Source organism: Mustela nigripes, chromosome 1 (genome assembly GCF_022355385.1).
Source record: "Mustela nigripes isolate SB6536 chromosome 1, MUSNIG.SB6536, whole genome shotgun sequence".
Classification (NCBI taxonomy): domain Eukaryota; kingdom Metazoa; phylum Chordata; class Mammalia; order Carnivora; family Mustelidae; genus Mustela; species Mustela nigripes.
The window spans coordinates 223,633,668-223,705,756 of NC_081557.1; the positions used below are offsets into that span (position 1 = coordinate 223,633,668).

At 41.9% G+C, this 72,089-nt stretch overlaps 1 protein-coding gene across 1 annotated transcript; it reads right to left on the minus strand.

The window, feature by feature from the left end:
• Positions 1 to 8,987: 8,987 nt before the first annotated feature.
• Positions 8,988 to 17,160, minus strand: CCKAR (cholecystokinin A receptor). Its single transcript, XM_059395885.1, has 5 exons — positions 17,008 to 17,160; positions 16,002 to 16,253; positions 12,867 to 13,128; positions 10,839 to 10,966; positions 8,988 to 9,520 (listed from the first exon to the last, which is right to left on the minus strand). Exons 1-5 carry the CDS (start codon positions 17,117 to 17,119, stop codon positions 8,988 to 8,990), a joined length of 1,287 nt encoding a protein of 428 aa, XP_059251868.1. The 5' UTR covers positions 17,120 to 17,160.
• Positions 17,161 to 72,089: the final 54,929 nt, after the last annotated feature.

Here is a 72,089-nt window from a genome sequence, read left to right on the forward strand (position 1 = left end):
GGGCGACCCCTCCCCATCTTACAGACTACCTTTTAGAGAGCAAAAGCCTGGCCACACATAGGTGGCCAATGAGATTGTAACACACGGAGAAAGTTGCATAGTCATGTTAGGTCACACGCAGGTGGCCAGTTGAATTACAATTTGCCCTATAGTAGTTGTTTGAACTAGCCTATTACTCTGGTCAAAATTGGCGCTCAAGTTTGGTGCCCTAAAGGCGGGGTTTACATTCTTTGGTGGTTAGAGAGACAATATGTATACTTTTACTGATTGGATGTCTCCACCTAGCCTGACTCGTCCTTGTATTCTGGGCTCTGTTATCAGGAACTGGCCGACCTGGCCTTGTATTCTGGGCTCTGTTATTAGGAACTAGCTGACTATATTTTACTGGTTTCCCAGACTTGCTTCTGAGTAAGTTTCTCTGGGGGGGGGGGGGGGGGGGGGGCAGGGTCAGTTTTAAGTTGTACTGCACAAACGGCAAAACGGCTTTTAACCAAGATGGAGTCACTCAGGCTAAATAGGTCCTTACAGGTAAAGGACATTAAGGAGGGCACATGATGTAATACGCACTGGGTGTAATATAAGACTGATGAACAACAACAACAAAAAGATTTGGATCCGTCGGGAAATAGCTTTATTTTTCTGTCTTCAGTTCCTATCTGTTAGATCACCCATGCCCACACCATGATGACCCCTGACAGCTCCCATAGCTTTCCCATCTCTTCCCCATCCCTTTTCTCCCTTCATTAGAACATCTTAACTTTTAGGTATTGAATATGACACAAATCAAACATTTTTTTTTTAAAGATTTTATTTATTTCTTTGACAGAGAGAGATCACAAGTAGTCGGAGAGGCAGGCAGAGAGAGAGAGAGAGGGAAGCAGGCTCCCTGCTGAGCATAGAGCCCGATGCGGGACTCGATCCCAGGACCCCGAGATCATGACCTGAGCCGAAGGCAGCAGCCTAACCCACTGAGCCACCCAGGCGCCCCCAAATCAAACATTTTATCTCACATCCAGTTTGCAGCTTTTCCCATTTCCTCTAAGTCACACTGGTCCCAGGCAAGAGACAGCAACCAGGGAAGAAGAAGCTGGTGGTCTCTTCTCTCTTCCTTGCTCGGTCTCCTCCTCTTGAAGGTATGGTGGTGTGTGTGTGTGGGGGGGGGTGGTACATGGTAAAACGGCAAAAATGAGGTCATTTGTGATTCTTCCTCAGTGGGCAAATCACCTTTGTCATGCCAGATGTGCAAATGCTAGCTCTTTCCCCTGGGGGGCAGCCCTGTTTTTTCAGAGTCTTCTACACCTTCCTTACCATAGCCCATCCCCAACAGCATAATGTGGGCTCCTCCAATACCGCATGATTTTCTGAGGGAGGTGCTGCATTCTCCAGTCAGCTCCCAAGACTGCTTGCTGTCCCAAGACTGAGTAAACCTGGCAATTCTCTTTGATGTCTGCTGTGTCCATGGAACCAGATCCTCTTTCCTCACTGCTATGGACTGAAATTCCAAGATTCCCATGAAATTCACATGTTGAACCCCAATCTCCAGCACAAGGGTATTAGGAAGAGGGGGGCTTTGGAAGGTAATCGGGGCATGAGGATGGAGCCCTCACCAGTGGCATTAGTGCCCCCATAAGATGAGACCCAAGGGAGTCTCTCCCTCATTTGAAGCAAAGAGGGCATCCTTCTGCAAACCACAAAGAGGGTCTCATGATGAACCAAACCAGCCAGCACCTTGATCTTGGGCTTCCCAGCTTTCAGGACTGTGAGGAATAAATTTATGATGCAGAAGCCCCCCAGTTTAGGGGATTATTGCTAGAGCAGCTCAAACCAGCTGAGACACTCTCCATCTTTGGGAACCCAGTTCCCGCCAGACTCTTCTTGAAGCTTTTACAACATGAGGTCCAAGAAACAAAACCTGAATCTAGGAGATACAAATTCCCTTGGAACTTTTTCCCAAACTGATGTCCCACGAAAAGAAGGATGAGATGTCAGCTTTCCCTGCTGGCACAAATTCTGCCGTCTCCAAATGTTTCTGGAAGTCTCGCTTGCTCGGCTCTATGGTGAGAATTGGCACAGAATTCCCCACGCACTTAACTTAAAACACTCTTCAAAGAAATCTCTCTTTCTTTCTTTTGTGTTCATATAAGCAGGAAAATGGTGAAGAAACACGTATTCTAGAACACGTCTCACTATCTCCTTGCAAATCATGGGACTGCAGCGAGTCGCCCTTTTGGAATGTTGGATGACTTGTCACTTCTGTTTGTAGCCACAATCTGGGTCTAAAAAAGTTTCCTTTAAGATCCTTTAATATTATTTTAAATTTAGTATCACTAATATCCTTCACACCCCTGAACTGAGTACTATGGATAAGGACCGCATGCTTGGCCCTGCGTAATGGCCTGCAACCCCACACCTGCAGAGGGCTGTTGGGTCTGGGTTAGGAATTCAAGATATCCCTGACATCAGAGTCCATATTCTCCACTGCTTTCTGATACCACCTTGTAAAGGATAAATCTGGTTTTGAGCCTGAGGGTCTGAGAGAGTGAGGGTACCGTGAGGAGGCAGAGCGAACTGGGAGAAGCGTTGTGGGTTACGGCAAAGGACTGCATCTCAGATATGACGAATTTGGGGCTGTGGGGGACATCCGGGCAGCCTAGTGATGCCCAGCAGGGAATAATCATTTGCTGATTGGTAAACAAGGACCAGGTGAATGGGCAGAGCGGGGAGTTTTACAATGCAGGTTGCTGCATAAGTTGGCCCCATGTTTGTCTTCTCTCCAATGATTCTGAGAAAATATATGTGCCTTAATAATGTCGATGATCCACGAAGGGGTGAAAGCTTGTTTACTGACATTATCTCTTGGCTTCCCTGTGAGGTGGCAAAGTGTGCTATCTTTCTTCTTAAAATAAACACAGGGTATCCAGGTCACTGTGCGCAAAGTCAGCTTTCAAATCCTCCACTCAGGGAGCTCAGAGAAAGGACCACTGTCCACGGAGGGAGCGAAAGAGGGGGACACAGACAGGACCTCTCTTCCTTGGGGACGTCACAGCACAAGGACTAAGAACTGGAAAGCATCACCAGAAACAGAACTGCCAACTGACTGCTTGAACCACTAGCTGTCACCTCATCTCCACAGCAGCCTGGTGGCATTAGAATCGGCCCCATCCTGTCTGTCATTTATTAGCTGCCTGACCTCGGACACATCACCACCCTCTCAGAGCCACAGTTTCTTCACCAGTGAAATGTGGACCATGATGCCTGCCACACCTTGCTCTGAGAATTAAATGCATAGCAAACATTCGTTCCTCCCTTGTATGAGTGTTTATTGTCACCTGCTGTCACCTGCAGTGACTTGCTGCAGTGCATAGAGCGGGCTGTAATCAGTGTTGGTCCTCTCTTACTTAGGCTAAATTTATCTCAGGAGTGGCTTTTTTTTTTTTTTAAAGATTTTTTGTAATTATTTATTTGACAGAGAAAGAGAGAGATCACAAGTAGGTAGAGAGGCAGGCGGCGGGGTAGGGGGAAGCAGGTGCCCCACTGAGCAGAGAGCCTGATGTGGGGCTCAACCCCAGGACCCTGATATCATGACCCGAGCCAAAGGCAGAGGCTCAACCCACTGAGCCACCCAGATGCCCCAGGAGTGGCTTTTTTTTTTTAATTTTTTTTTCAGTGTTCCAGAATTCATTGTTTATGCACCATACCCAGTGCTCCATGCAATACGTGCCCTCCATAATATCCACCACCAGGCTCACCCAACCTCCCACCACCCTCCCCTCCAAAACCCTCAGTTTGTTTCTCAGAGTCCACAGTCTCTCGTGGTTTGTCTCCCCCTCTGATTTCCTCCAACTCACTTCTCTCCTTCTCCCCATGTCCTCCATGTTATTCCTTATGATCCACAAGTAAATGAAACCATATGATAATTGTCTCTCTCTGCTTGACTTATTTCACTCAGCAAAATCTCTCCCAGTCCTGTCCATGTTGATACAAAAGTTGGGTATTCATCCTTTCTAATGGAGGCATAATACTCCATTGTATATATGGACCCCATATCTTCTTTATCCATTCATCTGTTGAAGGGCACTATTGAGTATTTACCCCAAAGATTCATATGTAGTGAAAAGAAGGGCCATCTGTATCCCAGTGTTCATAGCAGCAATGGCCACAGTTGCCAAACTGTGGAAAGAACCAAGAATCAGGGGTGGTTTTTTATGCCTGTACTTCAATGGCAACGGGGCTGATGTTGCAAAGACTAGCTGCCCACAGCTACATGTGGGAAACTGTGGGCAGCTGTGGCCTAGAAGGGGCTGAGGGTTTGCAGATATCTGCGTGGACCCTGTTCTTTCTTTCTCTGGCAGCCTTCCGTCAGAGGTGTTCCAGAGGTCAAGGCTTCCTCAGAGGTGGTCATGTGCTTGGGTGTCATGGAGCTTCTCTAATTGCAGTCAATGGGAAGTGAATGAAATTAAAGAGGACATAGCAAATTGCGAGCCACCGAGTCACACAGTATCAGACAGGGATCGACAACCTGCCATTTTGCACATGAAGGAACTGATACCCAGAGAGGTGGTATGACTTTTCTGGAGCCACACACAGAGCAAGCAAGATGGCTATAATAGGGACACAGGATTCTGGACTTGTGGTCCAGAGTATATCTTCTTTGCCCACAGAGGAGGCATTTATGGTCAGTGAACCTGAATGCAGGATCAGCTGGATTTCATGCACATCGTGGAGGACTAGAAACACAGTGTGGCTGCCATCAGCATTGTCCCTTGTGAAGACCACCACATACTCGGTGCAAGAAGCTCCCCCTGCCGCCCCGCTCCCAAGTGGCCAGGAGGGAACTAGCCTTGAGGAACAACTCCATTCAAGTATATTTGTTCGTTCACTAATTCATTCATCCCCCAAACCCCGAAGAGCACCTGTATGTGCTATGGGTGCTGGATAATTTGTGCTCATCTGAACTCTCTTCCTGGGCAAGAAAGAGCTAGGATTTCTCCCAGGCTGGGCTTTAAGAGAAGCTGTGTGAGATGCAGCTGGCCCTTTGCTGAGGGAGCTGGTTTAGGAAATTTGGAATCGAGAGTCCATGTGAGGAAGCAGAGGGATGGAGCAGAGATGCTGTCAGAGGGGACATACAGGGGAACAATGGCTAGGAAGGAAAAGCTTAAGGACACCAAGTGGGCTTTAATAATATTTACAGCCCTAAGGAGTCTGCACGGCACTTCAGCATGGATTAGGATTGTTGTGATGTTCTTTGCTGTTCTCCTTAAAGAGAATGAGGGCGGAGAAGAGCAAAATCGGGGGGATATGATAGACCACCCCCTCCCCCACTTTTCTATTTAGCTAAAAAACATATAATGTTACATTTACCATCTTAACCATTTTTAAGTGTACTGTTCAGGACTGTTAAGTATTTTCACATCGTAGTGCAACAGATCTCTAGAACTTTTCATCTTGCAACACAAAAACTCCATACTTACTAAACACGAACTCCCCCTCCTCGCTCGCTCCCCCAGCCCATGGTAACCACCTTTCTACTTTCTGTTTCTATGACTTTTGACCACTTTAGATGTCCTTTGCCCAGCTCCCCTCCTTTTTTTTTTTTTTTTTAAAGATTTTATTTATTTGTTTGACAAAGAGAGATCACAGAGGTAGGCAGAGAGGCAGGCAGAGAGAAAAGGGGAAATAGGCTCCCTGAGCAGGGAGTCTGATGCGGGTCTTGATCCCAGGACCCTGAGTTCATGACCTGAGCTGAAGGCAGAGGCTTAACCCACTGAGCCACCCAGGTGCCCCTGCCCAGCCCTTTTTAAAAAATCTGTGTCTAGCACAGTTCACAGACACAACATCCTCCCATTAATAACATCTCCATTTGCACAAGCATACACCCAGACACACATACACACACATGCACTCGTGCACACACACACACACCCAGGAAGAGAGCACAGGGAAGGGAGAGATGGCAGCAGGTACTCACAAAGCCAGCTCCTGGGTGTTGGGACAAGCCCTCTAGAAGTTCTGGATACTCCCCCAAGAACGTGCCCCCTTGTTGAGAATCACTGCTGTAGATGGAAAGAGTGCCCCCCAAAGCATAAGAAGCAGAGCAGAAACCAGTCACAACGTTTATTGAGCACTCTCAGTATGCAGAGTGCTGGGCAAAACACTGGGAGGAATTACAGTGGAGGCGGGCAGTTCAACAGCTATTGTCACATGCCTCACGATTACATTTTAACTGAATGGAGGAGATACATGTTAAGCATACGCAAACATGTGAGACCAACATATGGATACATGCATTGCTCATTCACCACCACAGTTTATCTTGCGAAATTACCACAGTAACCGGGGCGCCAGAAGCCACGGGGACACGTGGGTAAAGTAAACATCAAGGACACATTTGTGATTGACCGCACTGGTGATGTGTGGAAGCTACCCGAAAACACTAGAAAACACGAGGAACTTGGTGAATCAGTTTTCTTCACTGTAATAGGCCCCTCTAGTTCAAAATCAAATTAGGAATCCGTTGCAGCATGAGATAAAGGCGGTTGAGTCAACAAAGTACTAGAATAGCTTTATATTAATAAAAATGTTTCTTGAGTAAAATCAGTCTGTTGATAGTACCATTCCCAAAGGCCAGACCCAGATTCTGAAAGTTAATAGCATTTTTCGTCTTTCTAAAATGAGCTTCTATTATATGAAAGACCATGCAATGAATTTTAGTGAACGAAGGTATATTATTGTTCTGTATCCAGGAAATCTTATTTCTATTTTTATGTACTTTAAAAATTATTTTAAAGTAGTGTTGCCAGATAAAATACAAGATGTATGTTAGTGCATGGGGCATACTCCTGCTAAAAAAAAATTATTTGTTGTTTATTTGGAATTAGAATTCAACTGGGCAGCCCATATTGTTATTTGCTAAATCTGGCAGTCCTGTGTGAAGGTTAACACAACTTTGGAACTTCCAGAAGCCCGCAGTCATGGGGGGAGGGCCTAATTTATCTTTATGTATAAGTTAACACTGCCAAAGGGGAAGACTTCTGCTTCTGGAAGGAAAATTGTAGATTTTGTAGAATTTACTTAAATAATGGAGACAATTTCATGTCTTATTCCTTTGATCATTTAGCAGTATGTGCTTTAATCAGTTGAATTTTTACCTTGAAGTATTTGAGATGACTGGTTATAAATGCTAACATTACACTGTAGCCTGAGAAATAGAAAAACTAACACCTGGCTTGAAAAGTCCCCTATAATTAATGGTCAGGTCCTCAATTATTTTTCGTCTATTAGCACATGGCCATCCCACCCAAAAAATCAAAGGGTGATGCTGACATCTTATTAAGTTACACAACATCCCTTCCCCTATTCATGATCGCTCTTGCCAAGGTCTTCCCCTTTCTCCTTTCCACACCAGTTTTGTTTTGTTTTGTTTTGTTTTCATGATTGAAATCACCAACCTTTGTGCATCCTGAAGAATATCAGGCCTGGCACAGTGGATAGTCATAGTTGCATGAAAGCCAGGAAAAGAAAAGCTCACTTGTCAGTTGCTTGGAGGTATGGACACTATGAATTTCCTCCCTTCTTCCCTGTCTTCCTTCCTTCCTTCTCTCCTTCTTTCCTTTTTTATTCCTACACTAACACGCGCACTTGTTTGTGTCAAAAATGCCTGTTAAAGTATTTAAGTGGTCAAGACAATGTTGTCCTGAAAAAAAGAAAGAAAAAGACAGAAGTGCTGGCAGAGCACATTGATAAATCCTATTCTAGAAATGCACTTCCTACTATCTAAATTTATAGCTCCTGTCTTATTTTAATTGAAATTTCTAAATTGGAGAAGAGATATTTCAACCTTAATTTTGTAAGGAAAATTTCACATGGAAATCTAGCTGTTGTGAAGGAATGTAAAATAACAATTACCGAATTCCAACGCCCATTCACTGTTTTTCCTTTTTTAAACACACGGAAGAATATATTTATATGTAAAGAACATACTTACAAATTAATACAATTACTGACAAATACATAGATTGAATTTAACGGGACAGAAAACTTTGACCTTCAAAGCTATTTGCGAATGGAATCCAAGTATGTCAGTTTTTCTTCTGGGACTGGCCACACATGTTTCTGTTTCCACCCTTGGACAGGTACACAGAGGTTACAACTTTCCTTTGTACCTGGAGTCTTTCTGGGAAAGAGGCAGTGCCAGATGAGTATGAGAAATTGAGGCAAAGAGGCCACGGCGTCCCATATTGCCATATAAAGGTGGAGTTAAGCGATATAGGTCATTAAAGTAGAAAAAAAATTCTGTATGCCTACTGGCTCTTAATGTTCACTATGGGAAGACAACATTCCACTCAGCTATTTGCCACACATCTGTTTTCTTTTTAGAAACATAAATTCCCAATTCATCAAAACAACATTCCTTATGCTGTTTTGATGACACCATAATGGCCTTCACCAACCTCAAAAGAAAAAGTCAGACTGTTGTCTTGCTTCAGAAAAATGGCCAGAAGAGGATTTGGTTCATGTTGCCTTTTTGTGGTCATGATGAGAGGGGTAGTTACAGTATATACATGATAGACTCACTCCAGGGGCAAAGCAAGGCTCCACACTTCTTCATCCGCAGATGAAGTAGAGCATAAAGCGGTGTCACTAGGGGGAGTGTGAGCCCACCTTGGGTGTTCTAGAAACTTCTAAAGCTTAAGTAGGGTCCACATCTCCATCTGGACCATGTGTTTGGCATTGCCTTTTGTAGTGTGGGCCCTGTTGGACTCCTGTGACTGGCCTGTTGAGGTGTTTCTGATGGTGGGTGTTACTAAGCATTCCCTGCCTTGAACTGCCCAGAAACGAAGTCACAGCCCTACTCTGCCTGCGTCCCCCTGGAACCAGGATGAAGGATGAAAAGCAGACCATGAACAGTTCCCACTGGTAATGGAATCTTCCTCCTTGTCTCCCCACCGCTGCCCACTCCTTCCTGTGGCGCGGGAGGCGGGTCCGGCTCAGGGGGGCGGCGCCGAGGCGCTCCTGTGGCTGTAGGAATACCGGGACAGAGAGGCCCCCACGGTCCTGCCTTCCTCCTCCTCTCCCACCTCTCCCCTCGTTCCTGGGGGACCGGGGTTGGGGCAGCAGGGGAAGGTGGCCATGAAGCCGAGGCGGAACCGTTTGTTCATGAAGCAGTAGATGATGGGGTTGACGCAGGAGGAGGTGTAGGACAGCAGGAGGATGAAAGAAATGGGGGTCCCCGAGAGGCGGCGCTCCGCCGAAGCCGTGTCATAGGCCCGCCAGGCGTTGGCGCTGAAGATGGGCATCCAGCACAGGAAGAAGAGGACCACGATGACCATGAGCATGCGGATCACCCGCTTCTTGGCCATCAGGTTGGCCGTGGAGCTGCTGCTCCTGATGCGGCTGACCCTGCCGCTGCTGGGTGTGGACAGCTGCTGGAGCTCCAGCTTCCTGCGGGGCTTGGCCTTCTGCAGGTAACACCCATCGCTGTCCTCATACCTGCCGCTGCTGCCGGTGCTCGGCTTCCTGTCTAGAGCGGCAAGTGACATCGCTTATTGTCGGGACGGCTCACAAGGGACAGACCCCCCTCTATCAAGGGGATCAAACCAAACTGGAACTGAAGCAGGGAGAAGGCTTCCTTGGGCCTGTTCTGCTATCGTTAGGTACTGATCTACAGTACTCCTCTCCTTCAAAGGGAAAGTTGCTTAAAACTAGTAAAGTAATGTGAGGCGCCTGGGTGGCTCAGCCGCTTGAGCCTCCAACTCTTGGTTTCTGCTCAGATCTTTTTTTTTTTTTTTAATTTTATTTATTTATTTATTTGATAGAGATCACAAGTAGGCAGAGAGGCAGGCAGAGAGAGAGCAGAGGAAGCAGGCTCTGAGAGAGAGCAGAGGAAGCAGAGAGCCTGATGCAGGGCTCTATCCCAGGACCCTGAGATCATGACCTGAGCCGAAGGCAGAGGCTTTAACCCACTGAGCCACCCAGGTGCCCTCTGCTCAGGTCTTGATCTCTGGGTCTTTGGCCCTGCACTGAGACCAGAGTCTGCTTGAGATTCTCTCCCTCTCCCCCTACCCCTCCCCTTGCTTTCTCTTTCCCAAATAAATAAGTAAAATCTTAAAAAAAAAAACCCCAATAATATATAATCTATCATATACATAGTATATAGTAAAAACGTATTTTATGCACATCAATTATAAGGATTAAAATGACTAAAGAATGAATATTCACACTCTTTCTTTCCCCACATTCTCAGGGGAAAGGTTCCTGCTTGATTGGTAAGCTTCGAGAATGCTTTTACTGGGAAACCTGGATAATGATCAAAAATCAACCAAAACCAAAGAAGCTCTCAAGACACGTAAATTCTGGTAGAAGAGCTGAGTGAAAGCGTGGAGTGAGAAAGGCAAAAAGTTATATCAACAAAGGGCTAAATTTCAGTGGTTTGTGGGTTATAATGAGTGGAAAGAAGCTGGGCTTTGTAACTGCACGGTGACAAAGAAAGGGAGGAGAGAGTTACAATGGGGGATTAGAGTTACAATTCCCTTCGGTTGTGGAAACAGGAGTCCATTAGAATGCAACAGAGCAGACGGCAAGGGACACAAGGGTCCTCAGCTAATAATTGGGTATATGTCGGTTATGTCATTTTGTCCCATTCAGTACTGTTTTGAGAGGAACAATTTCTCCATTGTACAGATGAAGGAATAGGAAGACTATGTCTGGCGACTGTGCCTTATGACACAGAGTCTCCTTAAAATATCCTCAACATACACTCTGAGCGTTTATCTATTTAAGTTATAGGAAACAAGCTTTTGTGGTATTTTGGCGTAAACATACAGCAAAGAGATAGTTACCCCTAGTAGACTTCTTCTGGATAGCATCAAATTTTATTCCTTGGTAAAGTTCCAAAGAGATCAATCCGTACGCCACCATCATCACAATTCCAGGAATAAGAAAGAGGATGAGTAACAGGAACGTGTGCCTAATAAAATGAAAAGAAATTCAATAACCATCATCTCTAGTATTTCAAACTCGGATGGGGTGGAATAAATAGGGTTCATCTTCATTTTAACTGGTCTGAGCAAACACATTAATTACTAATATTTCATAACCTTGGAAATTCTATGTCTGGAGGTTCAGTCTTTTGAAGTTGTTTACTTCTCTCTCTCTCTTTCTCTCTCTTCAGATAAAGTCTCTTAGGAAGAACTAGTTAAGTTGGAAAAGGCTGGTGTGATTCTGTGCTTGAAACAAAGCTTCATGTAAAACCAATAAGAAATTAACAACAAAATGTATGTGAATAATCTCAGTAAGGCTTACCAAAAACATAAATAAATACTTATAAGAGCTTGTATTCATCGAGGACTTGCTGTGCTACCCACTAGGCTAAGCATTATATATATAATAATAACTCATATATATGTATGTAACATTAGATTCAACTCCCATAGGGACCCTTGAGATAGGTACTGTTATCATAATACCTATTTTATATGTGAGGAAACTAAGATTTACAGAGATTAAATCATTCACCCAGAGACACACCTAGTGGCAAAGATGGGATTTGAACCCAGGGAATACAATTCTAGAACCTGTGCTCTTAAGCATGACAATATACTATTTGTTGACTTTACAACGACAGAACCATCCAAAGCAGAGGGAGGAATGATGGATGACCTCTGAGGTTTTGTACAATAGGGTTTTCTGGCTATTTCTCCCCCATGGGCACAGTGGAGGGCTCCTTCTAGGGCGTGGTGGGGCAGAGCTGTGCTTTCTCTAAACACGTTTGATTCCTGAAGCCCCACAGACTCCTTTATGAGTCTGGCCCCTAAATCATTTTTGCAGTCTGGCATGTGTAAGGTTACAGGATCAGGCCATAAAATAGTTAGAGGCTCACAGTGGCTGGGCCATTTCTCATTTCAATTGGACATGTTTTGATAAGATTCCTTTTCAAGTCTTGGAAATGTTTCTCTCATTTACAACATAACTTTGTGTGTGTGTTACTTGGTTGAAATGAAAAAAAAAAAAAAGGAAGGCAAAGAAAGAAGAGATTATCTCTATTTTGAGCCATTTTTGAATGTCGAGTTCCCTGATTCTAAAATATGCTTGGAATTAGTAAACATAATACCCTGCATTTGTATTTTTTAAAGATATTTAATGACATTTTCATACACATGCTCTCCTTTGAATCTTACAGCCACCCAATGAGGTAGATTAAAAAAAAACACTATATTATTAAATCCTTGCATAGATAAAGAACCTGAACCTCAGTAATGTCTCTTGAACTTGTCTATCGTCAGTCGGCTAGTAAGCAAAGAAAGTCTTAGAATCTCGCCTGTTTATTTCTAGTGAAGTGTTCTATGCCAGCACCGTAGCTGTAGTCTAAAAACACACACACACACACACCACACACACATGCACAGGACTTGGGACTCATTCTCTGCTTTATCTTCAGTTCTTAGAAAAATCATAGCTCTTCAGATCCTAGCCCTTCAGTCCCTCCTCCCCACTAGACCATCCAGAGGGATTCTGCATAGACTCTGTATCTTCTAGTTTTGTGACTTGGAGCGACTCATCTTACCTCTCCATGTCTCTGTGTTTCATCTCCATGTTTCATCATCTGCAAAATGGGGAAAATAACAGTACCTACCCTGCCTGGTTTTGAGGGAATTAATTGGATTCATATGTACATGACCTTTGAAACAGAGCACTTTAGTGTTTGCTATCACTGTTATCCTAAAAAGAAGTTAGCATAATCCTTCTCATAACCTGTGTCTCCTGGGCACAGACCTCCTCCAGTCACTCTGGACAATATATTCCCATTTTTACAAACACTGCAAACGATAGCAAGTTGCATTACACAAATAAACATCACACCGCCTTACCAGGACTGCTGCATGACGTCATTTGGCAGTAGGAAGCGGCACATATTTGCTGTCTGGTTGTTATTTTTGGTAAAAGGCACCAGGTTGCTATAAATTGGGTACGGAGTCATAATGGTAAAGGAGAGGCACCAGGTCATGGCGATCACCTTCAAAGCATGGGATTTGGTCTGCCAGACCCGGGACTGTAAGGGTTTGCAAATCGCACCGTATCTTTCCAGAGATATGGCAACCAGATTAAAGGTGGATACGCTCACAGAGGTGCCTGGGAAAGGAACAGAGAAATCGGTTATGATGGCTCTGAAATCCCAAGTTTATTTGAATGTTAGCTTAAGCATATCTGCTCGGCACAGGTTCGCTATCAAGGGACAACACTCAGAGGGTAAAGAAATATCATGTACCTGTATTTTTTTTTTTTTAAGTGATTTTTTCCCAGCTTCATTTCAAAAAGGATTTAAGGCAACTGAGGAAATGTACTTACGAATACATCTGATTGCCAGTTTTTAGATAAGTTTATTGAACTTTGATTACAACCAAACTCCTTCCCAGGTTGAAGTTGCTCATTAATTAATAACCAACGGGAGGAGATACGTTCCTCTCCTACACAAGAGGTTTCTGAGTCGCCTGGAGAGAAGCTCTCATTTTGAGCATAACCTGGAGTTAAATTGACCTAATAGCCCAGATTCTTAAGGACTGTGACCCTGAAAGGTCACAGGGGTCTGAGCTGGGGGCATTAAAACTCAGAGTTTCTAGTACAGACAGTTTTAAGAATGAACCATTATAAATTTGAAAAAGCAGTCTACTAAAAAAACACACAGTAAAGGAAGGATAAAGGGAGAGGGCTCCACGCCGTAACTAAAGGCTGCTCTCGGTGGGGGGACTAGAACTTCTTATTCTGTTTGGTTTTCTGTAGTTCTATAAGGAGCATGCATCATCAGTGAGAAAGACATCACAACAGCTCATTTATAGTGATGTGCTTAGGCATAGTCAAAAAGCTTAATTTTCTTTCATTTGTGTATTTGTTTGTGTATATTTATTATCATGTCTTACCGCCTTAGAATTCCCTCTAACTATTCATCCATGGATTCTGTCAGTTAATCTGATTATCTTTAGCATGATTTCTTAGACCTTAGGATTAATCTAAGTTGGGGAGAAGAAGCTCTTAGTCTGGGGCCTTTAATGGATATAAATAAATTCTCTGAAACTGTGCATAAAAATGTTCTTCTAGGAGGGGAGACACCTACAGTATCCCTTAGAGACTTGAAGGCATCTACAAGCCAAAAAACATTAAATGAAAACTCATGTTCTGAGACAGGATGGCTGTGTTTTCCTGGACTCTACCCCAAGGAACTGATCACACTGAGATTACAGAGTGTACCCCCAGCATCTCCGGAGTCAAATCTGTATAATGGGCTCACTGTTATTATAAACCGCCATGAGGCAAGCACTCTTTCATTCGTTCCTCTTTGCCTTCTTCCCTTCTAGCCTTCTCCCTCTCTCTTTTCTCTTTCTTTTTTTGCCTGCTATAAGGAGTTTAATGAGTCTTAACTGTTAGCAATAGTATTGAAAAGAACCCAACATCAAGGGAAGAATAAAAATCCCTGGATTTAGAAATCCAACAAAACCATTACGGCATTGGACACAGCTTCAGAATTTTCTTGCTTTTACTATTCTTTTTCTTGAGGTGAAATATCACCAAACATTAACCATTTTCAAGCAGGCAATACTGTGGCCTTTGGCACACTTAGAGTGTTGTGCAATCACACCAGCCCTCATTTTAAGATTCCTTTCACAGACCCTAGTTAAGATTCTTAAATAATATTATCATACTATGGGTGGGCAATGAAAGCCAAAAGCGCAAGGAGAGGCTGGTAACTGTTACCGCTTCACTGTTTAAGCATGATCCCTTTCATTCGTCGACGAGGACGGACATTCTCTTGGTTGTTTGTCTGTGGCACAGGGATCAGTAATCCATCATTGTTGTCAGAGCTGGATCCCGCTGCCTCGATGGGGAGAAATCAAGGCTTTGAAAGCTTTCCAGTCATGGAGGATGGCCCCAGCCCAACTCAGCTCTGACCATGTTGTAAGGCCGGGGTCAGAACAAAAAACAACCCTCCTCCTTGAGGCTCGCACTCAGAAGGGAGAAAGCACAGGGCAATCTGGCAGCCAAAGAGGGCAGAGAGACGTCTTTGCTTGGCTTCAGGAAAGCACCAGCTGCTGGCAAACTGGGGCAGCATCTGTCCTCATCCGCCACTGTGGTGGCTCCTGATCTAGGTTCAAATCTCAGCTCTGTGGCTTAGCACCTGTGTGTCCCAGCGCACCTGGTTAACCTCTCTGTGCCTCTCTTTGCTCCTTGTTGAGTTTTTTTTTTTTGGGGGGGGGGGCGGGGGGGGTGGGGGGATGGGATGGTGAGAGTAAAAGCACTTCGTACAACATCTGCTGCATCACAAATATCAGCTCTTGTGATTTTTATTTATCATCATCCTCATTTTGATTGGCAGAAGCAGAGAGCTGCGTGTCTTAGCCAGCCAGGGTGAGCTTAATGACTCACAGGCTCTGGGAGCAAAATCAGCTCCTTATTTAGTGCCAGAGGGCATGTTCTCTCTCTCTGTCTCTCTCTCTCTGCCCAAGAGGGTCCCAGCCCCTGGGGATCAGGCTGGGAAGTGAATTGTCCTCTAGGACAAAGCTGGTTTTCACATAGCCCCTGAGCCCTAGGAGAGCAAGAACAACAACAGAAAACCTTCCTCCACCACCCCCATCACCCCCAAAAGCCATGACTTGGCTTGGGCAGAACTCAAACTATGACCAATGGCTTCCAGGAAAGGACAGGGTCGCTTGAATCCTTCTTGCTTTCTAGCAGAATCCAGCAAAACCAACCTCTCCTATGGCTGATTAATAACTTATTCCACTCTGAGAAACTGACCTCTGAAATGGACGACTGGGGACTGACTTCTGGGGACGCATGAGGACCGACCCACCTTAAAGCCAGCACCTGCATCCTTGCACACAGTCCCACACAGCCAGATGTTTGTTTTGTTTTGTTTTGCTTTGCATTCAGCAGGACACCTCTGCTGAGGCTGTCAGAGGGTTGGGAAGGTCTGGGGCGAGCTCCAGAAACAGCCCCCAGGAGCAACTCACCCATGAAGTAGGTGGTGGTCTTGCAGACGGCATTCCCAAAGATGAAATCCTTGAGCAGGTTGGGGATGAGGTTGAACGGCATGCAGAAGAGGCAGAGCATGAGGTCGCTGACCGCCAGTGAGAGCAGAAAGATGTTGGTGACCGTTCTCATCCTCTTGTTCCGAATCAGCACCGTAATGACCAGCGTATTCCCCAGGACACTGAGCAGGAATATCAAGGAGTACAGAAGTATCTGCACGGCTGGCTGCCACTCTGCAAAGAGTAACGGGAACGAGAAAGAGGGATGGAGGTTATGGGAGCAGAATGTGAAAACCTCAGCGCACAAAATGAATGGTGATTTCCTGCAGGTTATTTTTGTTGGTGGTGGTTTTTTGTTTTTTGTTTTTTGTTTTTTGTTTTTTGTTTTTGTTTTTGTTTTTGCAAGGGTCTACATCACTGAACCCGACTATTCCTCTGTCACCAATATTTTGCAGAAACAAACCGAGGAGCGTACGGAGTGATCCCGTTGCTTCAGAGAGGTTGATTTGTTAAAGAATCGCACAGGGAAGCACTTTTTCTTAAGAACAAAGCTTCTCCAGTGACTACTGGTTGCTTTCTTTTCCCAGCTGCTAAGCTTGATTTCACTTTAATCACTTTTTCATGCTGGATATCCCCCAAGAAAAGGTGACAGCTAGATTGTGACAGCACCTTTTCTGTGACGCTGGTAAGTTCCAGCTTTGACACTTGTACCCCCTTCTTATGACACTTCAGCTCCTCCTCCCTTGGCTTTTGCCCCCCCCCCCTCCCCATGCCCTCTACCTCCATCTCAACTCTCCTGCGGGGAACAATTAGGATATTTGACTCAGTTCTGCTTTTTGATCTGTTATCCAAACTTGTGAACGTATGACTTTATCCAGCCTGGTCTCAAGAGGACTTTGTTATAATTTTCTCTATCAGCCCCATCTTTGTTGATTTCTCCCGCACCTTAATCATTTCCTGAATTAAAATAACAGTGTCTGGCACCTACCTTTAGAAGGATGGGGCTGATCCAAGCAGAAAAGTGTCTCATTTTCGATTCCCAGCTCACAGGGAGGAGTGATGTTGCTTCCATTCACAAGAAGGCTGTCGACCACATCCATCCTTGCCTGCTGTTCTCGAAGTGCTGGCGAGCTGGTGAATTGCTCACCCTCGGCTCATTCCTCTAATGACTGGAGAGCCTCCCGAATGCAACCTGCCGTGGGGGGGCAGGAAGGGAGGGAGTTCCAGGTGTGGGCTTTTGCAGCCATTCCTAAAGGCGACGCGAGTTCACCACGCTCAGTCCAGCCAGGCAAGCGCTTGCTCTCCTGTCTTGGAAAAGGCAGCTCAGGCAAGCCAGCCTGCTCCACCTTCCGAGCCCACCCCTCCCATTCCTGGGCCAGTCTAAGGGCCCTGAGCACAGAGAGCTTGACTGCGAGTTAACCCTTCCCAGAGTGTCACTGCTCTTATACACACTTGAGCACACACGGATACATATGCACAGACACAAACACACACGCTTCCCCGGTACCTCTCTCCTCTGTATAGGAACCTGTCACCAACCCAGACATGTGCAGAATAAAGCCCAAACTGGCTGTGTGACACAGGAACAATCAACACGGTAACAGATACGATAATGCACACCATCAGGACTGAAGGGCATGGAGGGACTGCGTTTCTACCTCCTTATATAAAAGCAATTAGTGCCTTTTTAGCTTTGGAACCGTGCCCAGCAATGTGTGTAGATATAACTGCCTGCTGGTTGTTAAGTTGTTACCAACCACAGTGTTATTTCTCGTGGTCTCTGCCCTTGTTAACTGAAAGGAGAAGGGGTGCATTCGGATATAGGGTTCCAGATGCTTATTATAAGAAAAGTTGTTCAGATCTTCCATTCATTCATTTATTCATTTGTCCATTCATTCAGCACATATTCATTGAGAGCCAACCATTTGTCAGGCGTTCTCTAAACACAGAAGCGAATAATAAGCAAGATCCTTTCAGATAGTGTTAAGCACCATGAAGAAAAGCAAGCCAGATGATGCAATGGAGAGGAATGGATTGGGGTCACTAATTTAGGTGAGGTGGTCAAGAAAGGCCTTCTGAGGGAGAGGACCATGATCTGAGACTTGGAAGACAAGGAGGAGGAAACCTAGGGAAGATCTTGGGGAAGCTTCTTTCAGGCAGGAAGAATGGTGTTTTTGGCAGCAGACATAGCAAGTGCAAAGGCCCTGAGGTGAGAATGAGCTTGACCCCTTTGGGGAACAGGTAACAGTAGGAGTGAGTGAGTGAGGGGCAAACAGTGAGAGGTGAGATGAGAGAAGAAGACTGGCCTGGGGGTCTGGGTTTTCTGTGTAGCTCTGTTGCCCTCCAAAGTCCCTCAGTGTCACCACATGATAGAGCTAATATTGCTAGATATCTCTGGGAACCCTGTGTACTGACAGCTCTCTCAGTTGACAGAGCTACACATTGCATCTTTGCTGAATGCAGATGAACTAACTGGCATTTTTGCTGTGGAGGCTGAGGATGTGGGCTGGGAAGATAGAGTAGCACCTAGAGTGACAAATAAATCTCCCTCTCCCTCTGCCTGCCTGTCTGCTCTCTCTCTCTGATGAATTTTTTACTTATTTACTTATTTATCTGTCAGAGAGAGAGAGAGAGAGAGAGTGCATCCGTAAGCAGGGGGAGCTGTGGGCAGAGGAAGAAGTAGGCTTCTCACTGGCAAGACGCCCAAGGCAGGACTTGATCCCAGGACCCTGGGATCATGACCAGAGCTGAAGGCAGATACCCAACTGATTGAGCCACCCAGGAGTCCTAATAAATAAAATCTCAAAATCTTAAAAAACAACAACAACAAATTATACTTATTAATTTCCTCCTATGCAGGAGGAAACTGAGACTCAGAGTGGCTTGGTGATTTGCTGGTGAGAACCAGTGCTGGATACCCCCTAGGGGACCTGGCATACCCATCCTTCCTTTACTTCCTGCAGCTTGGAACCTTCCTTGTTATCTTAGGAGCATGTAGCCCATTTGTTGCCAGGACCCTCCCCTCTGCTCCTCCTTCCTGCCACGTGTCCTGTCAGCTGAATCTTTCCAACGTGCAGACCGATGTGGACCCTGCCCACTAGGAGGGGACCCAGTGCTGCCCAGTCCTGGTCCTGGAAGGCATGAAGGTTCAGGTTTTGAGCCCTGGGAACAGCTAAATGTCACCCTCCTGTTCTTCCCAGCTGCTCAGCGGCTCTAACTGGGCAGACATCCCTAGTGGTAGAGGGAGCCTCCTGTTGAGTCACGTCACCCCCAGAGCTGCTCTGAGGTTCCCTCCCTCCGTCCCTCCTTTTCTCTCTATTCCATTTCTGTCCCAGGGTTGGCAGGAAGCGACAGGGAGGGGCGGGGAGGGTATATGAGGGTGGGTGCTGGCGATACTCTGAACTCCCCAGGAGTGAGTGTGGCATATTTGGGTGCTGTGCTTTACGAACTTCAGTGCACATCTGAAACACCTGGTTTGTACTTAAAAAAAAAAAAATCTGAGTTTTCCAGGCTCTTCTCCCAGGGATTCTGACCCTTCAGCCCCAGACCTGGGAATCTGCTATTTTTATCCTGCATCCCTGGTGATTCCAAGGCCAGTGATCTCAGGGTCACCTCTTTTGGGAAGCTCCCTGGACCCCATTAAGAGCATGAACACAAGCATCAAGCTGTAGGAACCCAAGCCTGGCCCTCCAGCTGTGGAACACAGACTACTTACCCTTTCTAAGCCTCAGCTCACTCAGCTCTAAAATGGGGATAACACAGTGCTACCCATAAACAAAGCAGTACATGGAAAGCACTCAGAACAATGCCTGGAACATAGTGCCGGACGCTTATTATTAGTGGATAAGTAAATGCTAAGGGATACTCTATTTATTCCTGTTATCACGGCCAGGCGAAAAGGTCTGTGTCTCTAGTACTTGGGCACAGTGACGGACGTAAAGGACGTGTTCGGGAAATGTGAATGAATCCAGAGTGGAAAATTGACAGAACCAATCTTTCATTGCTTATTCTACCTTTTTCTAACCCTATTATATAGGTTCTTTTCCTGGCCAGCTCTGGATTTTTCACTCATGAGTTTCTGAGCCCATGTTACATAAGAATTAACCCGGAAAAGGGAATTCCCACGAGAGCTGTTAGAGTTTTCGAGGGAGGAAAGGATGCATTTTTCAGGGTATTAGTCCTTATTGCTTTCCTCAGCACACATTTATCATGAGTTTCTAGGTGCCTGGCAGTGTGCTAGGTCCGGGGGGAGATAAGCTATGAGCAAAGCTGGTGGAAATCCTGCCCTCCTGAAATCCTTAGTCTGCCATGGGCGACAGGTGATTATTAATAAACTGGGCAAAATGGAAGTGCCCCTCTCCCCTCGGAGCCTATCCTGGGATCAAGGAGAGTTCCAGGCAAATTGATAATTTACTAAATTGAGCTGAAATGGTTTAAGTGCCCCCCTCTTCAAGGCACGCAATCCTGAGCAGCATAAGCCCAGTGTCTCCCGCGCTCCCCAAAGATCAGAGTGGCTCGGTGATTTGCTGGTGAGGACCAGTGCTGGGGACTCTCTTCTCCACCAAAAGCTAGAAAGACAGACCATGAGCAACCTCCCCTGGTTCTTAGGAAAGGAAATCGGTAGCTGCTCCCTAAACCGTTCTCCATCTTAAGGAAGAATTGTTCTAAAACACCAAAAAAGATTTCTATGTATATTTTCCTCATCATCACATCACTCACACAATTATGGCAAATTTTGTAAATAAAGAAAAAAAGATACGTGTCATTATAAGAGTCATGAAATTTTGGGTCCTCGCATGATTTATTCTCAATTGTGCCACTTTCAGAGACACAGTCCAGAGCCTGAGGAAATTGTACGTCGTGAGGTACCTGACTCACAGGGCACCTTGACATTTCTAAGAATTCTCTTGCTTCTCCTCTGCAATTTCCCCCCTCACTCTGCTGCTTGGAATGTGGCTTTCTAAATTCCTAATTCCTCACTCTCCTCCTGAGTACAGCCAGACCACTGCCTTGGAGGGCTCTCCTCTTTTCCTTCCTCTGGGCATCCCCAAACTTCTGGAACTGAATGACTGAGCTGGATGGGTCTAGGTGTGGACCCCTGCTCCCTGCAGAGAATGCAGACACCCCCCCCCCCCCCCCCCCCCCGAAGTTCTTCTCCCACTGCCTGGGTTTGGGCAATCTGCTTTGCCTCTCTCAAACGTGATTTCTCACAGTGGTAAACCCCGCCACCCCCCTCCCCAGCAGAGGACGGCTGAGATATCACAGGTCACCCTGTGTGTAAAGCACCCAGGGGAGTGGTTGGCGTGTCACAAAGGTTTGGCAAAGGACAATAGCCTTCATTTACCCTATTTCATGTCGTTAGGAGCATTACAATCATCTTTAATGCTACTGCCTCAAGATAATGCCCGTTCACGGCTAGGTAGATATTCTTCCAGCCTTTCCCTCCTAATACATCTTCTTAAAAGCAAATTTGGAATCATATTCTATGTATGGTTTTCATCCTACTTACTGCTTTTTGAAAATGGAGTTTCAGTGAAAAATTTGAAAACGAGAAATAGAAATTTTGTGAGATTTGGAAGAAATGTGTTTACTTTTTAAAACGTTAGGTAAGAAGAAAGTGGGAAAAAATCGATAACCGTATTACCCAGAGGATTTACAAAGTGTTTTGCACACATACTATTTCGTATGTTCATTTTTTTTAAACTATAGCATTATTTCAGTGTCATGTTTTATTTCTTCTCCATAGCGTTATGTTACACTGATGTCTAGTCTTTCATTAGGAATATGTACTGCAGGGTCGCCTGGGTGGCTCAGTTGGTTAAGTGTCTGCCTTCAGCTCAGGTCGTGATCTAGGGGTCCTCGGATCGAACCCCATGTGGGGCTCCCTGTTCAGAGGGGAGTCTGCTTCTCCCTCCCACTCTGCACCTCACCCAGCACCACTTGTTCTTTCTCTCTCTCTCTCAGATAAATAAAATCTTAAAAAAAAAAAAGAATATGTACTCCAATTTACTGACATATTTCCATATAGTTAGGTATTTTGTTATTTTTCTTAGCCCCCTGTTTCTGTCAGTGACATTGTAGTGAACACATATGCACACATTTGTGTGGCATTTGACACACCTTGGCAAAGTCAGAGTTGCCATTAGCCTACTTTGGGGACAGCATTCATGCTGGATGCACTGGCTAAGCCACGTCTTCACGCTGCCAGTGCAGTGTGCAACCCCTCCTGCACGGGTAGCCCGTGGCCTGGGTGAATTGCTTTCCGAAAGATTGTACTCATTGACAAAGCTGCTATTTATAAGTATTCCTTATACTTTGATCAGCATCTGAGAGTATCAGCACTTGCCTTTTGCTATTTATAATTGAAAAAGGGCACCTCATTGTTTCTATTTGTGTGTCTTTCATGACCAAAGACGCTTCTTGTTTTCCATGAGTTTTGTGACCAGTTGTGTTTCTGTCTTTCTTTCTTTTTTTTTTTTTTTTGCTATTTATATAAACTTAAGATAAACCAGAGCATCCTTTATGAATTGTTTATATACTTTGCCCATTTCTTTATTTGATCAAAAAAATGCTTGTTGAACTACTATGGGGCGGGAAGTGATACAGGTTCTCTTCACAGCACGGAGCTCCCTTCTCTGGGCTCTCAATCGAGTGCAGGACACACAATAAACAAGTAAATAAGCGGAGTCCATAATGTCAGAGAGTGATAAGTGCCATGAAGGAAAACAAAGCCAGAGGAGGGAGTTGAGAGGGATAGGTGATCAGAGGAGGTGACACTGGAGCAGAGATCGGAATGAATTGAGGGAATGAGTCTCACGACTCCCTGGGAGAAGAGCATTCCAGACAGGATATTTATTGTGGTCTTAATGCTTTCCTCATTGCTTGATAGGAACCCTACTTAAACAGATAATGATGTTTAACTTACAAATTGCTGTCATAAACTGCTGAGTGGAATAGAGACTGCTTCCCTTTTTCCCTTTTTATATGGTAATTGGATCCCCAATTTTTAATTGGGTACATGGCTGCTTAGAATTAATGCAGTGTTTTCCATTCTCCTCTTCAGCTAGACATGGCTCCATGACAAGTTCTGTCCAATGGGATGTAGGAAGACACAAATGTGCAGCTCCTGAGACCTATCTTTACAGAGAGCGCGCATACCCTTTTCTTTCTTCTTCATCTTTCCTCTGGCTAGGATGAAGATGTGGTCCCCGGAGCTGGAGCTGCCATCTTGTATTCTGAGGAAGTGGGTGGTTCAGTATAGCAGAACAAGTTATTAAAAGGAAATCTGGATCCTTGATGGTCTTAATATTTATACACCAGTTAGCCCTGGATTACTTACCTTTACACTTCATTTATGTGAGAAAGAAAAATAAATTTACTTTATTAAGCCAGTGTTATTTTGGGTTTTCTGCCTCTTGCAGCTTAATCCTAACTAAAACACTGTGAATTAAAGTCTGTGCATCTTAGTTTCTGAGGTTGTCTCCCACCACCTCACACCTGTATGCAGGATACATCATGGTGGCTTTCACTTCACAAACTTCAGAGCATTCTTGAGGGTCCAACGTTACCCCATCTTCAAGCAGTCTTCTCCAGTTTACAGCCCTCATCACTCTGCCTTTTCCCCTTCACTGCCACAGCCCTCCCCACGGATCCCACTCACTGGGACTTAACCAAATTGTCTTGTTCTCAGGTTGAAGATTAATTTCTGCCCCAGTTTTCCCCTTGTCCTCATCTCTCCATCTCTGCTATACCCTAGTCCATGGGATCCTCATCTCTCACATGGAGAATTGTTGTAGCTCCTATAACTGATCTTCCCACCCTCCCTTTGACTTCTCCGATCCCTCTTCATGCAGTCACTTGAGTGGACAGACCAGGATGTCACTGCCTACCTGAAACTCTCCAACTCAGTAAAGCCCTGAACAAATGGCGCCTGCCTCCCTTCATGGCTTCATCTTACACTTTTCCTCATCCCCTTCCCCAATTTGTGTGGGCCAGACACGCTTTCTCCTCCCTCCCCCCGCGTCCTCGGGGCCCACTCTCTTCCCTGACCCCCAGAGTGGGCGGCACAGGCCCCGCCCACTGAGAAGGAGCAGGCTTCCCGCCAACTCTCTGCTTGGACCCAGACTAGAACAAGAGCCCCTGTTGGATGTTCAGATGTCTTCCAGATCTCTTCTTTCATGTATTCTGCACTTCCACAGCACTTACTCTTGCCCCACTAGCCTGAAGCTTCACGAAGACAAGGACCGTGTCTGACCTGCCCATCGCTTCGGTAATTCTTCAGCATAAGCGCCCAGCGTCATTCCATAAAACCTTATGAAATTATAAGTCTGTGTTATTATTGTTTCCTTTGGAAGATGAGGAAGATACATCTCTGAGAGGCTGTAAAGGCAGCATTAGGACTCAGCCCCAGGGAGGATTGGTGTCAACATCTATACTCATTTCACTTCAGGTCCACAGCATCCATTTCACTCTAAGGACAGCCATGTCTGAGGGACAGAGACCGGCATCTGGCTGACTCCCACTCCGACCTGCCTCTCTGCAGAGTTGCCCAGGGGCTTGGGAGGCTTTAAGACTCAAGGGCATGAATCTCAGAATGGGATTCCTTAGCACTTGGCAGACACTCGGGGAGACACTTGTGGGTGCAGGCTGTGGTAACCTGAGAGTCAGCAGGAAGACAAGAGTCCTCACTCCTCCTCAAGCGCTCTGAGGACCTCTCAGAACCGGACACCGAAAGGCTCCTGCTGTGAGGTGAACACATGAGGATCTTGTGTGTGTCTTTACTGTGCCATCTCCACTGTCTGGCCTCCACCGGGTTCCACCCCGACCTTCATCCCTCAGAATTTCCAATTTCTCATCCATAAAGCACCCATCATAATATGAACCTCACAGAGTCGAGTGGGGACCACACAGGATGAGACATTTGTTTGAAAGCTCTGTAGGAACTCTGGAGACATGTGTGAGTGATAAAAGCACCACCCACTGAGCACGTGCTCCCTTTAGGTACTTTATTCCATCCAAAAGCACACTGTGGCCCTTCATCGCCCTGCTCTCCTGTGGTGCTCCCCCATCCAAGCCTCATTCTCCTTCTTAAGTTAAAAGACAAAAATCCCCCAGGAATATCAGTGGATGTAAAGAGCTAGATGTGCCCCCCTGGGCATGGCGCAGGTCTGCGTCCCAGCTCTGCCAGCCAAACGTCCTATTTACTATCATCATCGTTCAGTGATGTGTTCCAACTGCACCAGGACAAGGTTGCTGCACACTGTCAGGTCACTAAAAACGTGGGGTTCACATGCCTCTGAGGTGTGCGGAGCCAGCAACATTGCTCTTACGGGAACCTTTTAGAGGGTTGTGCCCGGCTGGCAACTGGTCCACCCACGTGTCCACTTGCTATTTTGGGATTGTAACAGCTACCAAATCCATTAGCTGGACTCAAAGTAAAAGCAATTGGAAGCACAAGTACTTGAAATGTTGAAGCACCATAATGCTGATCTGGCCTAATTACTGCGGAAAGTAGGGTCAGAAGAGAACTCTTGAGCTCTGCCCCCTTCATGGCCCAATAAATTAAAGGAGAAATGTCAGATTTAAGGATTAAAAAATACAACGTCTATGTCTATCAATAATAAAAGCTTGAATTTGAAAGTCAGTTGTCTTAGGAAGCTACTAACGTGTCATAGAATAATTACAGCAGCTAAGCTCCCAGTCTCAGAGCTTAGTCTGTGGCGACATCTCCACAGTAGGCTAGGGGCTCCTGGAGGGCAGGGCCCTGTCAGCTGCGTTTGCTGCAGTCCTGTCTCCAGCTGTTCCTACAATGTCTAGCACAATGTAAGCATTCACTAAATGTTTGCTAGGTTAAAAGGTGAAGATATGGGAGGGCTGATATCCTTTAATGTCATTTAATCATTCTTCCAGACGGGAGAAAATTTAGTAGGAGTCTGGAATTGTGGGATTTCAGACCACAAGACTAGAAGTCTCCCTTATTGTACTTGAGATGTCACTGTTTTCAGAACTTAAGTCTCTTGAAGGAAGTGCTCTTTCCAAGCCATAACTAACAGCAGGAACAATGAAAGGAATAATAGTAGCTAATGCTATTGACTTCTGTTTCAAGAGCTTTATACACCCTGGCTCACATAGACCCAATGAGGCAGGAGCTTCTATGGTCCCCATTTCCCAGAGAAGCTGGGTAACTCTGCCGAGGCTACAACAGAACAGAAACATGTTCTGCTGAAGCTGTTTTTGGCCTCCTTTGGGTGTTGAATCACCCTCAGGAACTAGATATTATAAATCTCCACCTAAGGAAAAATGTGCACTCAAGACACGAAGCTGGGCACACAGTTTCAGGAAGTTCACAAACTTGCTGTAATCTAACCATAAACCATAGTTTAAGAACCAAAGTGATCATGCCTATAAAACGCTTGGCACCATGCCTGGCATATAGTAAGTATAGGATATATAGTATATAGTAAGTAAGTATAGTAAGTAAAGGATAATCTTTAGAAAATTTTTTTATTAATGAGCAAAAATAATGCCTACCTTCATCTTTTACCCATTGGTTATCGATCTGTTTTCTATAGGAAAACAGAAATGAAAGTTCGAAAGATCTTTTAGGGTGACTAGTAGAAAAAAACATCACGCCTGATTTTGGTTTACAACTTCTACAATAGGTCTGTTTTATTTTCGTTTCCAGCCAATGTTGTAGAAATCCAATTGTTAGCACAGCAGGGAAAAGCCTGAATAAAAGTAAAATTCAGTTTCCATCGAAAACAATTTAAAGAAAATTTATAAAAACATTTTTCAAAACAGCCTGGGAAGATGCAGAGACTTCCTGTTTTCTCTCCCATCTCCCCAGCCCCCGCGCCCGTAACATTACCTATAAAACCATCATTCTTTAATCTGCCTATTTGTTCTGAGAGTGCAAAGAGCTTCCTCTGAATCTGAAAGATCTTAAGACTCTCATATGACCATCATCTACGGGTCATACACCTTCTTATGAACTTTGTTCCCCAAACAAGCCTCTAGAGCAGAGGAGGCTGGAAGAACTATTTCTTCCAAGCTTCTAAATGAGCAAAGAGAGGCTCTGAGAGCAAAGCCATATTTGCCCTTCCCGGTGTGACTTGGGGTCCCCTTCTGTGTGCCTCCATCCTGCCACTGTATGAGTCTCTATCAAACCGCGTTAAAATCATGCACATAAGCCTTGGTTTCCTCTGCTGGACGAGTTTTCTCTGAGCAGAAACTCAACCTTCTGGGCATCTGTAAGGCTGCCTGACATGAAGGCGGGGCTGGGGGACTGACTCATGGGTGAATGAATGGGTGAATGCTTGTCGGACCTGCGAAGAAGTGGTGCCCAGGTCTTCTTAAGTCGTATCCGGCACTTCTTCTTTAGATGTATTAATGATTTTTTTAAAAAGGTCTTAAATCATCATCTAGTACAACTGACTTTTGGGGGGTGTGTATATAGACTTCTATGAATTTTAGGACATATACATAGAGTCATACATTCACTACATCAATCAAGTGACAGAATTGTTCCAACATCACAGAAACACCTCCCTCGTGTGGCCTTTTTCGGTGCACCCTCCCCTACCCCCACCCAGCAACAATGGGTATGTTCTCCATCACTTTCCTCTTGTCTTCTTGATAATGTTATGTAAATGGAATCATACAGTGTAAACCTTTTGAGACTGGTTTCTGTCACTCAGTATCAGGCATTTGAGGTCCGTTCAAGTGTGTGTATCAGTAGCTGATTTTTGTTTGTTTGTTTGTTTTTAAATCTCTGAGCAGTACTCCTCTATGTGGTTGTATCATAAGGCATTTATCCAGACAATTTAGGTTGTTTCCAGTTTGGGGTGGTTATGAGCAAAGCTGCCATGAACTCTGAGGGACGGGTTTTTGTTGTTGTTTATTTTTTAAGAATTTATTTATCCATTTGAAAGAGTATGAGAGGGTGCCTGGGTGGCTCAGTGGGTTAAGCCGCTGCCTTCGGCTCAGGTCATGATCTCAGGGTCCTGGGATCGAGTCCCGCATCGGGCTCTCTGCTCAGCAGGGAGCCTGCTTCCTCCTCTCTCTCTGCCTGCTTCTCTGCCTACTTGTGATCTCTCTCTGTCAAATAAATGAATAAAATCTTTAAAAAAAAAAAAAAAAAGAAAGAGTATGAGAAAGAGAGGAAGAGAGAGAGCACGAGAGGGGGAAGGGCAGAGGGACAAGCTGACTCCATGTTGAGCGGGGAGCCTGGCAAGGGCAGGATCCCAGGATCCTGAGATCAGAACCTGAGCCAAAGTCAGATGCATAACCGACTGAGCCACCCAGGTGCCCACACAGACAGATTTTTTATATAAACCTAAGTTTTAATTTCTCTAGGGAAAATTCCCAGGAATGGTATTGCAGAGTCTTATGGTAGTAAGCGAGTATTTAACTTTTTAAAAAATTGCCAGACTGTTTTCCAGAGTGGCTATAACAAGCATTCTCACCTTGGTACCATACAGCCTTTTAACGAAACTCTCTCCTTTTATTGGTCTCTTGAGATAGGATCTTTTCTCCAGGCTTCCCTGAGCTCTAGGGCTGAGGAGGCTACCCATCCATCGTGGTGTGTGGTAAGAAAGCCTCTCTGTCTTGGCTTTTGCATGCTCTCCCTTTCCCAGACCAGATTCCATCTTTCATTCTTATTAAAAAACAGATGCTCAGGATTAGGACCACACGAGGCTCTTATCAGTCTCATTCTCCTTGGAACAAACCACATTCGGGGTTTTCCCTGAGGCTTGGTTCTGGAAATGGAACAACAAGGCTTTGGTTGGGCATTTGGAGGGACTGGGGGGAAGGCAGAGGGGGCCTGACAGTGTTTCAATGTCTGGAGCCAGTTTTGCTCACTTACACTCTGACTTTTAGTAAGGGATCAGGGCAACACACACCCCACTCCTTTTTCCTATATGGGTTACTACGATGAACACATTCTTGCTGATTCTTTTCATGCAAACTTTTGTGTTGTTGTGATTAGCACAGAGAACTAATCTTGATGCTTTTTTTTCCTCACTAAACTTTTGTTTTAATGGGGATGCTTTTATTTTATTTTTTTAATTTTAATTTTTTTAAGGATTTTATTTATTTATTTGACAGATTGGGAGAGAGAGCATAAGTTGGCAGAGAGGCAAGCAGAGAGAGGGGAAAGCAGGCTACCTAAGATGTGGAGCTCAATCCCAGGACCCTGAGATCATGACCTAAGCTGAAGGCAGAGGCTTAACCCACTGAGCCACCCAGGCACCCCTCAATGCTTTTAGATTTACATCCTGTATCATGGCTTCTTTCTTAGGGTCTGGTTATGTATCCTTCCTAATTTACCATAGTGGTGGGGGTAGGCTGGGGAGTCTTGATATAACACAGGCTAGGAGATGGAAGATGGTCCTATCCACTAAAACGTTGGAAGAGGCACCACTGCCACTTAAAATAATCTATGTGTAATATTTCAAGCCTCCTGCTCTTTATTTTATCTGTGATTTTAAACACAGCCCTGGCAATGAAGTGTGATTATGCCAGATCTCATGGTCACAAATCGTGATGTTATGCGAATTGCTTCATTCTTGACCAACTTCACAAACACGGGGGATGGAAAGAAGAGGTTCATTTTGTCTTTCTTTCTCTCTTTGTGAAATCTCGATACAACACAGATCCACATTCTTCTAGTAGGACTTGGGCCACCCCCATGTGGCAGTTTTGGTGGCATCTGTCAGTGAGGCCCACCCCTGAGTTCCTCTGTGTGAAGCTGAGAGATCTGCCCTGGAGGTGGTGTTTTAGGGAGGCCTCACTACGGCCCCCTTCAGACCCTCCTCCCCTGCTGGCTACAGTGCTCCTCCCTGACTGGTCTTGCTGGGGTTTCCACATTTCAGGAAGCAGATTGTTCATAGGCTCTCTAGCTCAGACACCACTTCAGGCTGTGGTCCCTCCTCCTCTGACCCCGAGGAACGAGGGTCAGAGGAAGAAGAATGGGAAGTTCTTTGCCCAAGGCCAACCCCAAAGCTTGGCCGCATTACTTTTGCCCTGGGGCTTATAGACTAGGGAGCAGTGAAGAGGAAGGACCAGAGGGTAGGATAGTGAGTGTGATGGAGTCATGACAAAAAAGCCATTATGGGACAGTGACCAGCAAGTGCTGAGCCCTGCTCTAGGGGATGACACATAAGTCAGAGAAAGATTCCCAGTCCCTACCATATCAGCTTTGGGTAAATTATATTTAGTCTGTAGGTGAGAGAGTAATAAATATCTATCTCGTTTGGGCAGCTATGTTGTGGGCTGTTTTTGTTACAGCAGTCCACCCTGTACTTGCTTGGCTCCTGCCCTGAATTTATTTTAAACTTGTACTTGAATGCCACCTCTGAGAGGGCTCTTCCCTGACCACCTCATCTAAAATAGCACCTTCCAGCATCTCGAGCCCCATGACCTACTTGAGACCCTGTTCCTGTTATATAGCACTATAACTACAATTATAGCACTATAACTATAACTATATATAGTTAATATATAGCATTAAGTACTGTATCTATATAAAGATATACAAAATATGTGTCTGTATCTCCCAGTAAGTTCTATGATGACAAGGAAAATTTCCATCTTAATGTTGCATTCCCACAGCTGGGACAGGTGTAGCACATAGTCAGCTGTTAGTGAATATCTGAGGAGTGAAAGATTAAAAAAATGAATAACCTTAAATGATCTGAAAAGCTTGAACTACGAGGGACAAAAATTTTATATCCAAATGTTTCTGATCTATCTTCCATCAGCCAAAAATGTTTCAGCATGAACTCCTCACTCTAGGTTTTTGTTTGTGTGTTTTTTTTTTTTTTAAGAAAGTAACTATGGAGGAATTTTAAAAACATAAGATGAAAAAGAGAAATAGAACCTCCTAGCCATCAACGAATTGCCTCATGTACGTACTTTGGAGTCCACTGAATTAGAGGTAATGATAAGACAAGAAAAGTGAGATCAACATTGACACTGGGAATGGAGGCAAAATATAGCCACCAGCAATGATTTACTGGTTCACTCAAAAGATCTTCAAAGGCATTGTCTGTTCTGACCAACCAGTGTAGAATTGTGAAACAAGAAAAGCATGTGCACAGGTTTTAGAACCAAGAGGAACAGTTTTATAATTCTCTTTAGTGAATGACCTTGAGGATGATGGTGGTCTCTCCTTTAGTTTCCAAGCTGTCTAGAGTGCACATGTGCCACTTTTATTTTAAATAGACTAGCTTTCATTTATTAAACACCTTCACAGGCCAAGCACTGTGCTAAACTGGGGGTTAAATTAAGAAACTGATGGTTGCCAGAGTGGAGGAGGATTGGGATGGGCAAAATGGGTGAAGGGGAGTGGGAGATACAGGCTTCCAGGCATGGAGTGAATACATCATGGGGATAAAAGGCACAGCATAAGGAAGATAGTCAAAGGGACGGCAAGAGTGCTGTATGGTGACAGATGGTCGCTATATTGGTGGTGAGCACAGCCTAGTGCATAAACTTGTCAAATCACTATGTTGTACATCTGGAACTAATGGAACATTGTATGTCAACTATACTCAAATAAATAAAAAACAAAAAAAGACAAAACCAAAACCAAAATCCCAAGTGTCTCAAAATAAGAATCACTCCATATCTGGAGTGATTCTTATTGCCTGATATGGAGTGATTCTTATTGCCTGAAGAGCACAGAAAACATTTTACAGGGCACTGAACATTCTAGAGCCTGACACTGGTGTTATTAGCATCACAGGCATGGTGAGCAGCTGCTCCCTTGAATATTTACCTTGCTATCCCCTTGGCCTCCTCTGGCTCCTGTGTTATTGGCAATTTGCCTCCCTTAAAGGAATTGACTACCCAGACCATCTCAGCCCACTCTTGTTTCTGGCTGCACAGGGGACTTTATTTGTGATGAACATTTTTCACCCTGTGTCTGTGCTCTGGATGTCTTTCCTCTTTGCTTTATTAAAACTGGATACATTGTGGCACCTGGGTGACACAGTTGCTTAAGCATCTGACTTCTTGGTTTTGGCTCAGGCCATGATCTCATGGGTCATGAGACTGAGGCCTATGTCAGGCCGTGCTCAGCACGGAATTTTCTTGAGTCTCTCTCCTTCTCCCTCTGTCTACCCCCCCAAACCATGCTAGTTTGCTCCCCTCCTCTCTCTAAAATAAATAAATAAATCCTTTTTTTTTTTTTTTTTAAGGAAACTTATTTTTTTAAAGGTGGTTATTCTAACTCTGAGTGTTTTTAGTTCTATTCATGTATTGAGAACCAGCTTGTTACTATAATTTCTTCTTCCAGGACCCAGGTGTGAGTCCCCAGTGTCTGGGTCATCAGAAGGCAGACTGTAGAAGTGAGTATGGAATCCCACACTGGGCTCTAGCCCATCCCCCCATGGTAATCCTGCTGAACTTGGACACATCTGCACACTGAATTCTAGCCTGGGATGAGTGTTTTCCTATGAAGATTCTTGTTCCTCAAGAAAAGGGGTCTTGATGTGATTCTTCCCCTACTCTTCCAGATGCATTTGAATCCTAGAGTAAACACCTATGGGAGTCTTCACAAATACATTTGCACACACAGAACATACACTATTTGAAATAATATGGGTTTGCAGTCAGCAAAATCGGGAATTGAAAGTGATTTTATCATATTCTCAGGATGTGAAATTGGTCAAGTTATTCAAACTTTCTAAGCCTTGGATCCCTTATCTTCATGTGACAGGGGAAGAAGGAAGGATATTAGATTATTAATACTAAGACTCTTCTACATGCGCGCGCGCGCACACACACGTATTCCACATTTCATCACACTTGAAATGAGCAAGGATCTTTGCCTGCTTAATCAGAGCTCTGGAAGGTTTCCATCAGGGTGAGAAGTAGAGAGGAAAATTAAAGAAACCAACAAAGGGGGGGGGCAGTTATTTAAGAGAAATGTGAAGGGAGACCGTGGTGATTAGAAAGGAGCAAATGGGAGACTTTTTCATGGGTAACTGTAAGACCAAGGGAATTCTGGAGCTGGGCCTTGGAAGATGTGTTGCTTTGGATCTTCTGTGAAGCAGACACCAAGGTGGAATTAGAAATATTGAGATTTGCTGGGGGTGTTGGTGGATATCTGCAGGATAAAAGGGAGAGGAAGCAGGACAAGCAGGAGGGAAATTTGACATCTGTGAAGAAAGACGGATTGAATAAGAGTTTCAGTTGGCAGTGCAGCTCTGTGGAAGTCTTGGCCAGGCTGCTGAGGAGGAATGGCCAAGCTCTGGGGCGCACACCATGCTTAGTCATCCGCTGGGTGTAGCCCAGGGAGGAGATGTCCTTTCTGTAAACATTGTGATGGGTCCTGTAGGCACAGCCCTTTAAGGCTGTCAGCTGTTACATGTGTCACATATCACAGTAGGTTCAGTCCTGAAGGGAGATCAGAGAGGCATGCCCCCAGGTTTGCCACAGACGAGGATGCAAAGATGGTCTTCCCCATATGCCATCATGGCTGCAGGGCTGGTGGTCACCATTGCTGTACTAGTACTCTGTTGTTGCCATAACAGTTACTGCCAACTTAGTGCCCTAAAACAACACAAATTTATTACCTTACAGTTCTGTAGGTTAGGAGTCAGGCGAGTCTCATTGGACTTAACAGCAACTGTCAGTAGGGCTATGGTTTTTTTTTCTGGAGACTCTAGGGGAGAATATTTGTCTTTCCCAGGCTCTGGAGGCTCATGGCCCCTTTCCTCCATCTTTAAAGCCAGCAAAAGCAGGCACAGTCCTTACAACACATCACGTGGACCTTGCTTCTTTTTTTTTTTTTTTTTAAAGATTTTATTTATTTACTTGACAGAGAGAGATCACAAGTAGGCAGAGAGAGAGAGGAGGAAGCAGGCTCCCTGCCGAGCAGAGAGCCCGATGCGGGACTCGATCGCAGGACCCTGAGATCATGACCTGAGCCGAAGGCAGCGGCTTAACCCACTGAGCCACCCAGGCACCCGGACCTTCCTTCTTTGATCCCATCTCCCTCCTTGTCTTTCCATTTCTGCTTCTCTCCTCCACTTTTAAGGACTTTCTGATTACGTTGGGCCCAACGTAATTATCCTCAAATAATTTAGGATAATCTCGCCATTGCAAGGTCCTTAACTTAATCACCTCTACAAAAGCCTGTTTATTGTGTGAGGTGACATCTTCGCAGGTGCCAGGAATTAGGACATAGGTGTCTTTGGGGAGCCATTATTCTACCTGTCACAGTGGCTGTGAGTTTTCAGTTCTCATCATGTGTCCCATCAGAAACACATTCCACAGAGCCAGCCATCTATAGAGAGGGAAGCGATCTGTATGACAAAGAGGTGAACTCCAATGTTGGGTTTGTATCAAGAATTATGTAGGGATTAGTGACGGAAAATCTTATAAACTATTTCCTAAAGATAGTTTTGCTTAGCCAAAAACTGGGAAGAAGGTGATCAGTTCGAAGGCAGAGGTAACCATAACAGAAGTCCTTCTGTGAAAAGAGCACAAAGATAACAAATTTAGGGAAAGCTTTCACCTGAAGTTAGTTCTTTCTGTCCAACACCTTTCTCCCACAGGGAGAATGCATAACTACCATCCACATGATCACAGTTCCAAAAGAAACACATTTACAATGAAGGTTAACATTACCTATGTAAGAATAATAATCTGGAAATGCAGTGAATTTGAAAAGGATTGAATTATTTTGCTCAAGAGCAGTAATTTCATTCTGTGGGAAATTTCTAGGAGAGTCAGGAAGGGGTGCTGGCCTTCATCAGTGTTCACAGCTTTATCAACATCACAGAATTCATGCTGGAATAAAAAAGTGTGAACATGACATAGGGAGGGAGGTCTTTAGCCCCTGGATGGCACCTTAGTTAGTATCAAAGAATATATATTGGGGGAAAAATGCTCTAGATATGATAAATATGAAAGGTTTTTTAGCCACTGTTCAGTGTTTACTCTCTACTGGGGCACTTATATTGTGATTGATGTCTGTGAATGTAATGGCATAGAAAGGCTTTTACCAAATGCTCACACCTTACTAGGCACCACAGAATTAATAACGAAGATGAAACCAATGAGTAGAATGACTTTGGAAGGCAAGGTCTTCAAACAGGATGCCAGTCGCATAGAGTGAGACAATGCATACTTGAGAAAAGCCTACAAATCTCATGATTGTAAGAATTCCTTCAGGCACTGTGTAAACATCTAACAACACCACAGAATTCACAAAAGGGGGAAAAAGTCCACATAAGTAACGGATGCGGAGAAGCCTGGAATCAACATTGGCAATTCATACACTGAATAAATCCTAATAAATACAAAGAAGGTGAGAATATCTCTAACCAATGTCACTCCTTACTCATAACAGAGAATTCAGGCAGAAGAATGAAAAGTGGAACTCAGCTTAGTTACAAACGTCACTGATTTAACATCAGGAAATTCACAGTGATGGGAAACCTCTGAGTTCAGCACTGTCTGCCGTAGCTCAAAGTAATTTACAAGTAGAGAATTCTTACTGGGGAGATGTCCAAATCATAGAACAAGTGAGTAACTTGAAGACCCAGGCAGCAAAGCATGTGAAATGTGAAGAAATTCCTTTACCTATGGAGAAACATGGTTTCCATTACCCATTTCACAATAAGTGTTGGTAATATTTTGTCTAGGAGTAAATATTAATTGAGACAGTGGGTGAAAGTAAGCCTTGTCCCACTACAGCAAGCAGAGAGGCAATTTCTTTGTTATAAGAAAAGTTTACCACATTTGTCTTTAGAGGCTATGTCTTTTAATAACTTCTATGCTAGGAATCATTGATTAGTTCAGTTTTTAATAGATAAAGTTATGAACCTATTCTACATGGTTCTGAAGAGATATTGAAGAATGAATCACGCTAGAGTAAAAAGTTTCCAGATGAGCGTAGCAGGGGAGGGAAGCACCATTTTCTGATGATCTCTCCCTTTTAGGAAGATGTGGGATGAACCTTCAAGAATCTGGTGACTTTAGGGCAGATGATAGAGTCACGATGGTGATGAGAATTGACTCAGGGGAGAAAAAAATAAGGTCAAGTGTCAAGAAGAAGGTCTGTGGAACCTAAGGGAAATGTTTCCTTTAGTGTCAGAACCCATGTAGAAGAATCAAGTAAGACCAAGGCAAATAGGAATGAAGGGTCAATGTCTTTGGGGAAGACCACAGCAGAACTTGTATGCAAAGCAAAGTGAACACAAAAATTTGAGGTTTTGTGATTGCTTCCCTTGACCACTAATTTAGCATACTGTATAAGGAAAAATAAGGCTTTTTTTTTGAAAAATTTGAAAATTTTCTACCACAGGGAGAAAAGACTTGAAAGTGGAGAGGAGAGTGGACCAGGGAATGTCAGGTGGCTGAGAAGGAGGTAGAGAGGGAAAAGAAGAGAGTGGTTGTGGACCCCTCTTTGATGAGTGAGATTTTGAGTTTTGGAAAGAGGGTCTACAGCTGTGCAATGATGTTCCTCCCTCACCATCATGAACTTCCACATCTTGCTCCCACCCCACTCCAGCTTTTCTGAGGGTTCATGTTACCTTCATGCCATCAGGTGGGATTTGTGCTTCTTTTAAGGTGGCCTTGTTTTATTTGGGCTATGCATAAAAATGGAGATAACATCTACCTTAAAGTATGATAAGGACTAATTCAAACAAAACATGTGGGACTGCATGACATATGACATGTGGAGCACTTTAATATGTTCCCGTCACTGTTCAATGTGGTAGGAACACTGATAAAACAGATAAAATCCTGGCCCTTGTGGATCTTAACAAGTTCTCATTTTTCTCGTCTTCCTTTTGTTAATCTTGGGGGGCATTTCATGCAACCAAAAGGAAATGTTTGCTCTCCTTGTGATCCTGGTTTCACATCTGCTTTGATGAGCAATCTCCTTGATTGATATAATGTTGTTGATTAGTTATGATAATAATAATCTTGGCCAATATTTGTTGCATGCACTTTGGTCTCCATGTGTTAATGCACTAAATCCTCACAGCATACCTATAAAGCAAGTATTTGTGTTACCCCCATTCTGGAGGTAAGATAATGGGGCACAGAGGTCTTGTTTTGGCAGAGGTGACATTTAAACCAGATGTTGGCCTTCAAAGCTGCTATTCTACCGAGACGTCTCTCTATCACGGGAGTGAAAAGTCCTATTCCCTCCAGAGAAATAAGCATTATCTAATGACCCTGCGCAGGTAGCCCTTAACAAGTTAAATGTTGGACAAATGTTTGCTTTTCATAAAGCAAACCTTAATGCCTTTATCTTTCCAAATGTGTGTAGTGCCGACTCAAGGCCATTCAGGGAGCCAGGGAACAGAGGCAGGCCGAGTAAGCCTTTATTTACATTTTGAGAAGAGTTCAGCATTTTTCTTGTCTACAAAAGAATGTTAACATCTGTCTTTGGCGCTCATTTTGGGTTCTCACTGCTGTTTGCGACTGCCGTCCCCAGTCCCTGGCTGCCAAGCATGAACGCTCCCCTTCATCTCAGAATGCTGAGCCTTTCCTGGCTCCCAGCTCCAGACAGATATTTCTTCTCTCCTGTGCAAACGTCAGGAGTAATTCTTCAACAAACTGTCATGTTACTCCTTCATTTTTTCCACTGCCATATTAATTTCCCCTCTATATGACATTTCCTCTTTCTTTCTTTCTTTTTCTTTTCTTTCTTTTTCTTTCTTTCTCTCTCTCTCTTTCTTTCCTTTTTACCTTGCTCATTTAGTTTTTTCTTCCTATTATTAAAGGTCAACAGTTATATTAATATCTCATATTTGAATAGTGCTTTCTGAATTACAAGCATTTTCATTTATGTAACTTGAATCTTCTCGATAGCTTCATGAGACGGGGTTTCACATGGATTATACAAACGAGAAAACGAAGATTCAGGTGTTTTTGGTGATTTTTGCTATGCGACTGTTACAGTAGACATCTAATTTTCCTCTGACATCTCCCCCTTTTCCTAACACTATCCTGATTTTTACGGGAGCCAACTTTCCCAGTCTCAGGGTGTGAGGCCCTTGTGAAGCTGAGTCAGCCAATGGCTGTACAAGTGGACATTAGACTAACCACCCAAGCATCACTGAAAATTGGTCAGTGACTCCCTCAGATCCAACCTATCTCGTCCTGGGAGTACCTGCAGAAGGGCCCCTTTTTCACTAGATATTAAGTTTTAGGTGGGGCCCCAGGAGAAAAGAGGAGATGGAAAATATAGTTGATACATGACTGGGGACTATCAGCTTCTGTATAATCTGGATCTAGCTGGAAGATACAGTTTAGAGGGCCAATACTCCTGGATTACACCAGAGCTGGGTTTCTCTGGCTGAATTCTGGTCATAATCCTGGAGCTTAAAAGTGGCACAGCTGATGTAACTCAGCTCACCTGATTGTGTGACTGGTGTGTTTGCCCTGCACATAGCTATCTTCAAAGGGCCAGTGGTTCCGCCCATGGGAGTGTGACCGGAAAGTCTAAGGGGCCACTTCATGCTGACGTCCCTCCCTCTGCTCCCCTCAGAACTTCCTGTTTATCCCAGCAGTTGTATTTCTACTTGCTTAAGGTTCTTCTCTACTATCTTTGCAGTGATATAAGCAGAGTTTGAAATGTCCAGCCTGTAAACCCAAGGTCATCATTTAAAAAAAAAATTTTTTTTGAGAAGAATGATTTGTTCTCATTTTCCAAGAGCTTCTTTTATTCTTCTTAAGAACTAAAAAATAATCGTTTATGGCTTTGTGGCCTCATCTTCCCGTTCCTTGAATACCTTAGAATCAATGTCATCCAGCTTGGTCTGTTGGAGCTCGTTCTCTTCTAAATACTCTCTGCCATTCTTTCTATTTGTAGATCCAGACATTAAAGAGAAAACCGTAAAACCTACTGACCTTAGGATGATATTTTGTGTGTATTTCTTTTCCATTTTGTTTTTTCTCTGACTTTTACTGTGAAATTCACATATACTTCCTGCACTGATTTCAAATACAGAACATAAAATTAAAAGCATACTCTCAAGCTCCATTATCCCTTCTTACTTAGTCCATCTCTCCAGAAATAACCACTGCTCAAAAATCATATTTGAATCTTTCCTGTTAATATTTTTATATTTTCCAAACACATTCTCTAAAAAAAAAAGATACATATCTATATAAAATTATTCCTTTTTCTCATTCTCAATTTTTACTCCCTTAGTGTAGCCATTGGGACTCTTTCAAGTTGTTCTGCAATAGTTTGGGTTTTTACTTAAGAATATGTGGTGGTGGGACGCCTGGGTGGCTCAGTTGGTTAAGCGGCTGCCTTCGGCTCAGGTCATGATCCCAGCGTCCTGGGATCAAGTCCCACATCGGGCTCCTTGCTCAGCAGGGAGCCTGCTTCTCCCTCTGCCTCTAGCCTGCCACTCTGTCTGCCTGTGCTTGCGCTCTGTATCTCTCTCTCTCTCTAACAAATAAATAAAAAATCTTAAAAAAAAAAAAAAAAAAAGAATATGTGGTGGACACTTTCCAGACCAGCACGTAAAATTTTACCTCATTCTTCCCAAGGCTGAGTAATAGTGATAGTCTATTTATGCCCTCATTTATTTAACCATTCTCCAATGGGTAAGCACTTACATTTCATCTATTTTTTAAAAATTTATAGACAATAAAGCAACAAATATCCTTCTATACATATCTTTACACACTGGCACAACTATTTCTAAAGTGGAAATTTTATCCCTCTAAAAGTAGAATTTTGGGGGCCACAGAGTAAACACACATATATTTCTGAAAAATACTGAAATTGTGCTCCAAAAAGTCTTTATCAGTTGACACTGCCATCAAGCTTACAAAAGTGCCTATTAATATTTTTGTTAGGCAACAGGTGGCAAATGGAGTCTTGTTGCTACTTTAAGTACTCTTCTTTTACTATTAGTAGGAATTTGCTCTTTTTAAATGGTTACTAACCATTAGTATTTCTTCAGTGAATTTCCTGAATATATCATTTGACCATATTTTTATTGGGTTGTTTGACTTTTTCTTATTGGTTTCATAGGGAATCTTAATATCTATCTATCTATGTTTATCTCACATCTGAAAGATTTCAGATTATTGGATTATTTATATCATGACCTATAAGAATTCATTGTACTCTAATTTACCAAAGAGATTTTTCTTCCATTTTCATGCAGATTTGTCAGTTTTTCCTGATACAGTGATATTCTTGGTTTCATTTCATCATAAGGAAAACTAATCTCAATCAATAACTGATTTTTCTCCAATATATTTGTAGCACTTTTTAGTTTATTTTTAATTTAATAAATTGGTAGCCAATTATTCCAACATACTCTATGAAATACCAGTTTATCTTTTTTCTTTGATTTGAAATGCTGTCTTTATCATAGCTCCTAAATCTGCCTTTATTTCATTCCTGGATTCCCTGTTGTGTTCTAACAATAATGTATTTGTGTATTCTGAACCAGCATTACAGCCTACCTATGCTCTAAGTTATCCTTTATATGTATTATGAAGTCAAAAGCATAGGCTCTGGAATCAGACTGCCTGGGTTCAAATCCTGACTATACCACTTGTTAGTTCTATGACTTCAGGCAAGTTACTAAATCTTTCCTGAATACACTTTCCTCATCTGGACAACAGTGAGTAATAATAGTCTTAGTTTCATACTGTTGTTGTGATGGTTAAATGAGGTAAGATAAGATAGATGATAAGATGATAAGATAAGATAAGATGAGATAAGATGAGATGGGATCTGTTTGCCTGGCTCATTAAAAGTCATGCTTTTCCAGGGATTGTGGGAAGTTCAGGCAGTCAAGTGTCTGTCTTCCACTCAGGTCATGGTCCCAGGGTCTTGGAATGAGCCCCTCATCAGGCTCCTTGCTCAGCAGAGAGACTGCTTCTCCCTCTGCCTGCTCCTCCCCGCTTGCACTCTCTCTCTCTCTCATTTTCCAAGAGAAAATTTTATATTTTATATTTTAAATTTTAAATTTTATAATTTATATTTTATAAATAAATAAATAAAAGATTTTTTTTAAATGTCATGCATTTCCAGGGACCTACCATGTGTGATGTGTTCCTTTGGTGGGTATGTATTTTTAAATCTCTACTTATAAAACATTATAAATAAAATTCAGAAATATTAAGGTACTTACCTGATGCGTGGTGTGGTGGAACCATGGTTCTGAACTGTGTCTCATTATATTATTATTATTATTATTCTGAACACATGTCTCATTATAAAACATGTGCTCTTTCCATTATATTTTCCTTCTTTTAAATGAGCACTAGGCAATAGTGGTCATTTATGACCCATCTTACATTTTCTGACCACAATATTTTCTTTTTTAAGTAGACTTCACACCTAGTGTGGAGTCCAATGTGGAGCTCAAGCCTACAACATTGAGATTAAGACCTGAGCTGAGATCAAGAGTCAGATGCTTAACAGACTGAGTCACGCAGGTGCCATTGACCATGATATTCTTTCTTTGAGTCCCCAGGGTGAGAAATCAGTTTTTTCCCAAACCATTGCTTTTTACTCTTTCTTGATCATGCTGGCTTCCATACTGAGGAAAGATGCCTATATCAAAGTTTGTTCTCCTGAAGGACTTCTCATATACTAAGATTTGGGGGGGGAAATGTAGCTCTAAAACATAGTAATGCATTTTTTTACTCTGGTGATTCTCATAATTATATTACCAAAAAGAATATTCAGTATAGGTTGTTGGCCAAGGCTTAAAATTATTTTAATTCCACTAAGTTTTTAAAATAATATTCCAGGCAATAGACTTGGTCAGTGTGACCTTGGTTTGCCCTCTGCTTTGAATTGCCAGGACATCCTATACCTTGCCACCTTCTGTGTTTTGGCAATTTCTTGGACATCCTTCTCACTTGGTTCCACACCTTGGGGATTATTTCTCCCCAGATCAAGGATTCTATATGTTAAAAACACTGTAGCAGAGAGTGGCTAGATGTTCACCAATCCTGTTTCCTCTTTCTAGACACCTGGGAAAATTATATTCCCTGACTTCCCTTGTGGGTGGATTGGAGGCTGATGATGAATTATGACCAGTGGAATGTGCTCAAAGGTGATATATCCTACTTCTATGTCTAACAATAAAGTATACTGTACCTGATGGTTAATTTTGTATGTCAGCCTGATTGGGCCATAGTGTCCAGATATATGGTCAAACATTATTGTGGATGTTTCTGTGAGGGTATTTCTGGGTGACATTAATATTTAAATGGGTAGACTCTGAGTAAAATAGATTACATTCCATAATGTGGGTGGGCCTCATCCAATAAGTTGAAGAACTAAACAAAAGACTGACCTTCTCCAAACAAGAGGGAATTCTGCTAGTAGTTGGCCTCCAGACTTAAACTGCAGCTTTGGCTCTTCATTGGCCTCCAGCCTGGCTACCTAGCTTCCAAAGTTTGGAATTGCCAGCCTCCCTAATTGGATGAGCCAATTCCTTAAAATAAAAATTTTTCCTATATACACATATCCTATTGGCTCTGTTATTTCTGGCGAACCCCGATTAATACACTGTACCATTCTCTATGCTATTCGGTTCCCTAGAAATAATTGTTCCTCTGTGAAGTCATGGAGATGTGCTATAGAACCTAGAGTTACTTGTCCTAATACAAACACTTGTATCATTGTTGTCTAGAAAAACCAATGGAAATGCCTGACTTTTCTGATGCCCTTCCTTGAAACTAGAAATTTTGCTTGGAAGATTTCCTGACCCTGAGATCTATCACACTTGAATAATCCCGGGGCTAAACTAGATGGGCCTAGGAATCTTGTCATAGTAATTGTTGTTTTCTATGGTGGCCTAATTAAGGGATGTACAAATATTTTTTAAAGAAGATTTTACTTATTTAAGAGAGAGAGTGCTTGCAGAAACAGGTGGAAGGGGCAGAGGGAGAAGGAAAGGCAGACTCCCTACTGAGCAGGGAGTTTAGGGAGGGACTCAATCCCAGGACCCTGGAATCATGACCTGAGTTGAAGGCAGATGCTTAACCAACAGAGTCATTCAGGCACCCTAAAAATGTTATTTTATTAATTTATTCAAGAAATATCTACAGAGTACCCACCAGGTTCTAGGCACTGTTGGACCTAGTGATCTTGTTCAACAGTGAACAAGATATACATGGTAACTACTCCATACAATATACCAAATAATGGGGGATTTAGGTCTCATAAAATCTCACTGGTTCACAGTATTATAGTTACAAATGAGCAAAATGAAGTTAATGTTATGTTCTTTCTTGTTAAGGAGTTCTTTCTCTTTGACTCACTGAGCCATCCTAGATGTGGGCCTCCAGTGAGAAGTATGTATTCCTGGGTTCAACTCCAAATAACATTTGATTCAGGAGGAGACCACTGTTCACCACTGCTCATGCTTGTCTCTTCTTGAGCCCCTCCAATTTCCGTGCAAAATTTAATGCCCAGCAGGCCATGGAAACTAAGTTGGACTCCATGTGCACTGACGTGCATATCAAATGTATCATCAGGGCTTTTGTTTGTAAACAACAGAAACTCAGTTTGGTTAACTGGGCAGAAAAGGGAGTCATTAGAAAGATATTATATTTCTAATAGAAATGACAGAAGATTTAGAAAGCCAGTTGGAAAAAGTGGCAAGAACCTAGGTTAGTAGAAACACATCCATAACCACAGCTCAGAAACTTTCTGGATAGGCTACCACTGGAATTATAGCCACTGGTTTCAAAACTGCCATTTCTGCTATGAATACTGTCCCTACATCTTTGATTCACCTTCTGGATGGGCCAGGTGTCCATGGGCCAGCCGTCCATGCTATAGCAGCCAGGAATAAGGGAGAGGAATCCTTTTGAATAGAAAATGTGAAGTGTGCAGATTCTGGGTAGCCAAGAGTAATGAGTGCCCACTCCATCGAGACAGCCCAACATGAGAGTGAGGTGCAAAGGAAAGGCACAATTGCAGGAGACTCTGGGCATTGGCAACCCCAGAAGCCAGATACTGGCAAGGTAGAGCGAATCCATCAAGTTTTCAGGAGTAATCAGGAGTCTGCATTTCAAGAATTTAAAACAAAATCCAATTACTTTAAGCAAAAAAAAAAAAAAAAAAAAAAAATTACTTGCCTAATGAAATCGAAATGTTCAAAAGCATTTGTCTTGATCCAGAAATTGAATTGATGTTGCTAAATCTGATCTTTCCATCTCTGAGCAATACCTTCCTGTATATTTGCTCTATTCTCAGGCTCTTCTTGGCAGCAAGATAGCTACAAGCAGCTCCAGGCCCATTTTTCCTGGGTTCATAATCAGCAGAGAAGAGTGTCTGCTCCTCTCCAGAAAGTCCCAGCAGTAGCCTAATTATGTCTCATTTGCTTGTACTGGGTGACATGCCTTAACTCATCACTATGTCAGGAAAATATCTGGCCAACCCCAAGGGATATGCCCACCCTAGAGCTAGAGTAGAAGGTAAGTCTATCTATGGCCCAAGGACAGAAAGGGAGGGAGGAATTGGTCCTTCAGAGAAAATCCAGAAAAGGGCAAAGGTATGTTAGCAGCAAAAGCTAGTCTGGAATGAACCCTGGGCAGTGGTGGAACATGTTGGCTAGAGTATCTAACCTCACAGATAAGTAGGGGTTTAGGCCAAGTGAGAAGCTCTACTGAAAATCAAGGAGATGTGGAAGGGACCTGGGATTAGAGCAAGCACAGAGGAGGTTTACGGACCAGAAGCTGGTGGTAGAGCAGAACTTTTCTAGACAAGACACATATTTGTCCTGAGAAATAAATTTAGACTCCAGCTGCAGATGGGTATCAGCTGACCGTCTTGTAAGCTATCAGCTCAGGGGCTGCATAGGAATGAGCAACTTGGCCCCTGTGGACTTGGAGAGGCTGGGATCCAATCCAGTTCACTTGGAATTAATCCTCACAGAAATGGGAGGTCAGTGTAGGTAGCTATATCAGCAGCGGTGGCAAACTGTCTCTTCAGCCTAACTTCCCTTGGTCCTTTGGTTATGTTCATACTTCTCCAAGTATCCCTGACCTTCTCGTTAATCCTTCTAGTAATATCCTCATTTCTCTGTCTTGTTTTATTTCTCTGTGGTGAGCTGGGTTTCTTATTCCCCTCATTTATCCCTCTGGCTCTGACCCATCACTTGTGTTGGCTCCCAGGCAACCAGATCAGAATGCAGGAATTAGGCAGGAGCTTGCCTTTGATCTTTACTTACTACTTGCACTGGACTGAATAGTGTGTCCCCCTTGACCAACCATGTCCAACCAGAACTTCAGAATACGGCCTTAATTGAAAACAGGGTCTTGGCAGATTCAATTATATTAAAGATCTCAAAATGAGGTCATCTCAGATTTAGGGTAGGTCCTACATCTAAGGACAGATGTCCTTATAAGATCTGGAGAGGACAGAGATACACAGCAAAGAAGAGGATGTGGAAATCGAGGCAGAGATTGGAGGGGTGTGTCTGTCAGCCAAGGAATGCCAAGGATGGTAGCCCACCACTGGAGGCTAGGAGAAACATGGAATAGATGCTCCCTTAGAACCACTAGAAAGAACCAACACTGCTGACACCTTTATTTCAGATTTCTGACCTCCAGAACTGTGAGAAAATAAATTTTGGTTGTTTCAAGACACGCAGATTGTGGTGATTTGTTACGGCGGCCCTAGAAAACTAACATACCCATTCAGACCCTGCTGTGAGTGTTGTCCTATTTATAGAATATGCTGCTAACACCCCATAGCCAGTTAGTGGTAGAATGAGATTTGAACCTGGTCTTTAGGAAACCCAAATTAAGACTCTTTCCTCTACATCTCTAGCATGAGGCTGTGGGAGGGGAGTATGTGAGAACACCTGATCGAAGTAGAAAATGAGGCAGCAAGGAGCAAAGAGTCCCTCATACCAACCACATTGCCCGTAGACTTGTGGTTCAGTATACTTTTTGCTTCATTTTTACCCTTCCTACGAGGAAAAAAAGAGTGCTGTCTACACAAGCTGTATGAAAAGGAAAATTTCTGTGCATCATTTGAATTTTTATTTGCTAGTACCAAACAGCTAAGTAGCAGAATTCTCTGACTGACATCAGGATGTTTGCTTGACACAGGTATGGAGAGGGTTAGGCATCTCCACAGTTGGTTTTGTTAAAGAAAAAAATTTCAGAGTGGCGTCCCAGAATGTAAAAATCACATTACTTTAAATGATATGAATAGCAGTCAAGGCCAGAACACAATTATCTGTAGGTAGAACCAGAAAGAAGAGCTATGCTGTCATAGTCTATATCAAGGTTTGTGGTCGTCTGCTTTCCTTCCTTTTCCAGACAATTTAACTGACTGCTGACCAGTCAAACACAATCGAGAGCACAGATACTGACCCCAACATATTTAAGGAAGTAAAATGGTGTCTTAGTCTGTTTGGACTGGGCTGCTGCAACAGGATATCATTGACTAAGCAGCTCATAAACAACCAACATTTATTTCTCACTGTTCTGGAGGCTGGGGAGTCTAAAATCAATATGCCAGCAGATTTGGTATCTGGTGAAAGCATACTGTGTGATTCACAGAGAGTTGTTTTCTCCCTGTATCTTCACATGATGGAATGGGGGAGGGTACTTTGAGGGGTATATTTTATAAGGGCACAAATCCTATTCATGAGAGTTTTACTACTTCTGACTTAAGCACTTCGTGAAGAGCCAATCTCCAGATAGCATCTCCCAGGGGATTTGGATTTCAATACATGAATTTTAGGGGATCACAAACATTTAATCTATAGCAGATGGCATTTCAAATTAGTTAGGAGAAAACAGACTATGATTATCATTATTTAACAATTCATATAGGGGAAATTGTTTAAGTATCTGAAGAAAATGAAGTTCTATTCCTCCTTACAGCATACTTGAATCAGTCAGTGTTCTTGGTTGCAGACAGCAAAACCATTTTTAGCTAGCTTAAGTAGAAAAGGAAATTATTAATAGATACTAAACAGCCCCAAGACTCTCTAAGAAGGTAAGAATCAGTTCTGGGGACTATGCACCCAAGAACAGCCCAAATGTCAACACAGGTCAGCTATAATGAAGATCCCCCTACCCTTCACCTTGGAGTACTGACCTCCAGATCTCACCACCATAGCCAGGTACCACCAGAACCTCTGCCGTCACTGCCTCTGAGGTCTGGAGCTCTGTGCCACCACCCTCCCCAGAATGGATTTTTGGAGATCCCTACTCTGCTCATCACTGTTTTTTAAATTGACATTCCACATGGATGGGTAGAGTCTTGGTCACACGCCTGTGCCTTATTTGTGAAGGCAGCTGAATATCAAGTTTCTGGCTTCTACCACGGGGCAAGAGGGAAAGAGCAGACAGATAAGGTGGGGACACAGCCCACCCTCAACACACATGAAGGATGCGTCCAAGGGGCTGGTTAGCCGAACAAGTAAAAAACAGTCAGTATAATGCTTTAGAATAAATTTTAGAATAAATTCTAGCAATTGAAGGATTGATGTAAAAAAGGGAGCTCTAAAAGGACTGGCGGAAGATATAGGCAAATAGTGAACCGATCTTGGAATAAGGACGGACTTTCTGAGCATAAAGGCAACAGAAGAAATCACAAAGGAACAGATCAATAGATTCAACTACCTGAAAATCCAATGCTTACATCAAGCAAACCATGAACAATTTGACTGCTTACCCCATGTTGGGTGCCTCCTTTAAAATGTGTACATGTATAATGCCCAAGTTAACTGAATAAAATATATTTGGAAGGTCATCAGAAATCACATAATTTGAGTCCAAATGAAATTATTTCAGTCCTCTCAGGATTGCCTAAAAACCGGCTCTGTTCTACTTCAGAAAATTATTTCTATTTCTAAAAAATAAGCTTTTGTTTTTCCCAGTCTCTTAAGAATTGCTCTTACATATTTGGAAAGTTTAATTATTTTTATTGTCCAAATTACTTTCTGTCTTTTAGAGGAATTTAAGTTAATACATGTCTAGACTTATGAGATTCTTTTAATTAGCAAGAGGAATGACTTGAGTCACAATGTAGACTTTTCTTCCAGTTCCCTCAGCTCTGTTTACAAGGTTATTGCAGAATGTATTATTGCTTAAGTGAAGGCTGACGCGGGGCCATTAAAAAGAATCCTCTTTATTTTTTTTCATTACATCTACTGGAGAATGTCTGGACTCAGCTCTTGTGGCTAGCTAGGATCTGACAATTGCTTTTTACTGGCTACATAAAATAAATTGCTTTTTGATTTCCTGTCAGATTTCAAACGTGCCACTCAGATGATAATAAACTTAATCTGCAAAAAAAAAAAAAAAATGAAGAAAAGAAGAGTAACACGTCAGGGTCTTGACACAGAAATGTGCTAATGGGTGTAATGCTGGTAATCTGAGCCCAAGAACAGTGCAGACATGGGGGGGCATATCTCCCACTGTCATATCCCATCTCCTCTAGGGAGGTGAAGGGATGAACAATACCCCACAGCTGGGGAGGAGATAAGGAAGAACTATCTGATCAATATGATCTTAATGGTTTTGGAGTTTGTAATCTAAGATTAAGCAAAAGAGGGTTCTTGTAAGCAGATATAAAAATTAGCATCTCTTCCTAGCCAGTATCTTCCATTCTTTGTATTCCCACTCCTGTAAATCCACTGATATGCTCATTTCTTTGAAAGGGTTGGACAAAGTCAGGAAACTTCATTCTGGCATTTATATGTCAAACACTTTGAATAGGTAACAGAAAAATCATTATGCTGTTGCCAACCCTTTTTCAAAATGGTGGACATGGTGGGTAAAAGATAGCACAAATTCTTTGCCCCTCATCCCCTTAATGTGGTTGGCTCTAGCTTTGACCAGTAGAAAGTAGTAGAGATTTTTACTGTAGAACTTTCAAGCCTGTTCCTAAAGAGAGCTGCAGCTTCTGCTTCCAAGTGCTGGGAATGCTCCCCGCTGGAACCCAGTTGCTGCACAGTGAGAAGCCCAAGCAAGTGGAGAGGCCACATGGAAGAGAATTGAGTTGCCCCAATTTGGCTTCCAGCAGAGGGCCAACACCAATTGCCAGCCATATGAGTACACCATCTTGAACATATCAGCCTCCTAATGACTATCTGGTCAGCTAACACCATACAGAGCTGAGACACCACCAGGTTGAGCCTAATCAACCCAAAGCACTGTGAGAGATAAATGCTTGTTGTTATATTATGCCTGTAAGACTAGGGGTAGGGTTTCAATGCAATAATCTAAAACCAAATAATGGGTTCTGATAAAATAAGGGGAGGACCTTTATTTGCTGAGCAGTGCCTCAAGTTTGCATGTGTTAGTATAGAATTCAGAGCTGACTTAGAGCCAAAATAATATGGTAATAAAAGTTTGATGAAATGTTGCAGCAGAAAGATCTTGGAGGGAAAAAGAGTCTACATGTTGAGAGTATGGAGTTGGGGCAATAAATGGTAGTGAAAAGGAGAAAGAAAAGGGGAAACAGAGACTACAGGGGTGGGGGAGCTTAACCATCACCCCACATGACCTCGTCTCCTCTTGAGGCAGGTTAGCAGAGAAGGGAGTTTGGGGAAAAACATGAACTCATGTGCTATGGTGAGTGATACGTAAAGCTCTTCTTTGTTGCCACTACACAATCTTCAGTAAAGTCCACATTACTTACAAATGCTTCTGTGCAAGTGCAGTCTTTGGGGAAAACTAAAAAGTCATTTGAGTTGTGCACACAAGTGAGTAGGGGGCAACCAGACAGCGGCTGCCCACAGTTACTCAGGAGTCAGAGAACAAGAAGGCAGAGTGCAGGACACAGGCATTATTCAATACCTCATTTTCTCAGGTATCATTCAATTCATTGGCAGAGGAGCCAATCAAGGTTTCAGGATGGAAAGTAATGTTTCCAAAATAGTGCAGTCTAGATAGAAATGGCCAGATGGGATTCACACCCAGTTCCATCCTAACACTGTTGCTTGAATTCTTTCCACCCTACCTTGTTTTTTGTGCTTCTGTTCACCTTTTACTATTCAGATAAGCTATCCTCAGACTTGAACAGGGTTTCATATGACTTTTATACCTTGGTTTCTCAAGGCTTTTGTCCTCTATAAATGCAATGCCCAAGTAGTATTTAAATGCTGTTTGAGAGAATATTAGCCTACTGCTCGTTTGCATAGATTCTGGAGCCAGACTACCTTGGTTCAAAGCTCAGCTCTACCATTTACTGGCTTTGTGTTATTGGGCAAGTTTCCCACCCACCTGTGCCTGTGTTTCTTTATCTATAAAATGGGGATGGTGTTTTCACCTTTTTAATTTGTTCAGAATTTTCAATGAGTTGGGCACCTGGATGGCTCAGTTGGTTAAGCAACTGCCTTCAACTCAGGTCATGATCATGGAGTTCTGGGATCGAGTTCCACATCACTCTCCCTGCTCAGCAAGGAGTCAGCTTCTCCTGCTGACCTCTCTCCTCTCATGTTCTCTCTCTCTCATTCTCTGTCTCTCAAATAAATAAACAAAATCTTTAAACAAGCAAACAAAAAAGAATTTTCAGTGAGTTCATGCCTAAAGTTCTTAATTGCAGTACCTAGCACATAGTAAATGCTACTCAAATATTTGCTATCGTGGTTATGTTCCCTGCACTCTTTCAGTCCCCTCCTGAGCATGGAAAACCAATTTTTCTTAATGGTCTTGGATCTTGTTACTGGTATCCTCATTTGTACTGAAGGTGAGAGGCTGGATGCCTTCTCCTTGCAGTGAACCTGCACTGTCTGCTCCCTAAAGTGGTCAGGTTATCTCCATCAAGTGAAGAGTATGTCCCAGGGTGGCAACTGTGAACCAACAAAGAAGTCCATTTAAGACTTTCTTTTTCTTTATATTGGATGAAAAGAAATGTTTTTCCAAAACTTAAAGAGACAAATACAATACCATTTACATTAACATCCAAAAAGGAAAAAAAATTTTCAGTGTAGGTGTAGGTCTAACAAAATATCTACAAGACCTATTTGATGAAAACTATAAAGCTCTGAGAAACAAAATCAAAGAAGAGCTAAATAAATGGAGAGATATTCCATGTTAATGGATAGGAAGACAAAACATCCTCAAGATTTTGGTTCTTCTCAACTTGATCTATAGATTCAGTGCAATCCCAATCAAAATCCCAGAAATTTATTTTGTGGAGATGGACAAATGGATTCTAAAGTTTACATGGAGGGGCAAAAGACCCAGAATAGCTAAAACAATACATAAGGAGAACAAAGTTGGAGACTGACATTACCCAACTTTACGACTTACTAAAAAAGCTACAATAATCAAGAGAGTATGGTATTGAAAAAAGAATAAACAAAGAAATCAATGGAAAATTTACCATTTGCAACAATATGAATGAACTAGAGAGTATAATGTTAAACTAAATAAGTAAATAAGCCAGTCAGAGAAAGACAAATACCATATAGTTTCCATTACATACAGAATTTAAGAAACAAAACAAAAGAGCAAAGGCAAAGAGAGAGATAGGGAGAGCAAGAATGAGAGCAAGAGACAGAATAAGAAACAGACTGTTAAGTACAGAGAACAAACTGATGATTATGAGAGGTGAGGTGGCTGGGGGAATGGGTGAAATAGGAGATGGGACTTAAGGAGTGCACTTGTCTCAATGGAGCACTTGGTGATGTATAGAAATGTTGAATCACTATGCTCTTCACCTGAAACTAATATAACACTATATATTAACTATACAAGAATTAAAATTTTAAAAAAGAAGAAAAAGAAATCAATGGAATAACAAAGATTTCAGAAATAGACCCTCAAAAATATACTCAACTGATCTTTGACGAAAGGGGCAAAGGCAATTCAACGGAGCAAAGATAGTCTCTTCCACAAATTGTGCTAGATCAACTAGACATCCACATGCAGAAAAATTAATCTAAACACAGGTCTTATACCCTTCACAAAAATTAGCTCAAAATGGATAACAGACCTAAATTTAAAATAAAAACTATAAAACTCATAAAAGACAACAAAAGAGAAAATCTAAATGACCTTGGGTATTGTGATGCCTTTGTAGATATAACCTCAAACCCATAATCTGTGAAGGAAATAATTAATAAGCTGGATTTTATTCAATTAAAAAAAAAACCTTCTGGTCTGTAAAAAAGTGTCACAAGAATTAGAAGACAAGACACAGACTGGGAGAAAATATTGCAAAAGACACATCTGATAAAGGATTGTTATCTACAATATATAAAGAACTCTTAAAACTCAGTAATAAGGAAACACACAACCCAATTAAAAAATGGGCCAAACATGATCCCAGGGTCCTGGGATTGAGTCCCGCATCAGGCTCTCTGCTCAGCAGGGAGCCTGCTTCCTCCTCTCTCTCTCTCTCTCTGCCTGCCTCTCTGCCTACTTATGATCTCTGTCTGTCAAATAAATAAATAAAAAATTTTTTAAAATGGGCCAAAGACTGTAACAGATACATTACCAGAGAAGTTATAGAGATGGCAAATAAACATATGAAAAGATGCTCTACATCATGTGTCATCAGGAAAATGAAAATTAAAACAACAGTGAGATACCACTACACACCTATTAGAATAGGCAAAACCTGAAACACTGATAACAAATTCTGGTGAGGATGTGGAACAATAGAAACTCTCATTTGTTGTTGGTAGAGGTGCAAAATGGTACAACCACTTTGGAAGACAGTTTGGTGGTTTCTTACAAAACTAAACATGCTCTTACTGTACTATCCAACAATTGTGCCCTTTCGTATTACCAAAGAAGTTGAGAATTTATGTCCATACAAAAACCTATGCATGGATGTTTATTCATAATTGCCAAATTGTTTTTTCAGAATTACCAAAAGTTGGAGGCAACCAAGATGTCCTTCAGCAGGTGAATGCATGAAGAAACTGGTAATTCAAACAATGGAATACTATTCAGCGCTAAAAAGGCTAAAAAGGCACAGACTATCAAGTCATGAAATGGTAGGGTAGAAACTCAAAAGCATATTACTAAGTGAAAGGATCCAATCTGAAAAGATTACATACTGTATGATCTAACTATATGACATCTTGGAAAAGGCAAAAAACTAGGGAGACAGTAAAAAGACTAGTGATTGCCAGGAGTCCGTCTGGGGGAGGGTGGTGATGAATAGGCAGAGCACAGAGGATTTTTAGGGCAGTGATGATGGCTATGTTATTATACATTTTCCCAAACCCACAGAATGTACAATATGGTAAACTAAGGTAAACTATGGACTTTGGGTGATTGTGATCTGTTAATATAGGTTTACCAGTTATAACAAATATACCATACTGACGAGTGTTGTTGGTAATAGGGGATGCTATGCATGTGCGCGGCAGGAGATGAACCAGAAATCTTTACACTTTCCTCTCTATTTATTAAGAACTTAAAACGGCTCTAAAACAAAGAGTCTTTAAAAAAATAAACAGTGGCTTTCTCTTGTTACAAGCATGCTTAACTTTTTCCTTTATCCTTTTCTCTATTTCTCATTTTTTAAAAAGAACATGTGTTGCTTTTATTGTCAATAGAAACGAGAAAGCCATTTCAAAGAAAATAAAATCTCAGAATTCACCATTAACTTGGCATTTACGAACTCATCTGGAAGTTTCAACTTTAGTAACAGTATGTGCAGTATTCCCACCTCGAGCCATCTGTCCTTAGTTGACAGAAAGAATACCCACTCATAACCCTTCATGATAGTCTCTCCACCTGTTGGAAGACTATTATGATGTTTTTGCCTCTTTCCTCGTGGAAAATTATACCAGTTTTGTTAATCTTTTCTCCTGGGGCCAATTTTCCCAAACCTTTCGTCATGTTAACACTTCCCATGAGCAACCCCATCAACTATGAAAAAGATTACATCAAAGCAGTTTGACCACATCCAGCAACAGACAATGTGAAGACTCTGAAATAAAATCTTACCACATCACTTGTGTCGAGGAAGGGTTAATAGGCATAGTGACTAAATAGGGCTCAGGAGGCCTCCAGCAATAATGTTCATATGACTACCACACCTTCAGTTGTTACTGCAAATTCCCCTCCCTGTCTCTTTTCTTCTTGCCTCAGGGAGGGGGGCGGGTTTTATCAGGAGGCCTTGGGACTCGAATGCTCCATCGAGAATTGTTCTGCCTTAGTAATAGTAGTTCTGATTATTGTATATTAATAATGACAAAATGACCATGTTGGTATACTACTGTGACTGCCATGATTCTAGTCGAGTCTCATTATTTCCAGTAGTTATATCCTATAAAGTTGTTGACAGCTTTAAATAAATGGATACTACACCATTATTCTTAGGGGGAAAGAAAAGTTAGGTATGTACAAAATTCCTGTCACATCATTTTCATCGATTGACCAATACATAACCTTATTCATGTGTGTTTCTGTTTAAAGACACCGTATTTGGCATCTATTGTTGATTCGTTGTCTGACACGAGTATTTTTAAAACTTATCTGACATGTATTTTTTCTGCAGGGAACATCAAAGCCTTCTGGCACTTAGGAACATTAGAAAGCCTTTCACCATTATGCACGGGGACTATTTTAAACAGAGATCACTAACAAAAATCGAAAAATGCAAAAAACAGGGCATTAAATAGACTGCAAAAGGACACTTGTTTAAGGCGGGAGAGCTGGAACAAGAAGGGAGAGCATTCATCACCTCATTGGACCTCAGCTGAGAACGTGTGTGTCGGGTTCCTCCCTAATTTAAAGGGACAAATACATAGCAGACTAGCAAAAAAAATGCTTATTAAAAAAAAAAAAAAGAACTCCTTTGTCTAATTTCTCCATTCGTTCAGAATTTACCCCAACACACAGTAAGAACTTGATCAGAGCCCCAAGAATCTGAAACAGTTGAAATTTCCATCTCTGATTTTGGAAATGATCTGAGCTACCCATTTTCCCAGAAAAAGAAGATGCTTTATACAGCAAACTGTGAGACGAACCACCCAGCAGGTTAGAGTAAGCCTCAGGCTTGGCTTGTTATTGGATTTGCCAGAGGTTGGCTTAACACACCAGGACCACCTATTTCACTGTTCCTGTGTATGCCAACTTGACCGGCAGGGCTCCCTGGTTATGTCAGAAGTAAATATTACCTCAACACTGACCAGGAACCCCGCTGCCCCTGGCAACCCTGATGTATTTTCTTTCTTTTGTTTTTAGAGCATGTTATCAGTATCCCCAGGGCACTTTATACTCAGAAAGGATCTTCCCAGGGAACAGTAGGTAGCTTTTACAGTTTGGCAGTGGTTATACAGGGTCTTGGGGGTGGGCAAAATGAAGTAAAATCTAAACCTATTTTTCATGCCAGGCTCTTAGTTTAAATGAGCGGCCCACTGCCCACAAAATGAGAGCACCCAACCGAGAGGAACATGGAAGCCTACGTCCATCTTAGATGTCTAGCAAATTCATTCTCGTCAGGGCCTCTATTCTAAAGCCATTTCTTAATCATAAACTCGAGTCTAAAACTACTACTTATTCTTTGATTTATAGTTTAGAAACAGCTTGGACATCTTTCTTCTAGAACAGAGTGAAGATCTTTCTGGTTGAACATTTGGTTTGTCTGCGCACAGTGCTAGTGTGTTTTCACAGTGTTCAGTTTAACCTCCACAATAATTCCGAGAAGTTTTAACTTCATGCTTTGCTGGTCAAGGAACAAAGATTTAAGCCCGTAGTGTAATTTGCCCACCGCAGTTCAGTTAGTAATGGGAGATCTGGAAGGAGAATCAAAGTTTTTAAGACCAGGAGTAGGATAAGAACCTTTTTTTTTTGAGCCAGGGTCAAAAGAATAACAAATTAAATTACATTAAACAAACAAACAACAACAAAAATCTTTTACATGGCAGAAACACCACAAGCGACACACTATGTCAAGAACCTCTACATTCCAAAGCGAGATATGAGGCCATCTATGCAGGACCTGTGAACAAAATTTTTGGAAAACCTGGTTCGTGACCCCAGATGAATGATCTGGAGAGTCAACATTGAGGGAAGTTACAGGTGCTGTGTATTCAATCTTTCTTCAATAAGGGTTAAGAAGAGAACCTTGCCTACCTACGTTCCTTATACTGAATCTGGCAGGTTACAAGAGATCTTAGCACATATCCCTGGAGGTGAAGGGACTCCCTGATTTGTACTTGACCCATTTCTGAAAAATTCTACAGGCAGGTGGCTGAGTGATGATGGCTTAGGTGGCTGAGTAGAAAGACCTACATTGGGAACAAATTGCATTTCACTGCTGAGAAGCACAGATGTTTCTGAGGGGACCAACTGGAGGACAAATTGAAGGGATTCAGTCTGAAGTCATCTTGGACTCCACCCAAAAGCACTTTATGGAGGGGAAATGTGACCCCAGCAGAGGAGTTGATACATGCCCATTTGTGGGGGTGGGATGGAGTAGTGGTGATGAAGGATGCTGCAATCACATGGGACATCTCTGGGGGACCCATGAAACCATCACTGCTGAGAAAGAATCAGTTTGAGAATCCCCATCCAGTGGAGACAAGGCTACGCATTTTAATGTCCCAGGCACACAGTTAGATGGTATTTATTTCCCCGCTGCCCTTGTAGTTCGGTGGGATCATAGGACTGAGTTCCAGCCAACAACGTGGGGGCAGCAGAGGTGTGACAGACACCTTCCCAACTGAAGTACACCCCACTGGATCCTCCGTGATTTTCTCTTCCCACGCATAGCACGGCAGGGTGAGGCCCTAGAAAATGGAGAAGCCACACACTTCAGGAAGTAGGCTTTGAATGACCAGAACTGAGTCCTGGCTTCCCAGCTGGCTCAAAGGCTGATCCAGGGTGCTCAGGACATGGGTGAGAAATAAATGTTCCCTGTTAAGTTACTTAAATTGGGGGCCATTTGGTATTATAGTTCATGTAAATCTGATTAGTACAGTCTGACTCGTAGAAGACACCATTACCAGATTGTATCTGTGACAAACAGCTAAGGCTTTTTCTGTTCCTTACCTCTCTTTCCCCATCCCCCTCCCTAGCTCTCTGACTCCAGAGAAGTTCAGAGGCTGTGTGGGAGTTCAGAGTTCAGGGTGGGGTAGGGAGGGGAAGATAAGCCCCTTCCTCCACCACAGACTTCCAAGCTGTGGTTGGGGAGAGGGGACATCCTTAAATAAGCCAAGAGTATGACAATTTTAATATTACCCCAGAGTGGATATTCAGGCTCATACAACACGGCCAGTGTGGTAATAAAAATCGCCAAAGGCATTTTTTATGATCCTAAGTGTCTGGGAAAAAAACATGAGAACAGCTTGTGATTTCATCCAGGGATAGAAAAAAGCTAGACCCATAATGAGAGAAAACATAAAGCTATGTTTTTATTTTTCCCTATTAGAGTCAAACTCATTTAACACAAAGGTCAACACATTTAGATTGTTTCTAGTTTATTGCTACAAACACTGCTTCAGTGGATATCCTTGCACATACATAATTTGGTAGGCATGTGAGTCTAGCTGTATGATAAATTCCTGTCACTGGAATTGCTGTTTTAATTATATGTGTGTTTGAAATGTTGATAAATATCACCAAATTGCCTTCCATGAAAGGTGCTCTCTAATTTACCATCCACTAGTAATGTGTGAGAGACTTGGTTTCCCCACCCCCTCAATTATAGAGGTTTGTATTTGTTTTCTGAGGTTACCATAACAAATGATCACAAATCTAGTGACTTAAAACAACAGAAATTTATTTCCGCACAGTTTGGGGGGCCAGAAGTCTAAAATCAAGATGTTGGCAGAGCCATGCCCTCTTCAGAGGTTCTGGGGTAGAATCTTCCTTCCCTCATCCAGCTCCTGGTGGTTCTAGGGATTTGTGGGCATCCTTGGCTTGTGACACCGTTCTCCAGTCTCTGCCTCCATCCTCAGTGCCTTGTCCTCTTAGGATGTGGAATGTCCCCCTACCTCACTCAAGAGGGTCCTGGTCTTTGGATTTCAGGCCCATCTGGATAATTCAGGAAGATCTCCTCATTTCAAGATTCCCAACCTAATTACATTTGCCACGATCCTTTTCCCAAATAAGGTTAACATTCACAGGTTCCTGGGATGAGGACAGGGTACATCTCTTTGGGAACCACCATTCCACCTGCTACAAGTTTACTAAAACTTTAGAAAATGTTTACCAATCTCAGAGATGCAGAAGTAGCATCTCCGTATGGTTTTCTATTTCCTTCCTAAATACTCTTGTTCCTTGATTTCTTTTTTTTTTTTCTGGATATTTCTGAGACTTTATTTAATATAATTAAAATTGTACAGAAAAGATATGAGAAGAGTACAAGTCCTATCTACACTTAGCTAGAACAGCAATTAATAAGCTGTCCCATTTGTTTTGCAGTCTTGCTGTTTCTGCTTTTCTCTCTTGTCTTTCTCCTTTATTCTTTCTAAACCATTTGATTATATGTTGTAGACAACATTCTGTTCTTGTATTCCAAACACTTCAATGTGTATTTTGAAGAACAAAGAGGTTCTTTTTCATAACTGCAGTACAATGATAAAAATCAGAGATTATAATTGATACTGTATTCTTCTCTAATCCACCTTTGACAATCAAATTTCACTATTTTCTCAATAATGTTCAGAAGTGGCGGGGGGTGGGATGTTGGGGTACCAGGTCGTGGGTATTATAGAGGGCACGGATTGCATGGAGCACTGGCTGTGGTGAAAAAATAATGAATACTGTTTTTCTGAAAATAAATAAATTGAAAAAAATTTTTTTAAAAAAAGAACTTAAGTACATAAGTAAGGCAGTAAGGATAGCAATGGACTATAGAATGAGAGACAAAAATATACATTCTGAATAGAATGAGGAAATAAGAAGCCAGTCAGATTTTAAAGGCATATGCCAAACCAATTGGCCTGTATTCTTCAAAATTTAAAGGTCATGGAAGACAAATATATGCTGAGAAAATGTGCCAGATTGAAGGATACTAAAGATACACAACATATTAATGCAATGTGGGAACTGGATTGTTCCTTGATTTCTATGACACCGCTCCCTTATGGCCTTTCCTGGTTGCTCCTCCTTGGTCACATCTGGAGGTCTGCTTTCTTGTCCTTATATTCTTCCCCAAGTGTACTCCTCAGACTGCTCACTTCCTTTGCCTTGCTGCTCTTCTTCCAACCAAGCTCAATCAGCCCATGGTTTTAAATACCACATTTATCTGTCCACACTCCCACGTTTATGTGTCCTGCACGCCAGACTCCAAGTCCAGACTTGCCCTTTCCACTCGATGCAATGCCCTGCTGAGTACTTTGCAGCATAAAGTAAAAGAAGACAGGTGAGCCCCTATCCATGCTTGTCAAAATATGCTCCATGTTCTGAACTGAGTGTAAAAGGCAACAGAAGTTCTACGTTTTAAAAAATGACAATTATGGAAAGCTCTGTTACCTAATCCTTGCAAAGGCCATTGTCAGCCCTCGTTAAGGGGAGTTTAAGGTTCCACCAGGAAGCATAGGCTGATGCAAATGATTGCTCCTGTTGCATAATAATACAGGTTCATAAACGAACAAACAATAACAGCCTATTTTTAAATTTTTTATTTAGTTCAACATTAATTTTTCAAAAGGTTTTATTTATTTATTTGACAGACAGAGATCACAAGTAGGCAGAGAGAGGGGGCGGGGGGGGGGGAGGAAGCAGGCTCCCTGCTGAGCAGAGAGCCTGATTCGGGGCTCGATCCCAGAACCCTGGGATCATGACCTGAACCAAAGGCAGAGGCCTTAATCCACTGAGCCACCCAGGCGCCACAGTTCAACATTGATTTTTTGCATCGATTTTTATTTTTTAGTATTTTAAAATATTTATTCTTTTAAAGTATATTTTAAAATATTATTTATTTGGGGATGGCTGCGTGGCTCAGTCAATTAAAAATGCAATTACGGTTTCAGTCTCAGGTTGGGATCTCAGCTCAGGGTCATGAGACCAAGCCCTGCTCAGCACAGTCTGCTCATGGTTCTCTCTCCCACTCCCTCTCTCTCCCCATTTGTCCCTCCCCCCACTCTCTCCCTCAAATAAATAAATAAATAAAATATCTAAAAATATATTATTTTGATTACTGATTTTTTTTTGGTTCCCATTACGTTTTCTGTACAAGGCAAATGCCACACTTGCTTCGGCCTAATCCGGACCCTGCTTGGCACAGCAAAGCCAAACTCTCAATTCCCTACCCCACTCACTCTACCCCCAAACTCAAACTTGTTGCTTGTTCATCTCAGTTAATATTAGCTTGTTTTCCCAGTTGCTCAGGTCAAAACTCTGAATCTGCTTTGATCGCTTGCTTTCTTCTCTCCTCCATGTTGCATCCATCAGTAAATCTTGTCAGCTCTATCTCCAAAATTATCTACAGTCTGACAATTTCTTTTCACTTCCTCCATTACTCGTGTAGTCTAAACCATCATTGTCTCTCAATTGTATTACTGCAAACACCTCTTGATTGGTCTTTCTGCCATTATCCTCGAATGGTCTCCCAGCCCATGTAGAACAAGATCCAAAGCGATTCTATGTCTGACAAGACCCCAAGTGAGTCAGTCATCCATACCACCTCACCACATATCTGATTTTATCTCCTCTTTCTTCTTTGCCCTTCCCCTGCCCCCATGCTCCAGTCACACTGGTTTCCTTACTGTTCCTTAAGTATGACAGTGCCTCCCGGCCTTTGCACTTCCTGTCCCTCCTCCTGAGAAGTGTTCCTGCAGATATCTGCATGGCCAGATATTTCACTCCATTAAGATCTCAGCTCAAATATCACTTCATAAAAAAAAGGTCTTCTTGACCATTTTTTCTAAAATAATGTAATCCTTCTACTCCCCACTCCCATTCTTCTCTATCCTATTACCTGTTTTTATTTTCTTCACAATGACCCAATAGCCACCTAATGTAATATATATATTTCTTTTTTTTTTTCAGTCTGTTACCTCTCACTAGATTTTGAATCCATGAAATTGGGGAATTTCTATTATTCAGTCATATATCCCCAGTACCTAGAATAGGACCTGGCTTGCCTGGGAGGAATTTTTTGGAGGTAAAATACTTGAACTTGGCTCCTACTCCAAAAGGCAGTTAAATATTTTATACTTGGTTTTATTTCTAGCCATCTATGGCCTATTGGAGTTTATTCTGGATGTCTGTCTCTGTAAGCAAGAACAGATCTTTCTGGTCTTCTCCCTCTCTCTCTTTCTTACCACTGCTTCAGGCAGTTAATAAAAATCTGATGATGATAATGATTTTCCTCATTAAATCAGGAGGATGTGGTATCAATAGACTGACAGGAGACTAAAAGTCACCCTGGAGAATCATGCTGATTGGTACTCTATAAGATAGAGGTCAAAATGATTTAGTTTTTATTATGTGAGTGAAAACATTTTAAAGCTAGTTTATATTGCTTGTTGATTATTCCACTGAGCCTTGTCGTTAACACATTGGGGAAAATAAATGTAATTTAAAGTCACCTATACCAAAGAGAAAATGATCTCTCAAGAATAAAAATGAGTTTCAAAAAGAATAAGTGAGACAAATTTGGGGGGTAAATGAAGGGCAGTGAGTCAGGTTGTGAAAGACTTGACGATACAGAGGACAGATAGAGGTTTGGCATCTTAGTGCCACTTACGCTGGACCAAACATTATATATAGAAAGATGGCAGCTGGCATTTCATCAGATACTCTTTTTTTTTTAATTTTTTATTTTTTTATAAACATGTATTTTTATCATCAGATACTCTTAAGAGATCAGGCTCTATGGGATCCTGTAAGAGAGGTAATATTATCATCCCCACTTCACTGATAAGTAAACTGTGGTTCCCAGAAGTTAATAACTTTCTCCAGGTCACACCTGCTCTCAATATACTCCCAGGGGAATCACAAGGAAACTGAGAACGCTCTTCTTGTCTTGAGTGAGAGGTTTGGGTCCTAATTCATTCCTTCTATTTTAGAAAGAATTTGACGCAGCCTGAAAAGGAGCCACGCATAATAATTTAAAGAATTATTGTGTGAAAAAGGGTCAATGCCATCTCTTCATGGTGAAGGAAGAGAAGTGTTGAAACAATGTTTCCTAAACCTTCCTACTCTCAAATGATTCACTTAATACCTGAGAAAAAGTCATGCTCATCACCTTGACTTAAACTTATGAATGGACATACCATACCATAGCATTTTAAAATAAATTATCTACCTCTATATTTGGGTTAATCAGAAGACAGAGACAAATGTCATTTAAATACTAGTTGTCCATAAATTTTATTTTTTTAAATGATTTTATTTAAAATATTACTATTTTACTGAAAACTATTAATGAAGATAAAGAGTCATATTGATATGAATACATTAATAGTAGATCTTAATATGCCTCTCAGAAATAGATAGATCATCAAAGCAGAAAATCAATAAAACAAGAGCATTGAATGACACATTGGACCAGATGGACCTCATAGATATATACAGTACATTCCACCCTAAAACAACAGAATACTCATTCATCTCAAGTGCACATAGAACCTTTTCAAGAATAGACCACATACTGGGTCACAAATCAGGACTCAACTGATACCAGAAGACTGAGATTATTCCCTGCATATTCTCAGATCACCATGCTTTGAAACTGGAGCTCAATCACAAGGAAAAGTTCCGAAAGAATTCAAACACCTGGAAGCTAAAGACCACCTTGCTTAAGAATGCTTGGATCAACCAGGAGATCAAAGAAGAACTGAAACAATTCACGGAAACCAATGAGAATAAAGACACTTCGGTCCAAAACCTATGGGATACAGCAAAGGCGGTCCTAAGGGGGAAATACATAGCCATCCAAGCCTCCCTCAAAAAAATTGAAAAATCCAGAATACAACAGCTGTCTCTACACCTTAAAGAACTGGAGAATCAACAACAAATCAAACCAACTCCACACGTAAGAAGGAAAATAATTAAGATTAGAGCAGAGATCAATGAGGTAGAAACCAGAGATACAGTAGAACGTATCAATGAAACTAGAAGCTGGTTTTTAGAAAGAATCAATAAGATCGATAAACCATTGGCCACACTAATCCAAAAGAAAAGAGAGAAAGCCCAAATTAATAAAATTATGAATGAAAAGGGAGAGATCACAACTAACACCAAGGAAGTAGAAACAATAATCAGAAGTTATTATCCACAGTTATATGCCAATAAGCTGAGCAACCTAGATGAAATAGATGCATTCCTAGAAAATTATAAAGTCCCAAAATTGAACCAGGAAGAAACTGACAACCTGAATAGACTGATATCTAGTAACGAGATTGAAGCAGTGATCAAAAACCTCCCAAAAAACAAGAGCCCAGGATCTGACAGATTCCCTGGGGAATTCTAACAAACTTTCAAAGAAGAAATAACATCTATTCTCCTGAAGCTGTTTCAAAATATTGAAGCAGAAGGAAAACTTCCAGACTCTTTTTATGAAGCCAGCATTACACTGATCCCCAAACCAGGCAAAGACCCTACCAAAAAGGAGAATTTCAGACCAATATCACTGATGAATATGGATGCTAAGATTCTCGACAAGATCCTAGCAAACAGGATCCAATAGCACATTAAAAAGATCATCCACCATGACCAGGTGGGATTCATCCCTGGATTACAAGGATGCTTCAGCATTTGCAAAACAGTCAATGTGATAGAACAAATCAATAAGAGAAGAGAGAAGAACCACATGGTCCTCTCAATTGACTCAGAAAAAGAATTTGACAAAATCCAGCATCCGTTCCTGATTAAAGCGCTTCAAAGTATAGGGATAGAGGGAACATTCCTGAACTTCATAAAATCTATCTATGAAAGACCCATAGCAAATACCATCCTCACTGGGAAAAAGCTTGCAGCCTTCCCACTGAGATCAGGAACACGACAAGGATGCCCACTCTCACCACTCTTGTTCAACATAGTATTAGAAGTCCTAGCAACAGCAATCAGACAACAAAGAGAAATAAAAGGTATCCAAATTGGCAAGGAAGAAGTCAAACTCTCTCTCTTCGCAGATGACATGATTCTTTATATGGAAAACCCAAAAGACTCCACCCCCAAACTACTAGAACTTATACAGCAATTCAGTGACATGGCAGGATACAAAGTCTATGTACAGAAATATACACTTATAATGAAAATACAGAAAAGGGAAATTAGAAAATCGATTCCATTTACTATATCACCAAGAGCCATAAGATACCTGGGAATAAACCTAACCAAAGAGGTAAAGGATCTGTACTCGAGGAACACTCATGAAAGAAATTAAGAAGACACAAAAAGATGGAAGACCATTCTATGCTCTTGGATCAGAAGAATAAACATTGTTAAAATGTCTATACAGCCTAGAGCAATCTATACTTTCAAGCCATTCTGATCAAAATTCCACCGGTATTTTTCAAAGAGCTGGAGCAAATAATCCTAAAATTTGTATGGAATCAGAAGAGACCCCGAATCGCTAAGGAAATGTTGAAAAACAAAAATAAAACTGGGGGCATCATGTTACCTGATTTCAAGCTTTACTACAAAGCTGTGATCACCAAGACACATGGTACTGGCATAAAAACAGACACATAGACCAGTGGAACAGAGTAGAGAGCCTAGATATGGACCCTGAACTCTATGGTCAAATAATCTTCGACAAAACAGGAAAAAATATACAGTGGAAAAAAGACAGTCTCTTCAATAAATGGTGCTGGGGAAACTGGACAGCTATATGTAGAAGAATGAAGCTCGACCATTCTCTTACACAGTACACAAAGATAAACTCGAAATGGATAAAAGACCTCAACGTGAGACAGGAATCCATCAGAATCCTAGAGGAGAACATAGGCAGTAACCTCTTCAATATCAGCCACAGCAACTTCTTTCAAGATATGTCTCCAAAGGCAAAGGAAACAAAAGTGAAAATGAACTTTTGGGACTTCATCAAAATCAAAAGCTTCTGCACAGCAAAGGAAAGAGTCAACAAAACAAAAAGGCAACCCATGGAATGGGAGAAGATATTTGCAAATGACAGTACAGATAAAAGGTTGATATCCAGGATCTATGAAGAAATCCTCAAACTCAACACACACAAAACAGACAAGCATATCAAAAAATGGGCAGAAGCTATGAACAGACGCTTCTCCAATGAAGACATACAAATGACTATCAGACACATGAAAAAATGTTCATCATCACTAGCCATCAGGGAGATTCAAATTAAAACCACATTGAGATACTACCTTACACCAGTTAGAATGGTCAAAATTAGCAAGACAGGAAACAACATGTGTTGGAGAGGATGTGGAGAAAGGGGAACCCTCTTACACTGATGCAAGTTGGTGCAGCCACTTTGGAGAATAGTGTGGTGAATCCTTAAGAAATTAAAAATAGAGCTTCCCTATGACCCTGCAATTGTACTACTGGGTATTTACCCCAAAGATACAGATGTAGTGAAAAGAAGGGCCATCTGTACCCCAATGTTTATAGCAGCAATGGCCCCGGCCACCAAACTGTGGAAAGAACCAAGATGCCCTTCAATGGAAGAATGGATAAGGAAGATGTGGTCCATATACACTATGGAGTATTATGCCTCCATCAGAAAGAATGAATACCCAACTTTTGTAGCAACATGGACAGGACTGGAAGAGATTATGCTGAGTGAAAGAAGTCAAGCAGAGAGAGTCAATTATCATATGGTTTCATTTATTTTTGGAGCATAACAAATAACATGGAGGACAAGGGGAGATGGAGAGGAGAAGGGAGTTAAGGGAAGTTGGAAGGGGAGGTGAACCATGAGAGACTATGGACTCTGAAAAACAACCTGAGGGTTTTGAAGGAGCAGGGGTGGGAGGTTGGGGGAACCAGGTGGTGGGTATTGGAGAGGGCATGGATTGCATGGAGCACTGGGTGAGGTGCAAAAAATATGAATACTGTTACGCTGAAAAGAAATAAACAATTTTAAAAAAAAGATTTTATTTATCTATTTGACAGACAGAGATCACAAGTAGGCAGAAAGGCAGGCAGAGAGAGAGGAGAGAGCAGAGAGCCCAACACGGGGCTCGATCCCAGGACCCTGAGATCATGACCTGAGCCAAAGGCAGAGGCTTTAACCCACTGAGCCACCAGTGGCTTATGTGCCATGAGATGGCAATTTTAACTACAGTGAAGTGGAAAAGGACAAAAATTTGAGAAAGTCACAGCCCCCTAGGTTTTTTCTGTTTTGGAACTCAACCCACTGCCACAATCCCTCTTGACCCAAGTTGGAATTCGTCTCCCCATGGGTTAGAGAAAGTTTTAACACTTAGAGAAAGCCTGAGCACTTGGCCTTGATCTGAGGGACACTGCAGTCTTTAAAGAAAATGAACAATTTCAGAGCTTCTGCTTGTTATTTATTTTGTTAAAGATCAAAAGTTGGGATTTGCTTCTGGTGGAGAAAGGAGTGAGTAGGTCTTTAGCTATGCAAAGAAGAATGAAAACTTTTATACTGGAATTGAGAAGTGGACACAGCGAGCAGATAGCTGGGATTTCTTTACTCTGGCTGCACATTAAACCACATGGGAAGCTTTTCAAATATAACCTACCCTAGCCCCAATTCAGAACACATGAATCTGAATCTCAGTGGGTACAGTTCAATCACTGGGATTTTTAAAAAAGCTCCCTGGGTGATATTAGTGTGTAGCCAGAATTGAGAATCACTGAACTAAACTGTTTTATGTGATAAGGTCAAAGCATGGTTTTCCTAGGAGGTAGGGATTGTATGTGGCTTTCAGAAGTTTAGCATTTGCATGCGGTTAGAGATATAGAGTCAGAAACTGGGTAAGTGAAAAGATGAGAGGTAGTCTTTGATATGATTGAGGAATGGGCCCTCTGCTACATGATGACTCGCCTAGGGCTAAAAAGGTAGACAGCCAGTATTGGCTGTCCTCTCCGACTTTCAATTCTACCCCTGCCTACCATGCCCTGAAAGGGCACAGCCAGTGAACTTTGGGATTTTTACTGTGTGACTTATGACCGATGTCAAATTTATTCTTTTGTTTTTGTTGTTGTTATTGTTGTTGTTGTTATCTTCTGTGATAATTCCTCACAGTAAATTTGTGTCAGCAGGGACATGGGGAATGGGGGAAGGGCCTGTGTCCACCGTTGGGCAAGAATGACAAGATGACAAGAGGTATCCAACAGTGCAGCCTGGTACAACCATCTTGGGGCAAGTGATAAGCATCTCTCATAAGTAATCTTTAGCTATATCTGACAAGACCCTGGATTTCTCATAATAATGTGGAGTGAAGGTGAAAGATTTTATTTGTGTATAGTTTTTAAAAGTAATACAAAAGGGCAATAAATTAGACTGGGGGCAAGAATGTCAAGGACCAAGGAAAGACTTTTAGATTAGGCATTAAGATCTGAGAGGGAACAACCAAACCACCAGTCTCAGAGGCATATTTGCAGAGTCTTACAAACAGGGTCTGTGTGTGGTATGCATGCTGGGGATGGTGGTGAGGAGAAAAAGAGGCATGAAGGTAACACATGTTAGAGCAACATAGGCATCACTAATGCCCACTAAAGGGCAGAAATTTGACAGGAAAAAGGTGAGAAATAGAATCTCAGCTAGAGGAGGTTACAGGATCAAATAAGAATGCTCTTGTGTGTTTGATTTCAAGGAAGGATGAAGGCGTGTATGCTTGAATGGAAAGGAAGAAACACCGAGATGTCTCCAAATACAGATGTTGGATAAGAATGCATAGGTGTGAGCCCATAGACATAAGACATTTTTAGGTGAGTGGTCCTGAAACTTCAGAATGTGCCATTGCTGTGGGTAAAACATTTTTGAGGATTTACTTTGAATTCAAGTATGTTTATTTATTTAAAAATTGCTTACATATGCCATCGTTATACATATTTTTAAAAATTGTGCAAAATGGATATTTAGAAGTGTGGATATAAAAATAAAGTAGTTTAAAATAGGTTATTCATACACAAGTATTTTGTATTTGAAATTATTTATATCCACTATTATACATTATTAGTGGTGATAATAATATTTTTAGTGGCAGCCAAGTGATTGAATATCCTTCATTATTTTTGAAAATCTTGATTTAACATTTTATAATATAGTAATCCAAAGGTCTGGTTCTAATTTCAGCTTATTTTAATACTTGATTTTTTTTGGTCTGTTATAGCTGAAAAAGATACCTCACAAAGATAAGTAGATCTGGTTGGAAGTAGTGCACCATTTGCTTGACTTACCAAACCATAATCCTTGTTTTTCATTTCCACCTATCAATTATGCAAGAGTTGTTATTAAAATTTAGCTGGAAAATTTCCATCTTCTCTCATGTCAATCATTCATTCTTGCAAACTAACCGTAAGGTGTTCCATCTCTATTTTTAATGAATGTATTTAAAAGCCACTGAAGTTCCTTGTTTGGAAAACAAGTTTAAATAGGTCATGGGGGTATAGAAATGTACAGCATGGCAACTATAGTTAATAATGCCATATCGCAAATTTGAAAGTTGCTTAGGAGTAGATTTTAAAAGTTCTCGTCACAAGGGAAAAGTATGTGTGATGACAGATGTTAACTGGACTTACTATGGTGATCATCTTGTGAAACATGCAATATCAAATCATGTAGTACACCTGAAACTAATACGTTCTATGCCACTTATTCCTCAGTTAAAAAAAGTAAATGGGAAAAGATGCTGTTTATTGAGTGACAACTTAACACACAGTAAAATACACTGATCTTAAGCCCAAAAGAGGATTCCTAAGCAGAAGAAAATTCAGTTTCAAGGTTTCTCAAGTGTGCACATTTGGCTGCTTCTACAGGGAACAAACACAAGTCATGCGGAGCAGTCATCTGAAATATTACACCTCCAACACCACTTTTGAACTGATCCTTCCATAGCATAATATATTTTTTTAAAACAAAGACTTTTTTTTACTCATCATTAAAAAATTAGCTTTACCTTGAGATGAGATTAAATCTATAAACCTGTGGTAGTTAACATTCTAGTGACATTTACTGCTCATCACAGGAAAGGTCAGCAGATTTGTAATGTTTCTAATTTTTGTAAAAAAAAAAAATAGTATCATCTTTAAGTTTGGCAATGATTTTACCTTGAGATTACTGCTTTTCCGTGGGGTATCATGTTATCTGCTGTTGCTGTACTGACAAGCATGTGGAGGACCTATGGCCTACGGCAGAGCATTTGTTCCTGCTTGGAGGTCCAAGAAGGCTCTGCTTCATTCTGTGGGTCACTGAGCTTGGCTCTCGGCTGCCGCATTCATCTTACTACAGAGCCCACAGGTGATGGGCAGCAGGGAATGGTCTTCCAGTGGTAATAGCATGTGAGCAGGGATTGGCTACTGCATTGTAAGCCTCAGCTCATGATTGGTTAGTGCAACAGCCTCTAATATCCCATTGGTCAAAACGAGTCACGCAGTAAACCCAAAGTCAGGAGTGGGAAGAACAGTCTGCCCACCACGAATCCGTGTCAGGTGTATTAAAATATACTTTTCTAGCACGGAAAGGAAAAATTGGGATCAGTCTTTCAGTTCACCACATCTTCCTAAGATTTTTGTGGTCACTTCTCATCTCTCTAAAACATATTATACAAACTTCACTGCAGTGGGTGTTATCTTTGTATCTTTTCCCCTGGTGGAATGTCTGTATTTATTCCTATCAAGACTTTTGCCCCATCAGAAGTTACACTCAGATGGGTTTTAACAAAACTAAAACTTTTTTTTTTTTTTTTTCCCAATGGAAAGCATTCCCCATTGAATTCTACTGGACACATTTCCTTTGAGGTTCTCATGGATATACAAAAATCCTTCCTCTGTTCATGAGTGACACCCAACCCTGAAAACTGTCATGTTGAAGCATGCCTGCAACATCTGTGGTTTCCTCCAACAGAATAACAAACGTCCCAAACTGCTTGACATATACTGATATTGATTCAGTTTTGCAACAGCTTTTTTTTTTTTTTTTTTTTTGTAATGATTATTTGATAGAGAGAGAGAAGGTGGAGGTGCGGGTGAGGGGAGGTGCAGAGAGAAAGGAAATGAGAATCTCAAGCAGACTCCTTGCTATTTGGGGAGCCCGCCCTGGGGCTTGACCTCATGACCCTGAGATCCGGACCTGAGCCAAAATCAAAAGTGAGATATTCAACTGACTGAGCCACCCAGGCACCCCTAGTGGTTTTTAAAAATAAAATTCCAGACAGTATCTTCTGACAGATAAATATGTATTTGTTTTTAACTATATTGTTTTCGATATATTGTTTTGGCCATTTTCACCACCATGGGAAGAGAACAAGTGTTTCCACTGGTGGTGTGTGGCTTTGGGTTTCAGCCTTAAGACATCTCACATGTGGGGTGCCTGGGTGCTCAATTGGTTGGGCGTCTGCCTTCGACTTGGGTGACAATCTCAGGGTCCTGGGATCAAGCCCCCCATTCCGTTCGCTGTTCCATGGCGAGCCTGCTTCTCCTCTCTTTCTGTCTCCTTCTCCCCCTGCTTGTGTTCTTTCTCTCTTGGTCAAATAAATAAATAATATCTTACGTACAAACAAGCAAACAAACATCTCATATAAGCACTCTAAATATTTATCATCCAATTTAGTGAAATATTGAAGAGTACTAGATTGATATCACATTATTTCAAATATTGCTGAAAAGTGGTAGGGCTCTCCCATGTTTTGCCTACTTGATTTTTTTGTTTGTTTTAATGTGACTTAGTGTATTATCAAAGGAGAACATTCACAATAGCTGAAAATGATATATAAAAACACACCTCCCTTTTCTAGTTACCTATCAGTGTGAAACTGGATTTTTTTCATCACCCACAAATAACATAGCACCATAAATTTAACTCCCCAGCAGATTAAAGAATCTGGCTGTCTTCTATTAAGCCAGACATCAAAGAGATGTGCAGAAATCTAAAATAATGTCCTTTTTCTCACTAATTTTGTTTCTGAAAATGCAGTCCAATATGTAATGGGTTTGTTGTTCCTATTTTAAAATCATGTAATAAACAATTTAAAAAAATATTTTATCTATTTATTTGAGAGAGAGAGAGAGAGAGATCATGAGCCAGGGGAATGGGGCTTAAGGAGATGGAGAAGCAGACTCCCCACTGAGCAGGGAGGCTGATGTGTGGCTCAATCCCAGGAACCTGAGATCATGACCTGAGCCAAAGGCAGATATTTAACCAACTGAGGCACCTAGGCACCCTGTAAGCAATCTTTTTTTTTTCTTTTTTTGGTGGTAAATAATCATAACATAAAATTTAGTATCTCAGTCATTTTTAAATGTGCAGTTCAAAACATTCATATTGTTGTGCAACTATCACCACCATCCAATTCCATTCCTCTCTGGGACTTATTTCATCTTGCAAAACTAAACACTGTATATACACCTGTTAAATTGTAACTCCCCACGCCCTCTCCTTGCTCTCCAACAACCACCATTCTATTCTGCCTGTGTGATTTTGACTTCCCTAAGGATCTCACCCTTAAGAACCTTAAGGGGAGTCATAATAACATTTGCCTTTTTTCTGCCTAGCTTATTTCACTTACCGTATCATTTCACTTACCGTATCATCTTCAAGATTCATTTGTGTTGTAGCATGTCAAAATGCCCCATTTATCCATCAATGGACACCTGGATTGCTTCCATGTTTTAACTATTGTGAATAATGTTGCTATGAACACAGGTATCAAATATATCTTCCAGAGTCTGCTTTCAATTCTTTAGGGTATATACCTAGAAGTAGAATTACTGGATTATATGGTAATTAAATTTTTAACTGTTTTAGGAACTGTCACACTGTTTTCCACAGTAGCTGTGTTATTTTACATTCCCACCAAAAATGCACAAGATTTCCTTTTTCATTCCTGTAGAATCAGTAGTAATGTCTCACTTTCATTTCCAACTTTAGTAATTTAAGTATTCTCTTTTTTTTTAGTCCATCTAACTAAAGTTTTGTTAATTTTGCTGATTTTTTCCAAAAAAACAATTTTTTGTTTAATTGATTTTCTCTATTGTTTTTTCTATTTTGTTTATTTTTCCTCTAATCTTTATTATTTCCTTTAATTTTAGCTTTTGTTTAATTTG

Bases quoted from the DNA above. Each gene is read 5' to 3' on its own strand.
- CCKAR (XM_059395885.1), bottom strand. From the start codon at position 17,119: ATGGATGTGGTCGACAGCCTTCTTGTGAATGGAAGCAACATCACTCCT. The intron at 13,129-16,001 runs GTGAGTTGCTCC...TTCCTTTCCCAG, and splicing joins GACCACCACCTACTTCATGG to GCACCTCTGTGAGCGTATCC. The intron at 9,521-10,838 runs GTAACTATCTCT...TTGCCGCTCTAG, and splicing joins CCAGAAGAAGTCTACTAGGG to ACAGGAAGCCGAGCACCGGC.